At 44.2% G+C, this 72,089-nt stretch overlaps 1 protein-coding gene across 9 annotated transcripts; it reads left to right on the top strand.

The window, feature by feature from the left end:
- Positions 1-15,478: 15,478 nt before the first annotated feature.
- TFAP2B (transcription factor AP-2 beta) lies at positions 15,479-68,869 on the top strand. Of its 9 annotated transcripts, none has more exons than XM_059728667.1 (11): positions 20,729-21,179; positions 21,662-21,688; positions 22,877-23,335; positions 28,447-28,507; positions 32,774-32,857; positions 36,557-36,776; positions 40,042-40,160; positions 43,472-43,613; positions 46,777-47,036; positions 48,376-48,438; positions 68,507-68,869. In XM_059728667.1, exons 1-10 carry the CDS (start codon positions 21,096-21,098, stop codon positions 48,414-48,416), a joined length of 1,497 nt encoding a protein of 498 aa, XP_059584650.1. In that variant the 5' UTR covers positions 20,729-21,095; the 3' UTR covers positions 48,417-48,438; positions 68,507-68,869. The 9 variants fall into 9 exon arrangements, with proteins under 9 accessions (XP_006275227.1, XP_019346879.1, XP_059584660.1 ...); XM_059728670.1 differs by lacking the exon at positions 68,507-68,869 and adding an exon at positions 54,119-54,376; XM_006275165.3 differs by lacking the exons at positions 20,729-21,179; positions 48,376-48,438; positions 68,507-68,869 and adding exons at positions 15,479-15,615; positions 17,324-17,529 and having other exon boundaries at positions 46,777-47,127.
- Positions 68,870-72,089: the final 3,220 nt, after the last annotated feature.

Genomic DNA, 72,089 nt, shown 5'->3' with positions numbered 1-72,089 from the left:
CCTCAGTCCCCTGTGAGACCTGCTCTAGTAGTTATGCTCAAGGCAGACCCAATATATACACTTCCAGGAGTGACTTCAGAACAAAACAGTGGCCACGGCCACTTGCACTCCAAAATGGCAGAAGAAGGTGCCCTGCCCTTTATTCAATAGTTAAAGCCTAGCCAAACCCTGAGTTTGAACCAACCTCAGTCTGAGGGATTTCAAAGCTCCCATATTCACTTCACAGAAAATTACCCTAACTACTACTTACAGTAGTCTACACATCACCGTATGGTAATACTGCTATGGCCCAGTGCTTTCTTTTGGAAATATTAAAGCATAGTCCAATATGTGCACCATATTGCAGCACATGGTTAGATTTTGCCACTATGCTGCCATAGCGGCACACTATACTATAGCTAGTGATCACATGTGGACCTGAGTGATTGCTGCATTACTATAGTGTGCAGCATGGCGACATAGTGTGCTGCTATGTTGCTGTAAGGCAATGGGTAGATGCACTCACAGTGTCAACCACTTCCATCCATTCAATAAAACCTACTGACTCTGGGCCAGAACCCTGGCTGATGTAGAAAACCATACTTGGGGCTACCACCATCCTGGGGCTTTGCAGATTTGTAGAAGTTTTTGAACAGCAACAGCATGAGCTTGTGGGAAAAGCAGGGAAAGTGAAAGATGAAGCAGCAGCAGCAGAGGAATTCACACAGGAAGGGGTGTTTCAGGTTTTGTAATGAAAGGTATGTGTACAGTCATCCGCACACACACCTTGACTCAACCACCCTCACCCTAGCACCATCATCTTTGATGATGAGGGGCTTCTGATGTCAACAATGCTCATAACTCTTGTATGATAGTCTTCTCTTTATAGACCCAAAGTTTGCATGAGTCCTTTTGGCCACTGTCACACTGGGAGTACAGGTTTTGCTGACATGGTACCATGACACCAAGCCAATCATGATGTCTTATGAAGACCCCTATCCTGTAAGAATGGATCATATGCTTTATACCTAAATATGTGGCCTTACATTTGGTTATATTGAGATAACTGTGACCAGAACCTGTTCTCTTCATATTTATCACTCCTCCCATCTTCCAATCACATGCAGACTTTACTGATATTTATGTTTTTTTCTGGGTCCTTGATAAAATTCTTTGTAGTAAAGAACCAAGAATATCTCATTCTGGGATTGCACTAAAAACACACTTGCTCAGTTCAAAAGGGCCTGTGCCAGGAGCCACAACACTGGTTAGGTACCTAAACTCATTACACATCTCCACTTTGGACTGAAGAGCTCCATAGGTGTACATAGCAGGGCTGCTGAGTACTCTCAAAAGCAATGCACATGGAGGAATTATGCATTGAACATCTCCTAACCCTTTCTTAAGCTCCACTGCAATTCAGAGCATTGCTCTGTTGTACCTAAAACTCACCTCAGGCCACAGAAAGAGTAATTTTGAATAGACTTCCAGGACCAGACTCAAAAGTCAGGCTAAAATAAGCTTAAAACAAAGCACATACTGTGCACATCTAAACGAGATGCTAAAAGTGCAATAGATTAATTCTACTGTGCATTAGGGTCTCAAAAAATGTATGCCTGTGCTACTGCGCTGTATTGCCAATTACAGCTGATTAAGTTAGTACCTGTTATTATAGGCACTAAACTTAATATGCCCTAATCACAGAGCATTAATGCATGTGTAGACGTGTCCACTGAAAACATTTGACTCCTGACTTGTCTTTTAAAAGCTACATGCCTGCCACTCCCCCCTACTGTAATATGTGTCACAACAACTCTTTATATCCTTACCAGGAATAAAAACGTTCAGCATTTAAGTGGGGCTTTTCATTTTTACACCACTTACAAAATATCAGATAGCTACTTCTGTTAAATGCTGAGCCCCTCCTACTTTCTTCATTTTACATATGGGAAATTGAGGAATAGAACAATTAAGTGAATTTTTCAAGATTACACTATACGTTTCTGATAGAACTGAACCTATGTCTCCTGAGCCTCCCAGGTTAAATGATTTTACTGAGATTTTTCCTTTCAACTGTACTTCACTGGTAGGAACTGGCTTTTGAATGAACTTGAAAATGTCAATTCACTGGAATTACTCATGTGGAATTACTTATATTCTCGTCATCGATGTGGGTTTGCAAGATGGAGCCTATTCAGTGATCTGGACTTAAATATGAATTCACTAAGCCCATCTACACGTGCATTAATGTGCTGTGGATACTGAGCATTAAGTTTAGTACCTGGAATAACAGGTAATAAATAAATGTGCAGTTACTGGTGCTACTGAGCGGTAGCATTGTCACATGCCTTTTAAGTGATGCTAATCTGCAGTAGACTGATTCTACTGTGCATTAGCACAGTAGCATGGCTTTCACTGTGATGCTCTAATACAAAGTAGAATTAGTCTACTACACATTTAGCATCTTGTGTAGACAGACCCATTGTTGACCAGATTTGCAAAGATTGCCACAGTAATAAATAATGATGAGAGCAGGATAATCTTGAATAAAATCAGACTCATAGAAAAGTAGCATTGGTCTGATCCAAGGCTGAGCCAGAGCCACCTGGATTCACTGATATACTTGTCCTGTGCAAGCAAAGTGTGTTTCAATGAAAAGGCAAAGTTATGAATCTAAAAGCAAGGCATGATGGTCAGACAAACGGAAAGGAAGAATGCATCCCGGTATGAGATGACTATGAAAAGGATCTAGGAGGTATAGTGGAGAACCACCTCAGCATGAGTTCCTAATAAATGTTGCAAAAGAAAAAAGTTAATACAATCTTTGGATATATAAATAGGGTTATAAGAGTAGAGAAGCAACTTTGCTTCTGTATATGGCACTGGTGAGACACATACTAGTTCCGGTGTCCACGTTGTTCCTGTTATCAGTATTGTTGTTGTTGTTATTGTTACCAGCATTCTGCACTGGTCCAGTCCTGCAGGGAGCAAACCAGGAAAGCCAAGGCTGCAACTGAACTCCAACTAGCTTCGAGTATCAAGGACAATAAACAGTCCTTTTTCAGATATGTGGGGAGCCGGAGGAAAAGCAAAGGCAACATTGGACCCCTGCTAAACCAGATGGAACAACTGACAACTGACACCCAGGAAAAAGCCAACCTATTAAATGGGTACTTTGCGTTGGTCTTTCATCAATCCCATGGGACGCCCATGTCCACTGCAGGACAGGGAGTTCCAGGTGAGGGAGATTCCCTGCCCTCCATCAATGCTGACCTCGTGAAGGAATACCTTGAGAAGCTGGATACCTTCAAGTCAGCCGGCCCTGACAATCTACATCCTGGGGTACTCAAGGAGCTGACGAGCATCATAGCCCAGCCCCTGGCACAGATCTTTGACAGCTTCTGGTGCTCTGGTGAAGTGCCCGAAGACTGGAAGAAGGCCAAGGTGGTGCCTATCTTCAAGAAAGGGAGGAAAGTGGATCTGGCAAACTATAGGCCCATCAGCCTGACCTCTATCCTGGGGAAGGTCTTAGAAAAGTTTATTAAAGAGGCCATTAATGGACTGGATGACACCAACATCCTGAGGGATAGCCAGCACGGGTTTGTTGCAGGTGGGTCTTGCTTGACCAATCTCATTTCTCTGTATGACCAGGTGACCTATCACCTGGACAACGGAGAAGAGACTGATGTCATATATCTTGACTTAAAAAAAGCCTTTGATCTGGTATCCCATGATCACCTCTTGGAGAAACTGGCCAATAGTGGCCTTGGGTCCACCACGATCCTCTGGCTGGGGAATTGGCTCCGTGATCAAACCCAGAGGGTGGTAACAGACGGAAGTCAACCATCATGGTGCCCTGTGACCAGTGGGGTCCCCCAAGGCTCTGTCCTTGGATCCATATTGTTCAACATCTTCATTAATGATGTGGACATTGGAGTCAGAAGTGGACTGGCCAAGTTCACTGATGACACCAAACTTTGGGGAAAAGCATCCACACCTGAGGACAGGAGGGCAATCCAGTCCTGGACAGGCTCAGAAAATGGGCGGATGAGAACCTGATGGTGTTTAACACCGAAAAATGCAAGGTTCTCCACCTTGGGAGGAAAAGCCTGCAGCATGCTTATAGGCTCGGCAGTGCTACGCTGGCTAGCACTACAGAAGAAAGAGACTTGGGGGTCATCATTGACCACAAGATGAACATGAGCCTGCAATGTGATGCTGCGGCTAGTAAAGCAAGCAAAACGCTGGCTTGCATCCATAGATGCTTCTCAAGCAAATCCCAGGATGTCATTCTCCCCTTGTACTCAGCCTTGGTGAGGCCGCAGCTGGAGTACTGTGTCCAGTTTTCGGCCCCACAATTCAAATAGGATGTGGAGAAGCTTGAGAGAGTCCAGAAGAGATCCACGCACATGATCAGAGGTCAGGGAAGCAGACCTTATGATGACAGGCTGAGAGCTATGGGGCTCTTTAGCCTGGAAAAGCTCAGGCTCAGGGGTGATCTGATGGCCACCTATAAGTTTATCAGGGGTGACCACCAGTATCAGGGGGAACGTTTGTTCACCAGAGTACCCCAAGGGATGATGAGGTTGAATGGTTATAAATTACTGCACGACCATTTCAGGCTGGACATAAGGAAGAATTTCTTTACTGTCCAAGTCCCCAAGGTCTGGAATGGCCTGCCATCGGAGGTTGTTCAAGCGCCTACATTGAACACCTTCAAGAAAAAATTGGATGCTTATCTTGCTGGGATCCTATGACCCCAGGTGACTTCCTGCCTTCAGGTGGGGGATCACCACCATGATCATAGTACTTAGAGGCCATACACATGGACACATCTTATTTTGTTAGCCTCTGTACATTTTGAAATGGTGGGTGAGAGACTGAACACGGTGGAGAAAAGAGCCATGAGGATGATTTGAGGACTAAAGAAAGTAGTATACCTTTTTGTGCAAGACATCGGGAGCAAAATCTGTTTAGGTTATCAACAAGATGATTTGGTTACAGCATTTGAGTACCTCCTCAGGGAGTAAATCCTGGGCACTAAGGAGGTGTTTAATTTAGAAGAAGAATCATGAAAAGGAAAGGCCAGTGACTAGAAGCTAAACCAGATAAGTACAACTGGAGAAAGGACACTGGTTTGGGGGGGGGTTTTAACAATCAGAAGGATTTAGCGCTGTAACGTCCAACCAGGAAACGGGTGGGTTCTCCAGCTCTTGATGTCTTTAAATATTGGATGCCCTTCTGCAAGACACGGGACAGCCAAACGCACATTATGCACTAGTCAAACATTAGTAATTGATACAGAGATAGAGATAACTGGGTGAAAGCTGCATCATTTATTTGTGGCTGCTGCCTACAGAAACAGGGGTGCATTAGCCATGCGATTCCAATGGGTCATTAAGCTTAAAGGCCCCTTGACTTGATTAGCGGGCCTATCCATGTTGCATTTGAAAACACAGAAAGAGTAGGAAAGCCAGTCTGTTTGCTGAGTGAAATTCTCACCAAAAGATAGGTTTACATTGTGTGCTGAGCACATAGATGCATGGAGGGAAAGCACAGTGCAAACACCGAGGCACATAAAAATTGCCAACAAACCAGATCACCAAAGCCTGCCTCTGATGATGGCTAGTTGTAGATACCTCAAAACAATTATAAAATAATCTGTCTCTAATAGATGTTTCCTTCTAACCTCATCAATGGTTGGTACCTGAAACTTGAAAGTTTTGAAAGTTGAAAGTTAAGAGTTTTAAAAGAGCTAGCTTAGGAACTCTCTCGTTCAATAATATTGATTTTCAATAAGTCTTAAAGCATCGGGGAAGCTCTAGAAGATTGGGGGAGGGGCAAGCTAATGTAATGGTAGTCATTAAAAAAGGTAAATGGGATGACATATGTAATTATAGGCTTGTCAACCTGAAATAAATCCTAGGCAAAATAACCTAATGATTTATACAGGACCTAATAAAGAATTAAAGGAGAGTAATATAATGAATACCAATCAACACAGATTTATGGAAAATAGATCCTGTGAGACTAATTAGATATCTCTAATCACATTACAAATTCATTTGACCAAGGTTTTACTTGGCACGTCTACACAAGATGCTTAGCTTAATAACACCGTGCAGTAGCGTGTCACAGCACAAATCGTGCTAAAAGCCTACTGCGCAGTTATTAGGCTAATGTGCAGTAAGCGTCACTAAATAACCATGCGCCAGTGCTACTACGTAGTTACTGTAGGTTCTGCACATTTCGTTAGCACTTAATTTAAGACGTACTAAACTAAATGTGCAGTATCTAAGGCGCACTAATGAACAAGTAGCTGTGCCCACAATTAATATAATGCAATTAAACATCTATAATGCATGTCAATTGGTACAACATAACTCTTTGATTATAAAATTAGAACAATACAGAATTTAAATGTAAGGAATTAAGTGGAATAAAAATTGGCTTGCTAGCTGGTTTCAAATTGTATGGTAAGTGAAGAACCGTCACTGAGCAGGTGAGTTTCCAGTGGAATTGCACAGGTTTCAGTTTGTAGCATTATATCATTTCCATTTCAATTAATGAGCCAAGAAAAGCAAAATGCAATCAAAAACCATTATTGAACAAAAAAATTGCATAAGTGGTAAATAAAGAAGAGGCCAGGTACAGATACAGAGTGGCTTACATTGCTTATTAAGGGAGGGGCGAGTGAATAATAAATGTTTCAGTATGGCTAAAGGTAAAGTCATGCTTACAGGAACAAAGGATGTAAGCCATATAAAATAGGATTATAGACACTGAAAAGTACTCGGTGGTCATGGTGGATCATCAGTTGAGTGTGATCTTCCAATGGGATAGTGCAGTCAAAAGGGCTAACATGATCTTTAAATGAGTAAGTAAGGAAATACCAAGAAGTACAAAGAGGTTATATTACATCTGTTATTAGTACTGGGGAGAATGCTACTATAATACTGCACCCTCTTCTGGTGCCCACACTTCAAGGAGGATATTGATAACTTAAGGAAGGCTCAGAGAAGAATCACAAGAATGACTGAAGAACTAAAAAAATTGCCTTACAATGAAAAGTCCACTGTGCTTGAAAAAATTGTTAAAGAGTGACTTGTTCACAGTCTATAAGTACATTCAGAGAGTTGAGAAATATGATGAGAGTTCCTCAAACTAGAAGATTGTGGAATAGCCAGATTCAAAGGTATGAATTGGAAGTTGCACAAATTCAGGCTAATAACGGGGTGCAAACATTTTGTAGTAAGGGTATTTAAATACAGGAACAACTTATCTCAGTTTGATCCTCTACCTATGGGATTCCTTAAATCAAGATTGGATATTTCTTTAAAAGAGATACACGCAGTGTTTTTGTCTGGCATCATACTCACTGAATTTGTTACTATCCACCTTCTTGATGTACCTGTACATATTTTCCTTACATAGACTCGGTTGGCTTTCATACATTGTACTGGCTTCATCTGAGAAATGGTGATAACAGGATACCAGGGGTCTAAGTGGAGCTGGTCAAGTAGGCAACACCCTCTATTTGTGCAATGTGCATGTGCTGTGCAGGACATGGTTGGGGCAAATGTATGTGCACACTACTGTAACTTAATGGATGCTATTGTTGGTGCCGTAAAATCAACCTCTTCTATCTTCTCCTTGACTCAGTTCCTTCTAGATACACACACTCAAAATGTATTTTAGATATAAGTATATATAGCATGCATATATATATGTGTGTGTCTATAATACTCCATATATACTATCTATAAACACACACACACACATACTAGAATACTGTCCCCTCTTCTGGTACCCATACTTTAAGAATGATATAGAGATACAGAGAGGTTTGACAGAGAGAGTGAGAGAGAGAGAGAGAGAGAGAGAGAGACATGTCTACACATGCGTGTACACTGATTTAAATTAACTGTGCAGTAAGTTACTGCACAGTAAGCAGGAATAGGCTGGCATCTACATGTGCAGGTGTTAAAGCACATTAACGCTTTGTGTGGACTGACTTGGGACTAAAGTTAGTCCCAGATCAGTCCACACACGCGGGGTTACTGCACAGTAAGGTGTCTACACATGCGTTACTGTGCAGTAACTAACCAGGCCTAAATTTTATACCTGCATAATGCAGGTATCAAATTTATGCTCACATCAGTGTAAGTTGCCATATTTACTGTGCAGTATGGGCATACCCGCACTGCACAATAATTTCAATTACTATGCAGTAAATGTGCATGCGTAGATGTGTCCAGAAAGGGTTTGATCCTGATATCTATATCTATCTCTATACCTATCTCTATATCTATGTACACCGATAGATAGATAGATAGATAGATAGATAGATAGATAGATAGATAGATTTCATATATGTGCTTTGATCCTGATTCTTACTTAGCCTGCTGTGAGTCACCCTTGAACAACACTATAGATGGACTTGACAAATCATGACTATTTTTAAACAGAAACTCCTGCACTGTTCTGAGATTTCTAAATCCCTTTGCAAAAGAGTACAACAAAGAGAAATGAAAGGACTGAACTCTAATTATTGTTATGTTTGTCGAAGAACCATGCTTCATGGTTACATTTCACACTAACAGAAACTTGGATGAAATGCAGATTATTTTGGAAGGTCCCTGGCTGTGGTTTTGATTGCAAAGTATTTTTTAAAGTAAAATGTGTAAGAATGCTGCATTTTAATACTTAGAAATGTCATAATCCTTTCTAAAATAATTTGTGTCTATTAAACCAAATCCAGGGATAAAACAGCAAATTGACCAACTGTAAATTGTCAGTATCTTAATATTCACCATCATATTTCACATAAAAATAAGTAAAGAAATTACACCTGCATTACTATTATTGGCGTTACAGTAGAGCTTAGACCTCACAATGTGCTATATGCTGTGCAAAAAGATGGTCCATGAATTTATAAGTTTACAGTCTCAGTAGATAGGATGGGTGAAGCACTGAAAAAACCTCATCAGCATTTTACAATTAGAGAACTGAGGCAAGGGGATGAAGTTGGTTGCTCAAAGTCACATAGGGAGTCCACAGCAGAGGTAGGAATTCAAACTGTATGTAGAGTCCAAGTCTACTGTCCTAACCACAAGACCTCTCCTCTTATATCATTTCTAGGGCATATCATGGATAGTCAGTCAAGGCATCTATCTTTTAATCTGCCTGGGGCCATATTCTCCTGTCACATTCATGTGTCTCAGAAGTATGAAACAGGAGTTACTCTAGATAAATCAGAGGGGTCATTTGGATGCTGAATAGTGCAAATGAGAGGAAAACCAGAGCATTGGATTCTTTCTAAAGTAGCCTGACATGCTCTTACTTTATTCTTGTCTGTCTTTTTGTTCCTGTAACCAAAATATCTCCATCCTTTCTAGGTTAAGCTTCCCAGAATTTCACTTTCCCCATCCTCTTTCCCACCCCCATGGAGGTATGGAGCTATGCTCTCAAACTGCTTAGCCCCACTTCAACTCTTCCCATTCAAATGCGCAGCCAGACATTTCCCAACTGTCGGCGGCAATCCAGAAATCACACTGAATATTTCTTTGAACGAGCCAACCAGCCTGAACAGTCATTACTTTTCCTTTCCCTCCAGAGTCTCTTGTGAAGTTTAACTGCTCTGGAGGTTTAACAAGCTCTTACTCTCATTGCCGATTCCACTGTTTTCTGTGCCCCACATCCTAAGGGAGACGCTGACACTGAGCTTTCCTACCACTACTAAATCCAGCAAAAGTACTGGGAGTGCCAGAATTTTACATAGTGCATCGTCTAATTATGCTCAATATTAGGGTAGAAGAAAATGCCCAAATCCTATTCCATCTGTCCGAAGTCTAGGTCTTTGCTACCATTAGCACACAAAGTATGTGACCCAAAAGAGAGACTTTTGCCCAGTAGTCTACTGGCTGGGCCACTTCTCTGGAAAGTGCAAAACCTGAACACTAGGTCCTCCTCAGCCAGAAGTCATTTGAAAAAAAACCCCACAAAATGAATAAACAGACCTGGGAGCAAAAACCAGAGCCCAACAACCCCTCTGTCCCAGGGGAACGCCTTCCTCATCCAATTGCCAAGTCAGGAAACATCTTGCGTGCGCTTTACCTAGCTCTAGCGACTGTGTTATTTTCCAACAGTGGTCCAGCTTCGCCGGTGGCCCTCAGCTTTATCCAGCCCATACCCCGATAGTTAAGACACTTTCTTATAAAGTGAAAGTATGGGTTTAAACCCCTGAAGAGGGTCAAGAGTCCTGGTATTCTACTTCCTAGGTCTCAACCCAAGGCTATCAGCAACAGGCAGGAATATCTTGTTTCATTGAACTGACCGAAATGGGGTTTTTTTTAATCAAGTAAAAATGTTTAAACTGCACTTTTCTAACTCAAACAGGCCAGCCACCCTAAATGATTGTGTCACCTGGACTGAAATGTAGCCCCAGTTGCATGTGCTGTGTGATGCAGCAGAATGACACAAGTCTGGTGCATTATGGGAGCTGTAGTCCACCAAGTGAGCCTGATGATTCCCTTCTCCCCTGTCTGCCAGATCTTTGGCTGGATAAGATTTCCTTTAAAAAACCCCAGAGACATCTGACTCCCCTAAACCTCATGAAGCTCAAACATCTGGGTCCACCTTAAATTGTGGGAACTTCCAGGTATTTCAGCCCATAAGAGACAACAAAGCCTGAAACGGAGCTCACCTAAGGCAAGAGGTTTATTACTGATCTGAGTTAACTCAGCAGAACTGGAGTTCATTCAATCTCTATATGGGGAAGTTTGAATTTTCATTTTGATCCAAGCTGTTGGAACAATACAGGCTGATATTTCCTAATAAATATTTTTTTGGCATTTCCCTGCTAAGAACCATTTTGAAATGACAATCCCTCGTCTCATTTGGGAACAAAAACAGTCTGAAATGTCCAAGTTAACCAATGGAGAGAAATGTCAATTTTTTGTTCAGCTTTAGTTCTCATTCACCACGTACAGGTGAATAAGAGTGAAGAACTGCCTTTGCCTTTCCAATCTGTCTATGCATATAAACAGGTGCTTGTACTGGTGCCCATAACTGTATCAGGGGAGCCATTAAGTCAAAGACATCAACATTTCACTGACTAACAGAGGAGCCAGAAATCAAATAAGTACTTGAAAGGAGAAAGTTTCCTCAAGCCAGGTTGGTTTTATACTTTCCTTAAAGTTCATTGACTAAGACTCAGCATTGCTATATTGAGCTCTAGGCACCTGCCATCTACTGAAGTTTTCAGCCCAAACTCCCTTGACCAGAGGTCTGTGGCCTTTTGCGGGCATGGGCTGGAGCTTGTGACCACTTGTCCCCATGCTGGATGGGACCTCTTCACAGACAGGATCCAGCCCCCAAACCAGAGGTTGCTGACCCCTCCTCTAGACAATGCATGAGGAGAATTAGGTGCCTGGGAACATGACCCTCAGATATCTAATGGGAGCTACCCAAGTGCCAGGCACAGAAACAGGTCCCACTCCTCGGAGGAAAATGGGCACCTAATCCCACTCCAGATTCATAGCCCTGGACCCTTTTCTTAAGTCCCTCTGAGGAGCAGGCCCTTAATCCCCTTGTGCCTCAGTTTCCAACCCAAAGCATACAGATAACCGCATGGCACTTCTTTACAGGGATGCTAATAGATTACATAGAGAAGTAGGGCTGGAAGGGACCTTAGGTTATAGAGTCTAATTCCCTGCCTGAGGCAGGAAATGTCCCATGTCCTACAGTAGGATCAAACCTGTTGTCCCGGTGTTATTAGCACTGCTCTAACCAACTGAACTAATGCCAGGAAGAAAATGCTAAGACTGTGAGGCACTCAGACCATGCAGTGAGGGGGGCATGCCAGAACCAAGAACATAATAATTGTACGTGGATTAATTTGAACTATTCAACTCACATCATTTTCTCTCTACAGTTTAGGGGAGAGGAAATTAATTTGAAAAAGAGCTTCCTTCAGGTAAAAGAGCATAGGAATAGTCTCACAGTTAATAGCCTCTTTCAGCTTGGCACGCTCCATCTCTTGTCAGGATATGCATGTTGGAGGTGGACTAGTTCGGAGCAGGTATTTAATACAATTCTCTCAGGACCAGATGGTCAGTTATTTTATTATTTAATTTGTCTTCTACTCTTCATCTCCGATGACTGCAAGCATTAAAACAAGCTTTTTTTTTTTTTCTGTGGGTATTATATTTAATTGTGAAATGATCTATTTGTCTGTCTGAGTTTTTTCTCTCACTCTCGAACTCCTTCGTCTCTGCAGGTTTCCATTATTACACATCTGAAGATGTTATAATATTTGTTTCCTAAAATGACCTGTATTGTTCACCCCCCCCCCCCCCCCACTGGAAAAGTGTACCCAGGAGATCACCAGTGCCGCCCAGTGGTAAGAACTGGAGCCCAACTCACATTGACAGGGATGTTTCTCAGCTTTCTCCCACACCACCTACACCTCTTATCGCCCCCCAGCCCTCTCCCCGACTTCAGAGAAGAAAAAAGAATAAAGAAAGCTGTCTCAAAAAGACAGCAGACAAAGAGTGCATGGAGAAATATCTGAGCCCCTTAAAACACATAGCAAATGATTTATTTAATAAGGATTCTTGTCCTACTTGTGAACAAGCCTGCAAAGTGTTCACTGATTTTGCTACATGCTTCGAAATCATGACCTCCAGGAACACTGATTTTATAAGTAGGGAGGGAGGGAGGTAGATGAATAACTGGATGGATCGATAGAAAAATATAGTCATTATAATTTTCATATAGTTGGGGATGATCCTGCTTTGAGCAGGGGGGGTGCACTAGATGTGACCTCCAGAGGTCCCTTCCAACCCTCATTTTCTACGACTCGATGAACAATTTACTGTCCTTTATCCTCAAATATATCAATTAGTAATATGTAGCTGATTGGAGGTTTTATACTGCAAAATATTTAAGCACCCTGCAAGTGAGATCAATAATAATAATGAAGTCCTTACTGAGTTTCAAGTTGCCTCTGCTACTTAGCATAAAAGTAGGCAATAGATGTCACCAAATTGACCACCCCAGGTCTTCCTTCTTCCTTTTCCCCTTGCAGCGGACTCCAGAAATGTGACTACAATCATATAAGCAATTGAATTAAAAAACTGTCATATGCTTTCAGATTGGAGCCAGTTTTACATATAGGGCAATGAAGTTAAAAGTACAGTTCTCTTGGTAATGGATCCGCTGCTTTTTTTTAAGGTATTCTGCAAGGGGCTACAAAAAAAGGAGGATTACTAGAAAGGAAAACTATGCAGTAAATAATTGGACATAACTACAAGTAAAATAGGACCAGGCTTACTAACACAGACCATCGTTGGAAATCGAGCAGGCACCGGTAACTCGAACATGGTCCCAAAATGCAAAGCGGGTTTATTCTGCTGCGGTTTGGGTTTGTCGGTTTGATACAAAGCCTCCCTGCCCTGCAATGCAACAAGTCGGCCTCGAAGTTGTTTTTAATGGGCAATGTGCACTGATGATTTCTGCAGGTTGGAAAAGAGGCGAACAAGTCAGATTTTCTTTACAGGGAAATAAAATCTGAAGCTGGATTGTATCTAGGTTCAAAGAGGGGGAGGAGGGAGGATCCTCCTAATTACTCTTCGTGAACCTCAGAGCTACCATATGGATCAGTCTGGAAAAAAAGAGACGTGTCTCCAGTAACGGGCTGATGCGATTCAATGTGGAATTGTAGCCGGCCTTTGTAATGCTGCTAAACCCCTTCCCCCCTAAGAAGTCAAATGCAAAGTGTGTCTAAAAGACAGGACTGATGTTGCCCAGTGTGTGCATGAGAAGAAGGGAAAGAAACAGGAGAGGATTCAAACTAGAGATATTTCAGCTTGAAATGGTTTGTCTGCATCTTCCCTGATGCTCAGGGGCTCCAGCAACCAGCAGAGGGCAAGCACCGAGCTCGGCTGATTTACTTCCCAGCTTTAGCCCAGAGCACAAGTTTGGTGAGGGGAAGAGGAATATTTTTGTGATGATTAAGATCCGTTGTGGTCCGAAACACGGAGGAAAAACGGATGAGAGAAAGCATGTTTATGAGATAGTAACTTTAAGATAAACAGATAGAGAAAGAGAGGGAGAGAATGGGATAGATAGATAGATAGATAGATAGATAGATAGATAGATAGATAGATAGATAGATAGATAGATAGATAGATAGATAGATAGATAGATAGATAGAAGAGCAAGGAAGCAGGGAAGGAAAAACTGACCAAATTGTTATAGAAAAGTGGGAATATAAATCAAATAAAATGTGTGTTGAAATAAAGTAGAATTTCCATGACCATAACCATAAACTCTGTGTGTGTGTATGTGTGTGTGTGTATGTGTGTGCACACGCACGCGCGCAGGTGCAAAAGAGAAGAGCTATTCATGTGAATAAGTAAAGGGGACGATTTATTTTGCATTCTTTTACACCCCCCCCCGTTTTGGACCCAACATTAAAGTGAGATTCTTACTTGACTGTAAAAGGCAGATGCAACTCTGGAGATTTTCCAATACATTTTGAGTTGTGCTTCATGTAGTATTTTTTTTTAAATGCGTGCGTGAGAGGGAGAGGGAGAGTAATGTATGCGGTAAAATAGCCAGCAATATAATTTCTAGAAATGAAAAGCTTTAGCTGTTTGTAAATCCTCATTGTAGGCTGTAGCCCATAAAAATCGCAGGGACTAAAAAAGCTTTTAAACTAGACAGACAAGAGTTATTGCTTCGGGTCAAATCCCAACAGAGGGCGCTGTTACCCCGCTCAATGATGGATTTCCAAGCCTGCATTTGAAAGCTTCTGATGGAAATACGTGGACTGCTCAGCTGTGGTCAGTTTGGAGCGATTTCCTTGGATTTTTTAATTCTTTCAAAACTGGGGAAGGAGAGTTTTGAGATTTTTGTTTTGTTTTGTTTTTAATCCCATGTTGCCAACGCACTTTTAAACCGGGATACCCTCCTGCAAGGATAAGGTTTGAAGTATTACCTTGAAATGACATCATTTAGACAGTTGCTCTGACTCTGAACACTTTGCCCTTTGCAAGTTGGTTTGCATTCATTTACAAAAATAATGTGTGTGTGTGTGTGTGTGTGTGTGTGTGTGTGTGTGTGTGTGTGTGTGTTATGCGTTTTAAAAACAAAACCCAAAAACCCACAGCTGGACATCGTTTCTGAAGGATGACGTTTATGCCGGCTGCTTTTTAGGACGCGTCTAATACCTTTCAGGTAGATCTCGTTATGCATTTCAATAAAGTCGTATAAGGGTTTCTCTTTAAAATCACTACACTATAATTCGACCGGCGAGAAAATAAGTTCTCGTTAAATTCAATCTCCCTGCCTCCCAAATGATCAGCAGGGAGGCTGTAAATCTGAGTGCTAATAAATATGGGACTGGAGAATCCGAATGTACAGCTCAGCACATTATTTGAGTTGGGCAGCAGTGGTCGATGCATCGATTTGATCTTCTCTCTCTGTAATCGGAGACGTGGCACATGTATAATTTACAGTAGCACGAGATGCTAACCAGTGATAGAGCACCAGGTATCTTTAAAAAAAACCCCAACACGCTGCAGAGCTAGCCTTTTCGAATATGCTTCAAAGACTTCAGCAACACTGGAGGTAAAAAGGAGAGGGGAGCGGGCTGGGGGCATCCTCCTTTTGTCAGCCTGATATTTTTCTATCTGAGTTATAGCTTGCAAACATGCAGCTCCCCCCACCCCCCGTTTAACTGGCCTTTTTTTTAATAGTTATTTTCCGATCACTATTGCTTGGGTTGAAGGGGTCGCCCCGACCCACTCCAGCTCTGCTGTCTCCTCCCCATGCCGCAATAGAGACAGTCCTGGCAGCGAATCCTGCTTATCTGCTTTAATAACTTCCAACCACGGGGAGGGGGGACCCTGCCCGGCTCCTCATATAATACCTCTTTGCTGTTTGTTTCTTCCCCTTGGTGGGTTAAGCTTGGTGGAGATGCACACTTCGAGGTGGGGTGGCAGAGCTGGGCAGACGAATTCCCACTTTCTGATTCAAAAAGGGGGCGTTTCTTTCTTTCTTTCTTTTTTTTTTTTAATGAAGATTTACTTATTTACTTGGTAGCTTCGTGCATTTCTTGCTTTCAAGCTCCCCCGCTGTTGGCTTGTAAAGGCTCCGTTGATTCAAGTCTAAAGGACTAGCTTAGCTCCCTATGTGGTCACATGCGGCTCGACAAAAGATATGTATAGGCAGAGCTTGCAATCACAGAGCTAGGACCCGGGGACGAGGAACACCTTCTTTTCTTACGCACGAGCCTATTGCAAAGCGCAGTTGTTTGCTTCCAAAACAGGAGATGGGCTCCGCTTGCCTCAATGATTTGTCTCCTCTTTGCCATAGCGGATGCTGAGACAAATGGAGAAGGCAAGCGAATGCTAGACTGGACAAACAGGGGGGTGGGAAAGAGGTTAGAAAGGTTTCCGATCCCCCCCCCCCCCCAAATCAAAGGGGTCAGGGTGGAAGCATATAGGGAACTTTGCTGGGACAATGTCTTAAGAAAGTGCCTCCTCGCTGCTCAAAGGCGTCCTGCTTTGCCGGGAAAGTGTCCCAAGTTACACCACATGCGGCTCCAGTCCCGAGCAGAAGGGTTGCAAATGAAAGGAGCTCCCTTTAATTCGCCACTGCCCCCTTAATGCTCAGCTCGCGGGTCCTGCTGCAGAGCGGAGGGCAATTTCTGGGCATGTAACGAAAAACACAGTGGAAGAAGGGAGGGGGGGTGCATAATATCTCCCTATAAATGTTGAACAGTGTAATTTAAAAAGCAGAATATTCTTTCCTTTTAATATAAAAAGGGGTCCCCAAAATATCTGCTCTCTATCTCTCTATATACAGCTTGGAGAATAATGGGCATATAAAACCTCTCGATTTGTGGGTCGCAATATGTGAATGTGTATATATAGATAAACACTCATGTATATGCATATGTGTATTGTAATTTATCACATTAGTATATGTACATGCATATATATGTCGCTTGGTATATATGTGTTTGCATATACATGAGACTATATAGGTATATGCAGTGCTGGGCGATTATATATACACTAAGATATAGGTTTGTCTATATGTGGAACTAGGTGAGATTTTATAGATATTCACATATATTCGTTGGTATATGTCCATGTGCATGCGTGTATATGCCTTTTGCTGTCTATATGGGAGTATAAGTCTATATGTATATGCGTATATATATATAAATATATATATAAAGTCACATATATGTCTGTAGCTGTATGTAACTATGTAACAGATAATGTTTTACTATCCGATTGAGGTTTACTTCTGCAGCCTATTGTTTCAGACAACAGATATAAGTTGCGATGGAAGAGGAACGTCGGATTTGGTGTCTGTCCCCCATTTCCAATTATAGATGGATCATTACAGACAGAGAAGTACTGAGAATCCAGACATCTGCTCTTCACATGAATGCACTCACCTCCTAGAGAACAGGCTGCCATCATGCTCTGGAAACTGGTTGAAAATGTCAAGTATGAAGATATCTACGAGGTGAGTATATAAGATGCATGCGAGAGAGAGACTATAGGTATATAAAATATACATCTACAGGGAGAGATGTAGGTATATATAATGCATATAGAGATCTGCGCACACATCGAGGCACATGTAGAGACACACACACGGACTGAGCAAAGTCAGAGTAAAGACTTAAATGCTTATTTATTTGCAGATTTCTCTTCAGCATGCCAAGTTTTGAACTTTCTTTTTGGGGGGGGAGAAAGCTGTTTGATGAGATTTAAAACATCAAAGCCCCGATCTAGAGGTGGGAAGGAGGCGACTGAAACGCAAGAGTTCGATTGTTTAGATCTCGAATTAAATATAATTCGATTAAATGAGGACAAATGTCAGGGTTTGGGATTTTTTTTTTTTTTTTAAGCTTAAAAGAGAAAGGAAAGGGGAGCCGAGATCGGGTATACGTGGCTGCATTTCTATCTGTCTAGTTTCAATCCCAATCTAAAAGCAAAATGAGGTGGGTTGTTTTTTTCTCTCTCTCTTTCTCCTCTTGTGCCTTATTTCAGGGGTACATATGAATAAGCTTTAAAAAAATAAATACATGGGGATGTATATATATATATATATATGCGTGTATATATATGTATACACACACACATATAATATATGTACACATGCATACGGATATGTATCCCAATGTTATAGATATACTGTGCAGATAAATATATATGCACAGTATATTTCTAACAGTAGGCTATATATGTCTATATGTATAAGAGTGGGGTATATATATGCACAGTATATCTAACCTCTCACGCACGAATACATCTATTCAGAGAGAGATGCATAGCGATATCATCAGGGAACAGTAAAAGTTGCTTGCATTTTTCAGAGCGCTTTGGGGTTTTGTTTTTCCTTCAGGATCAAGACCAAAAATGAGACCCATTTCCTAATCCGTGGCGGGTCCATGAAGTGGATCTTTACAAAACGCGATCACTCCATTTGCGTCTTCTAAAATAAGCCGATATTAAATTTGCCCCGCAATGAAAAAGAGGGGTAACGAAAAGGCATTTCTATGGTCTTTTATTTTTTTTTTTTTCGTGGGGGTGTTTTCCACCCGGGAGCCGCAATTTAAGGAGATTTAAAAGGGCACGAGAGCCTTAGTTCAACCCAAGGGAAATTTGTTAAGTAGCTCCAAAAACGGGGAATCCCATTGATCCTGGCAGCAGGGCACTGCAAGCCCGTGCGTGTAGGGGGCTTGCTCTGCTCTGTGGAGGGGATGTCCGGATGGATCAAAAGTCAGGGCTTAATTCTGGAAGAGGCTGGATATTTAAAGCAGAGAGCTGATAGCAAGGGAGAGAGAGAGAGAGAAAGGAAGGAAGGTTACACGCGGGACGAGTCTTTCCTAAAATGAAGCGATCGAGAGAAAATGTGCAAAGGTCCCTCCCCCCCAAAAGGTGCTTTTTTGTCTCTTTTTTGTTTCTTTTTTTTTGCCGGAGAGTCGCAGGCAGGCAGCCCTGGGCTCCGGGCTGGCAGCCGAAGGAAAGTCTCCACTCCCCCGTTAGGCTAATGATCAACTACAGGCTGGCAAAAACACCCGGCAGAGGCAGACTCAGCCCCGGCCGGTGCCCCGCAACCAGCCCGCCCGTCCCTCCGCTTCCCCGCCCGGGTGATCCCGGGATCCCCCTTCCCGACCCAGCCATTGTCTGCCGGATAAGAGCCACCACTGTCTACACATGTCCCTGGCATCTCTCCGCTGCTGCTCCTTACTATCTAGAGAGCTCTTTTTTTTTTCCTTTTTTTGCTAAGAGGGTACTTTTGAAGCTCTCGCGGCTGCTTGGGGGTTTGCTTTGTATTTGCGTTGTTTCTTTGCCTCTGAGTCGAGGCGCCTCGGGTGGAGGTGGGAGAGAGGGGGGATAGCTGTGCTCCGGGTTTTGTCTGGAAGCAGCATCCCCTCTCGCTTCGTGGGGCAGAGAAAGTGACTTTGTCATGCTTAGAGTTCACGTGGAGATATACAAAGTCACTGTCGCAACAATATGTAACTATAGTGAGAGAGATATATATAGTTATACATATGGTTATAGAGATCTATGTATATCTAGATCTAAATCTACATATCTATTGTTGAGAAAGTGACTTCGGCGTGCCTAGAGCTCACATAGATATATACAAAGTCACTTTCTCAACACTATATATATTATATATTGTTATATATCTCTATGTAGATCTAGATAGAGATATAGATCTAGAGAGATAGAGAAACAGAGACAGAAATAGAGATATCTGCTGTTGAGAAAGTGACTTTGGCATGCCTAGAGTTAAATATCTATGTCTATAGCTATATATCTATATCTATATATGTATTGTAAATATTGTATGCAAATTATTATATATAAACTCTAGGTATGCCAAAGTCACTTTCTCAACTAGAGAGAGAGAGAGAGAGAGAGAGAGAGAATTAAACTCTCTCTATAGAAACTGTAGATATATGAGAGAGAGAGAGAAAGATACAGATGTGTGTGTGTGTGTGTGTGTATATCTATATAACATTAATATATGTATGTATTTTATAGCTTTATATTTATGTATTTATTTATTAAATTCTAGGCATGACAAAGTCACTTTCTCAACACTATAACAATGGACTTTTTTGTCTTCTTTGTTGGAAGTGGTGGGGTCCTTCTAGTTGATGTGATTTTTTAAGGTAGTTTTCTTTGTATCTCCTCTCTCTCTCTCCCCCTCTTCGATATATCATTAACAGTAGGATCAGAGGGAGAACAAAAAAAATCCGATCTGCTTCAATTAACCGTGTTCTCAAAAGAGGGGGAGGGGGGGGGCATGGCTCTGGGAAGTGTGAGTCCATTTGGGAAGGCACGGAAGTTGAACTTTAACAGAAATGGCAGGCAGTCCAGTTGAACGGGTTCGTGAAACATCAAAAAGGTTTTCTCTCGCCCCTGGCTTTGCCTAGAAACGATAAATTTAGCATCCTTTAAAATTCATTGCATACATTTTACATTTGGGTGAAAATCGGGCTTTTTTTTTTTTTGCATAACTGGAGGGGGGAGGGCGAGGGACATGGGTGCCGCCAGCACCCCCTTCTTTATTTATGTTGCTTTTCCAAATAAATGCGAGCTGTAGCATTCAGTAAAAGTGCTTAATTGCAGCTGTAAACAGACAAATTACAGTGGCTGCCCGCACACTTCTTTTCTTTCTTTCTTTTTTTAAAGACAGGATTTAAAAAAAAAAAAAAAAAAGCTTCTTCTCCCCCCTCCATAATTTTTTTAAAAATTAGAAGAACAAAAGCACCAAGGGCAATCCAGTGCTGGTCCTTGGAATATATAATTACATATAAAAGAAGGAAATATGATTTTTTTTCTCCCCCCCCACCCCCTTCCCTCTTCGCCTCTAGCATTGCTCCATCTCACTTCCTTGCCCCAGATCAGCAAGGGTCTAGTTTACACATCTTCCTCTGCTTGAGTTAATTGAAGTTGTGCCTCTTCCTTGCTAAACTTTTTTTCCCCTCTCTCTCTCTCTCTCCCTCTCCCCCATCTCTGGCTCTGCCAGCCCCCCTCGTCTGATTACATCTAGTAATTCTCCACTGAATGAACGTCATTTACAATAGTAGGGGAGCTCTCGAGCTGGCTGCAGGCTTCACGCTCCATTTGGTCCTGCATTCTCCCTTTAAAGTAGTCGTGTAATATTAATAGTCATGAATATCAATTATGATGAGGCGGTGTAGAGAAGGAAAGGGAGGAAGGGGGCATCCGAGCAGTCTGAGCCTAGCCTTGGGTTGAAGAGGATTGCATTTGGAAGCTCAAAGGGAGAAAAAAAAAACCCTACACACACACACACACACACACACACACACCAACAACAACAACAACAACACCACAATTCAGAAAGGGAGGGGGTGGGGATCATATACGTAGATATATATATATAAATAAGTTTCCAGTCTGTTTTTGGGGGACGTTGGCTTTTTGTTTTTGGGTCTTTTCTTTTTTTTTCTTTTTCTTTTTTTGATGGATAGACTTGGAAATACCTCAAGCTGTTCTCCTGTGTCCAGCACGTCCATGTCCAGATCTTGATTTTTTTCCTCCTAGCATTATTATTATTACTATCACCACTATTTTATTTTTAGCTGTTACAAGACTTTTTTTATTTCCAGATGTTAGTCCACACCTATTCCGCCATGGTGAGTTTTGGATCCATGTTGTACCAGAATTGCATGTTCTCTCTCTCTCTCTTTCTCTCTCTCTCTTTCTCTCCCTCTCCCTCTCTCTCTTCTGAACGCCTTTGGCTTGGTAATTTAGCACAATAATTGGAGGAGGCTTGCAGCTGCTTCTCCTTTTTGCATTGTGTGTTCTGGGTTTGAGCTAGGGGGGTGAAAGGGTGGGGGGAAGAGGGGAAAACTTTTTTTTTTTTTCCAATAGCTGGTGGGGATTTGGACTAGACTTTGTGCAGTAGAGATTTTCTTGTTTGCTTCAGCCTCGGAGCCACAACTTGGATGGAGTTGGACAAAACTCTCCCCCCTTTCCTCTGAAGGCTTTCACACCGGACCCCTCACCTCCAAGACTTTCTGTGACCATTTCATCTCCCCTTTTTTCTGGACTTGTCTCCAATTCAAAAGGGAGAAAACGTGGCTACAGAAAGGGCAGGAGCTGAATTTTTTCGGTGTGATGTTTCGTATATATAGATATATAATTAATATCCAACTATATATATACCTATATATATATAACACTATATATATTACTTTATATATATAACTATATATTACTATATAAATATTATATATTAATTTATATATATATATATAACTATATAAATGTTACTATATATTACTGTATATATTACCATATATATTACTATCACTATAATACATATTTATTTGCATATATTTACATATATATTGTAATGAGCAGGGATCCCTTTATAGAAAAAATAATAATAAATCCCACATTTTAAAGTGATTTCACTACCCACTTTTCAGTGTCATCCCATGATGGCTACTTTCCTCCTGCAGCTGCACGTGGAGATGTGTGGGTGATTTCTAACAGGAGTGAGGAGTGTGTGGGGGCTTGCGGGTGCTGGCTCTTTGGACACTTCACTTGTGTCTGGTTTGGGGGGGGTGCTGGATCAAAGCCCCCCTCCCCCATACTGTGCATGCACCTCTCCGACATTTTTAATTGTGGCATTTACTATGCCCCCCCCCCCCGGCCTGTTTTTGCTGGGACGCTTATAGGATAAGGATGAGTACTGGCTTACCATGGAGTCCCAGGGACTTAGAGGTGGGGGGCCCAGGGAGTGGGAGCACCAAGTGGCTTTAATTTTCTCCTTTTAATTCCGCCTTTTCTCTCTTCTTTGCCCCCTGTCGTTTTAGGACCGGCACGATGGAGTCCCCAGCCACAGCTCCAGGCTGTCCCAGCTGGGATCTGTCTCCCAGGGACCCTACTCCAGCGCCCCTCCGCTGTCTCACACCCCGTCCTCGGATTTCCAGCCGCCTTACTTCCCACCCCCCTACCAGCCTCTTCCTTACCACCAAAGCCAGGACCCTTACTCCCATGTCAATGACCCTTACTCCCTAAACCCTTTGCATCAACCCCAGCAGCACCCTTGGGGACAAAGGCAGAGGCAAGAGGTGGGATCAGAAGCCGGTTCACTGCTGCCACAGCCTCGGGCAGCCCTGCCTCAGCTCTCGGGACTGGACCCCAGGCGGGACTACCACTCAGTGCGGCGGCCAGACGTGCTCCTCCACTCGGCTCACCATGGCCTGGACTCCGGCATGGGGGACAGCCTCTCTCTGCATGGCATCGGACACCCCGGCATGGAAGAAGTGCAGGTAAGGACGCCAGCGCCTCCTCCCCCGGACTGCCAGGGCACGTGGGGAGAGACAGTCAACAATGATCAATTATGAATTATAGCAATTAGCAAGCGGAGAGAGCTCGAAGGGGATCCTCGCACACCCCTGCCCCTGCAGCACGGCTCCCCAGAGTTATATCTGGAGTCCTTGGCTTAAAAAAAAAAAAAGAAAGAAAGAAAGAAAAAAAGAAGGAGATGGAGAGAGGGAGTTCGCTTTTTCTCTCTGCCTCAAACCAGCCCTGCTTCTTGAGCTCATCCAGACAGAAAGGTGAGAGCTGAGATAAGGGTCTACCAAGCAGAGAAGGGAAGGAGAGATTAAAAAATAAAATAAAATAAAATAAAATAAAATAAAATAAAATAGATGGTTCGAAAAAAAGGTCAAGTTAAGGAAGAGGGTTTTTCTTGCTTGTTTTTGTCCTCTTGGAAGTATTAAGCCATATCCGCCCCCAGCTTTCAGGGAGATCCCTCAAAAAGGCACATTTAAACAGATCTTACCACGGAAGAAGGAAAAGGGGAGAAATAACCCAAGCCCGCGTGTCTTTTTTTCCAGAATATGTTTCCTATGATAGATAGATAGATAGATAGATAGATAGATAGATATAATATCTTTCTATATGTGTGAGTATATATATACATATACATATATATATATATACACACACACATATAGATTGATATAAATCTATTATAGCGAAAGACAGATGGTTCGAAAATGGTAGCTAGCTAGCTAGCTAGCTAGCTAGCTAGCTAGATAGATAGATAGATATTTTCGAAGAAGACATTGCATAGCTATTTCTAAGACATTATTCTTTGCCACTCTTTGGAAACAATGAATGCCCATGGGTTTGTGGTACAGTATGTCTCACCTTTCTCAGCCCCCATGCCAAAGTCAGTTCATGGCTGTTTCCTAAAACAAAGGCCCCAGAAGGACTTCAGGCCGGTGGGACTCGGCCCTGCAGTGCTTCTGCTCAGCCCCCACTCCCCGAAGCAAGGCTCCAGTCCGGGGGTACCTGGTTCTGGTTTTCGGCCCCTGTCCTGCATAAGGGAGGTTTTCGTTATTGTACCCCCCCGCCCCAATATTTCGGAGATTTAAAAAAAAAGTCCTTATTAAATTAAATAATAATACTAAAAACCAAGGCAGAAATGTGCAAACCCAGAGTCAGCGAGCAGCTGGATGGGATGACTCACTGAACTGAATTCCAAATCAAAATACCAAAGGGGAAGAAAACAGCGTTCAGCCTGGAAAACAAACAGAGCAAAGCTCTTGAAAATAAAATCCGCGCAAGTGAATAGCATAGCAAAGGTTATTGGTACATGTTTGGCTGTCACTTGAAAGACCCCCAAACAGGCACAGCGATCAGGGAAGTGTCCCAGGCTCGGAAGAAGGCTTCTCTGATATGTGTTTACTGCTCTCTGTGGCCATCGGGGAGTTGAATTCCTTGGCCTGGAGTTTATTGCCCAGCCCCACGCGGGCTCCCTGACCCCTGTGACGGGGTTTATGGGTTTTACATTCCTTCTGCAGGCAACACTGGCACTGAGGTCAATGGGAGTTGTACCTGAGCAAGAAATGCAGATCAGGACTTCTTATCCATCCATCCAACCATCCACTGCCTCTACCTAGCTATCTATCTAGAGATAACTAGTAGCAAAAGCTGTAAGTAACAGCACCCTCTTGACTTTTACAGCCGCTAAAAGGAATTAGGTAATTATTTGAGCTCCTCTTTTCCTCCAGGAGCTTCTGCTTCCATTATAGATAGAGAAAGGGTGCAGTTACTCATTGCTCGGATAGTTAATGGAAACCACTTCTTGTTACTAAATATCCCTTCTGAGTCAGGGAGGTGCAAAGTACTGCATACATATAATGGGCATATTGCCTGATCATTTTCGAAACAAAATAATATATCCGTCGCCCAGGGTAAAGAGAAGGTAGCCCAGTCTATATTACTCATTCCAATAGCTAAAGGGACTTGGGGAAAGCGTTAGAAAGGAGGTATTTTTGTTGAAGAAGCTATTTCTGGGGTTTTGTGCCGGATATCCAGAGAGGAGAAGGAGATAAATGGTTACTTTTCAAGGATATGTTACAAATTAGGAGGGGAAGGAATGAGTTATGAAGATGAACGTGTTTGCTTGCCAGGGACTACAAATTGAACCAGAAGGGGTGATAAGAGTTTTCTTTCCTGTCAGGCATTTTGTGTTACAGTACTTTCTACCCGGGCTGGCAAGTTTGGGTTGGGTTTTTTTTTGTTTTGTTTTTTTATTTTGTTTTTTTTTTTCTAGTTTTTAAAGCAAGGAAGAAAATCAAAAGCTAGCACATTTCAATTGCGATTTTTATTATTCGAAAACCGGTTCAAGCGAAAAAGAAAGGATCTTATTAGTCCATTAACACGCCTGCTTCCCATGCACGAAGATACATTTTCCTTAAAGTACGTCATTTGTCTTTTGACTCGAAAACTTTTACTTTTCGGATATTTTTTTCCCCCTTAGTCCTATTGATTAAATAGATTGAGGGGTACAGGTCTGGCTGACAAAGAAGAGCTTGTGAAAGAGAGAGAGGAGGAGACAGGGAAAAAAAATTAGTGCATGTTATATAAACCCACATTCAGGCCATATGTAATCTATTGTCCAGGGATATAATTAAGTGATCGGAGCATGATAATGTCCCGGTATTGTAAACAGAAAGTATTTTTATTCTTGCTGCTGTCCTGTGAGATAAGTTTTCAGTGGACAATTTACAACCGATAGAAATGCACAGGGAGAGAAAGAAAGTATCCATCTATCGAAAACACATCTCTACTACTTAAAAGGACAATTTTAAAGAGGCCAATGCAACTTTCTCTTCTTTCCTGACTGACCAGGCGACCAGCACCGCGTAGATCCGAGGGAAGGCATCGATCCATAGAGCACAGTCCACCAACCCCCCCCCCCCCAAAAAAAAAAACCCCAAAGCCAACCAACTATCTCACATCTACACGATTTACACATTCAGTGTTACATCCAGCTTTGATTATTTATGCCTTTATTTGGATGTCACTTCTGTTTAGCCGTCGAGCAAGGAGACGCTATATAGAAAGTGTCGGGGTTATCAGGTTTATTCGCAACCCCCCCCCCCCCCGCAAAAAAAAACAAACTCCAAGCAAACCAGCTTTCCAGCATTGTATACTAATGTCACCAAGTCTCCTACTAGATAATCTACTCCTTGCACTACACACACACACCCACACACACTGCCACCACTGCCTCTGCACGCAAGGCAGGGAGATGGAAAGTTAAGTCCCAGCAAAACACCCAAGTCTCTTATAAAGTAACCCCTGGTATCACTTTTAACTAAAGAAGTCTAGTAATTAAAAGTCTGAGTTGTTTTTCCGCGTTTCCGCATGCAGTCCTAATTAAATCTTTACGATCCTCTCTGTGACTATTAACTGCCAGCATGCTGCGCGAATATCCTGTACAAAAACCCAGCAGGAGGGCGTAATTAGATAGAAAATCAGACAAGAGTCTTCTCATTAACTACAACAACTAACCCACGTTGCTGATGAAGCGAGTGGAGTGCACGCACAGATATGTACACACACATGCACATGCACTCCAGAGATAAGGTGAAAAGATGGCGCTTCACATTTATTTCCATTTGAGCTTCCCAAATTCCTCTCTCCAGGGTCTATAGTTTGTCCATCTCTCTGCAGACAAGGCGGGGGGGGGGGGGGGGGCAAAACTTATAATATTCTCTGATCACACCCTATAATGCCCCTTGGGTATGTAGTCTATTGATTGAGGGAGACAAAAAGACACAAGAAACCAGGGTGCATGAGCGTATGCCTGTGTGTAGAGGAAGAGTGGAAAGAAAGGGCGAAGACGGAAAGAAAAAAATGCTGCTTACTGTTCCATTATATTTCGGATGGGGTTTGTAATGCCCCCTAAATCATTTCCCATCTTGCATGGTCTCTGCTGAGAATAGGAAGAGGCTGAGATAAGGACTTGCTCAGGGTAAACTCAAGGCACGCAGTGCTGCGAAGATAAAATAGGAAGGAAAATTCAGCGAGTTGCCTTAAAGGGAATGATTGTGCTTTTATGAAAGAAAAACAAAATCCATCTACCAGTCTCCATCTCTGCAATTCAGGACAGACAACAGGACTGAATGGCCCACTGAAACCTATTAGAGATGGTTTTTAAGACACTTCTGTTCTTTGTGATGCTTTTTGTCGCACGCTTAGGAGGGAGTCCCTGCACAACCTGTATTAAGACACAAAACCTCAAGCCTGCCCCGCACACTGCAACCCTCTTTGTTTGCTTTGAGACTCAAGAAGTTAATGCCATAATGACAGGTGTGCTCCTAGCCGGGGTGAGAGGAGAAAGGTTGGAGAGAGCCACAGAGTGACTTTTCCAGGCAACCAGTTTAATAGCTCCGACTTCTTTTTGTCAATGTGTAATTCCTTCCCCCCCCCTTCCTCCATCCCCACCTGCACGCACACACACACACACACACACACACATTCCCTCCTGCCTTCAAAAAACTTATACCATGGGGCAGCAAACCGTGGGAGTAGTTCATCTCTTCCTATTTTGTTTCCTTAACAATGTGGGTGTTGCTCCCCCTCCAAATTGTTCAGCCTTCAATTAAATGTAAAGTCTTGTATATAAAAAGGAAACGTCCCTTGAATTAGTAAGAAAGGGCATGGATAAACAAACAAACCATAAGGGGGGGGGTGGAAATTAAGGGGTCTTTAACCGAGTTCATCTGTATCATTCACTAGATTTTGCAGATGTTGCCAAATGGCCAGATTTTCAAGGAAATATAAAGCTCTCTTGAAAAGTCTATGTAATATCTATGTTTTATAAGATAACAAAACCCTTATTGCACCCCATATGCTTCAGACATTTTTTTCAATATTATTAGAAGACTATATCATCTAGAATAATTTCATTTCCACGTCGATTTGGGGGAAATAATAATAATAAAAATAAAAATCTTTCCTCCCCTGGTGAATTAATATAAATGGAAATAACAGACACTCCAGTTTGCAATGACATGATTTATGTTCGCGATTCTTTAATATCCAGTCAATTTGAATAGTGATGTTTTTATATTCACAGTCAGTTGAAGATGCCAATAACAGCGGTATGAATCTATTGGACCAGTCTGTCATTAAAAAAGGTATGGATTATTCCAACAAGCTAGACAAACTTTTACTGTGTAGCAGTACCTTCGTGATATATATATATATATATATTTCTTACTGTGGGGCAATTAGTTTCTATGGAAAGCAGACACATGGCAGAGAGATGAATGGCTAGCTAGCTGGGCAGATGGAGAGAGTGAAATGAGAAAGAGGAGGGAAAAAAGAATAAGGAACAAAAAAAAAGTTTTCTTTCTTTTCAGTTGGACTGATTGCATTTTGTCTTGAATATTATTGTCAGTGGTGCCACATGCAATTCAAATAAGCAAGCACTCAAGTTTTGCCTTTGCTGGCAGCTCTCTGTTTGTTATTGCTGTAAAAAAAATGGCATCACGTATTATAAACCGGGTTCCATAGACATCCTTTGCACCTCTAGTGGCTCTTGATCTGTATTGAATGACTTTTACGAATGGTTCGATTCCATTTGTGGCTTTCGATGTGTTTTCCAGTCCTGCCAAATGTGTTGGGGAAAGAAACACATGCCTATGGAAATGCAACCCCCTCCACATGCCCATTTTTTTTTTTAATCTTTATACATATGCATACATGATTTAGTGTAACTGCAGAATCACCCCATACTGTTAAAGAGAATGTGATATTAACAAATGTTTGCAGTCTCTTGTACAGCTGTAAGCAAAATAATTAACTAATTAAACTAATTAAATGTAATTACAATAACTCATTTTGGGCGGATTGCAGCTGCTTAATTTTTTTACGTTTCTCTGACACTCACTTGAAGATGCAGGCGATTAGTGTGTGTTATGCTGATAGACATTAAACAGATCACACCAATGCAGGGAGAGCTATCTTTAATTATCTAAGGACTTTCTATTTCTAGATTCAATTCTAAGTACTAGAGAGATGACGCTTAGACATGCTGGTCGTTGTGCTTAGTATCAACAGCACTTATCTCCAGGAGTTTGGGACTTACCACATGCTTGTGAAACCTGCAGATCTTGAGTAGGCAGAGTTGTCTCGACTGCTAAGAGAAGAATAGGAAGGGTGTTTGTGGAATAACTCTTCCAGGGCAGGGGATATACCCCAGCCTATTTCTTGTAGTGACTTCTATAAAATGGTATGCCAGCCTATTTCTTGTAGTTACTACTATACGATAATATCCCAGCCTATTTCTTATAGTGCCTTCTATAAGATGATATCCCAGCCTATTTCTTGTAGTTACTTCTATAAGATGGTATGCCAGCCTATTTCTTGTAGTGACTGCTATAAAATGGTATCCCAGCCTATTTCTTGTAGTTACTTCTATAAGATGATAACTTTGAGGGAAGGGAAACCCCGAGGATGATTTGGTAACCTAATTTATGACCTGTGATTGAAGAATTGTTACTCCACTTTTCAAAACAAAATAGAGTCTGCCTCTGCCTTTTTAATATATATATATATATATGGGTGTCTTAGTTGGCTTGGATAACCAGGCTATGTGTTTAGCGGCTTGGCAGGGTATTTCTGGCTCTCCTGCAATCTCATGCACGATGGTTTTTCTTGGGTCTTCATGATGACTTGGTGGGTGATGTGTAGTGAGGTTTCTTGTTTGCCATGTGGATCCGTGTCCGTGCTTTCATTGTCGGGTGCGCACATTTGGGTCGGAGCAGCACTCGGGCCAGAGCAGCATGTGGCCAATGAGCCTTTTCGTGCCAGGGCAAGGGATAGGGAGACCAGGCCGTGTGATGACCCAGCTAGGGTTGCTACAGGCAGGGCGGGGAGAATGAAGCACACCAAGTGATATTTAGGACTGCATGAAGCATGTGGCGATAGACAGACTTTTTCAACCTTTAGACAGACCCTGAAGACTCAAAGGCATGGCTAGTCAGCTCTCCGGCACACAGACGTGCAACTGTGTATATGCCTAACGAGTCTCTAGTAGAAGACACCTACAGTTTTATTGTGTGTAATGAGCAGGGCATATTGGCACTTTAAAAACCAGGTGACTAACAAGGGACCAGCATTTCTTGGTAGATCTATTTTAAAAGTTCCAGTTACAATGTTTATTCCTTTCTCCTTTGCTATTAAGGTCGTGGTTTATGGGACTTTTACACCTATGGGAATCTTGTGAGCTTAGTTTCTCTTTGAACGCTGTCTTTTAGGAGTTGAGTGGAAGAGAAATGTGTCATGCAACTAGCAGGTCACATTTGTGGCTGGCAATATTGAATCAGACCGAGGAGGTGCAGAATCGACGGGGTTCAGGAGGATTTTTGCTTTGGTATCCCTACCTGACAGCGGGAAGGATACGCACTGAACCAAAAGCAGATGATTTAAGACCCAGAAGTCCCTATTGCCGACTGATAGATTGATAGGTGGAGAGATAGATAGTCTTCTTGACTATTAGCAGGGTGGGGGGGAAATGCCCCGGATGATAAATGGGCCAAGAGAAAAACGGGATTGGAGAGATTTGTCTGGTTCACAAGAGCCGGGTTTACTGCTTAAAATGTCCTAATAAAAACGCAGTGGCAAAGATATGATCTAGAGCTAAATTATTAACACAAATATGTCATCCATCCTAAAAGAGCCTACCTGGGATCATCTTGGAGGCCTGCGGAGGTAATGATGATCTATCTCTAGCTGCGGGGGGAAAAAAATAAAAATGATTGCCTAAAATTTGAAAGGGGGGAGAGAGAGAGAGAGAGAGAAAAAAAAAGAAAACCCAAATCTTTTAAATGTTTTCAATTCCTCATCGGGGGCTGATCCCCCACAACAGATTACATACACACACTCTCCTGTTATGTTTGCTATCTGGGCTTGCTTGACATTTCGAAAGTAATTTAGTTAAGAGGAAATGAGTTGTTCCCAGTAGAGAGAGCAAACGAGTGGAGTGAAGGTAGCCAGCGTGATAAATGGCTCTTTCATTTGGAGATCTCCAGAGCTCGTTTAAGGCTAATTTTCTGTATTAGCCCCCTTTGAGCTATTAATGCAATAGGCAGGGACCGTGGCCCCTCGTCTCTTAGCTGCCCCATTAGAGAGAGTATTAAGCTGCCAAAGCTGAACTCGACGGTGGTGGTGGTAGTGGTGAAATAATGAAAGGTGCTTTTTAAACCCGCCTAATCTAAACTGGCAGAGGGTGGTTAATACGATTTGAAAGGGGCTGGTCAATGAGCAATCAATAAAGTAATAATGAGAAGGATGCGGTACATTAACAGCCTAAAAATCCAACGAGACATTAAAAAATCATTCTTAACTCTTAGTCCCATTAAGGTTAGGGTGCTGGGGAGGGAGGCTCGGATTCATGATGAACAGGATGATGGAGGGGATTCAGACGAGACTTATCTCAGCTCTAGGGAGTTCCCAGCTTCAAACCGGGTGGGTCTTCCCCTGCCTTTCCTTGGGGATCCAGGTGCCTTTGGAAATCCAGGGGAGATTTTCTTTTTCTTTTTTTTTTTCTTTTTTTTTTTTGTTCCCCTGCTAGGGCAGGAAGCCAGGATCGGGGCCCCTTGTCAGCCGCTCATCTGTCATTTGCTTGGCATGATGCGCGGTAAAATAAACCAGCCTCTTTCAAAAACCTTGCGTGGCAAGAATTCAAAGTTCAATTTTATTTATTTATTTATTTATTTATTTATTTTTGTGGCTCTGGGGCATAGGCAGTGACCTTAAAAGTATCCTGACTTTTATTATTATTATTTCCTTTAAAAGTTTTCTGTAAATTGTCTATACACACACTCTCTACCACTCTAGGCTTTCTTATCCCTTATATTTCAACGCACCCTCTTATTGCAAATACTTTTTTTAAATATAAGGATCATCTAAAAGGCACTCTTAACACTTAAAACAAGTCACTTTCTGAGTCGATCAGGGTAAGGTTCCCCTCCTCTTCCTGCTTCCTGAGATGGCCAGCAATTAATGATTGAATAAAAACCAGGACATCTGGTTACTGCTTTTCAGGTGATCTATTTGTGCATTGGTTGAAATATAACTTGCAGGATGTGCCCGGGTGCAAGGTGCTGCTGGTCGTGGCGGCGGTGGTTGCTGTTTTGGCTTGGTTCTTTCCCTGCACCACGACATGTCTTTTATTATCACGTTTAATGTAATGCGAAGCAATTTCGGGGGAGCACATTTTTTTTTTTCCTTTTAAATTAATTCCAACGCGAGGGCTTGCTGGGTGGGTGGAGGGGAGTGGGGGGAAGGGTCCCTTGATAGCAGCTCATGAATACAGGATGCATTTATGTATTGATGTTAAAAATCAGGATCGAGTCTTAGGGGCAGTGGGTAACACTCATATTGTCCTGGCTTTCTAGATTTCCCTACAAAGCCAAACCAAACCACCTGCAACCAAACTTGGACTGTTATGATGGGCATGGACCTTCGCATCAAACGAAGGGGTAATTTCAAGGCCAATAAAGCCATGCAGAGATCTGGAGACAGGAGTCTGATATTTGATAAGTTTCTCCTTTGTTAACGAGCAATACACACACACACACACATATATATATACACACACACACACGATGTTGTTAATGGAACCAGACTGCTGGATCCATATCATGCCTTATGTATGCATGTATGTCTGTATTTTATTTAATGCGTGCTCAACGTGACTTTTTTGCATTTTTCCTGCCCTGGTCTAGAGCAATCCAACAGAAAACCGAAAGGGTGGGGGGGAAGCAACCCCCCGCCCCCCCCCCCCCCCCAGCCTTAATATATGCACAGAAAATTGTAAACATGTAAAGAACTGAAAGCTTCACGCTGAGTTTTGCCATGCTCCATTTCCTTACCATTTCCTGCTGTCGTTTTAAAGCGATCTCACTCATCTAGCCATTCCGTTTGCAGGAACAGTATGCTCATAATTACTAACAAATCAAGCGGCTACTGTTGCTCTCTCGGTTTATTGATAAGCTGAAGAGAAATGGAAGGGAAAATGACAAAGAGGCTCAAAGTAAGGGGAGAATAATGTTAAAAAAAAAAAAGCGGGGGAGGAGGGAGACATGGAAGGGAGGTTGATTTATTTTATTTTATTTTATTTTTTGGAGAGGCACACAAAAGGATTTGGGACTCCCAACAGTTTGTAGAGGAGGAGGCAGGGCCAGCATCAGTTAGAGCTAGTCACAGCAGCAGGGTGCATGGGGTGTACATGTACGTGTGGTCTTTTAAGGGCAATGGAGAGGTATTCACCAACAACTTTGGAAAAGAACTCGATATCGGTTAAAAAATATGCCATGGCAGTGTATAATTGCTTAAATAAATACATTCCCAGAGGTTTTACACACACACACACACACACACGCACACACGGATATCTATATTTGTTCAGCCACCAAAACCTTGAAATGATAGGATCTCTGGTAAAGAGCTGTAATATCTCTCCAACGGTAGAGCTATAGATATAGATATGCTCCCGATATAGGTAATTCATTCCGTGGGAAACACTCTTTTATTTATTTTTTTTTAGGAGTATTAGGTGATTTACAAAAGATAGAGTTTAGATTAGAATACATATCTCGGCAGCTATGAAATTGCAATGGATATGGTTGTACAGACTGGCAAGGCCTCTCAATGTGTTTAGGATTATTAGACCCAAGCGCTGTCTAGGTTTGCTTAGCCCTTCTTGGAGTCATTTGTCAAGACCACTGCCTCAAGTTTGCAAAGCAGAGCAGGGAAAAGCAAAGTGACTTGCTTACTCCAAGAAAATTTGCATGGAAAAAAAAAAAAAGAAATATTGAACCTGTTCAATCCATATTTCAAAGGTTAACGAATGTCACCAATGCTCTAAAAGGGCAGAGCAAGGGGAGTGAAATCTATTTACACTTCACATGTGCCCAGCTCCCTTTCCTGAGCATAGACGAGCCCGAAATTTTCTTAAAACTTGTTTCTTCTTTAATTTCTCAGTTCACTGAGCAGTGACCTGATAAACCGGTCACTAAATATAGGTACCGTAAAAGGTGTAGCCAAGCCTTTATGTTGGTTTGTTTGAAGAAACATGCCAGTCATGAAATGATCTCAGTGGTTGTGATGCTTTATAATAATTCGATTTTGTCTTGATGGTGCACTTGAGTGACTCTGCAGAACAGCAAATTTAAAAAAAACGTCGCAAGGGTGGGGGGAGGTGGAGAGGATTTTTTTTTTCCTTTTTAATACGTCCCCATAAGGCAGACCAAAAGATGTCTCCTAACAGACTCAATAGCAAAATTCATATTAATAGCCATGAAAGCCAAATCCAATTCATTTTTACCTGTTCGGGTGTTGGTTTGCAGCTCTGTGAAATGTCCTTTGATGAGCTGCATAAAATGCCTTGCTAAAAATAATGGAGAGAAAGGAATCCATTGCAGGTTTTGATTCCTCTAAGTGAAGCCACTCCAAACAAGTTGTTTCTATTGGAGCCTACATGCAATCCATATGAAGACATATGTAATTCCTGAAAATCTACATGCCTTTGGGTTTTTAGCAGTTACACAGCTTTTATTGTGGGGGTCTGGTCTGGCGGGAGGAAATCATCTGTCATAAAAACAGTGGAATACGGTTGTGTCTCTTTCATACATTGAGGTTATAAAATTGGCAGTTGCCCAGTATTTAGCACTTGGTAATACGTTAGGATACCCGATCTTCTTGTTTGGGAGACCCAGACGCTTTAAATATTCCCCCAACTCCAATGGTTTGATTCTCCAGATACGTTGCAAATAAACAGGGCTTTATGATTGAACTGACATGTGCTGGAAGGACCTCAATAGCTGGCATCCGTGCTTGGGAGAACCCTATGATTTGCAGAACTCGTTTTGCAGTGGATGGAGTAGCAATGGGCTCTTGCAAAGTAGGATCTGCTGCACATGGGTGTGTAATCAATTAGTCGTCTTCTCTGTAAAACATGCCCCCTAGACCACCACCACCTCGCATTTAGGAGCACACTTTCTACGAGGAAATCCAGGCTGCAGCGATTCCAAAGGAAGCAGCAGTAGCAGCTGTCAGCTCTTATTAACTCCTGCATAAAACATACCTTAAGTATGGTTTGTTATCAATTACTCGCAGAAATGAAACAACTGGGAAAATGCAGCGAGGCTCTCTATAAATTAAAGCGATTGGCTGATTGATTAGAGCACCTGCTGTAAATCATAACAGTTACACACAATTATGAACGAGCTATTTAAGTTCATTTGTAAACAAAATTCATGTCACCGGGGAATGGCTCTCATTTTTAGCTTTGCTTTTTTTTTTTTTTGGTGTGTTTTAGTTTTGCTGTTCTTCCCTAAGTGTGCCTGTTTGCTATTAGAGGAATAAGTGCATTATGATCCCTCTCTTAACAATCATTTTATTTGCTTCTCAGAGAAATGAGCTGTTTTGTCTAATCATGGGTAGAATGCAAGTTGGAAAAAAATGCCTTACATATTCATGTCACTGTAATCAGATCAGATTTATTAAGAAGTTGAAGGTTTCCATCTTTTTTTTTTTTTAATTTAGAATATGATAAAGAAGGACAGGGCCATGGTGACATCAAATTGTTTTCCAACGTTTCTTTCCTGGGGAAAATCAAACTGTTTGGGTTTGAAATAAAATAATCTTAATAAAACCCATGCCAATAAGAAAGGCCTTTTCGGATTGCTATTCCCGCCCGCCCTCCCATACTCACTTGATCCAGTAGCTTCCTTGACTTCAATAGATTTAGTCCTGGCATTTGATTCTCATCAGTAGAAGTATTATTCAGGGAAACTGATAATATTCGGAGAATCCACAATGTGCCAGGCGCTGTCCATTGTACAGGGAGGCATAGTTGCTGCATCACAGGGGGTTTAGGGAGATAAAAAACCAGAGGATGAGACATGCTGAAAACACATACCACATTTATATAGGTCCATTAGTGCTTTTTTAAATGATCAAGTCAATGCCCATCAGCTCTCTTTCACTGAACCTCTACCTACCCATTTGCTGGTCAATGTTACACAGGCCTAGAAAAGCGCTGATGTAGGAGATTCAGGGCCCAAGCATTCATTTTTCTTTTGCTAAGCTATTGATGGCAGAGCCTATCTGGTTAGGATGTCTAGTCTTATGTGTCCTCATGTTATATTCCCCCCACGTTCTCTTTCTCTCTCCAGTTCCGGTTCCTCCAAAATCTGTCACTTCTTTGATGATGAATAAAGATGGCTTCCTGGGTGGCATTTCAGTCAATACTGGAGAGGTGTTTTGCTCAGTACCTGGCCGCTTGTCCTTGCTCAGTTCAACTTCAAAGTATAAAGTAACGGTGGGAGAAGTTCAAAGACGCCTCTCTCCTCCAGAATGTCTGAATGCTTCCCTGCTAGGAGGAGTGCTTAGAAGGTAAGGGCTTGACATAAGTGTGCATGCGCACCTGTGTTTTTATATATGCATTGCACAATACTGTCTGCACTGAACACATTTGCAAATGTGGGAAATGGTATTTTTCAGTGGTGTGTATATAGCACTCAGGTAAAGTAAAAGTTAGACCTGGCATACAAGCATAGAAATGGAGGCATCAAGGTTAGAGAAAGATATGTCCATAAAGATTGGTCTGCTAAGGCACCTGAGATGGTTTATGTCCAATAGGATCATAGTCTGTCAAGTGTAGACAGGTTAGCACACACTTTTTCTTCCCTCCTTCCCATTTCTCTCTCTCTTTTTTTCTCATTGGAAAATGGGATAAGATGCAGGATGTGTTTACTGCAGCTGAATAATTTGTTTTCCTTCTTTGAGGACCAGTTGTCTAGAGAAGGGAAATGCAGTAGATCTCATCTCTCTGGACTTGAATATATAATTAAATAAGGTCCTGCATGGGGAATGGTTAGTGAAGCTGGAGAAGCTGGAGATTGGTCAAAGACCTGAAAGGTGTTTAGGGGGCCGGACTTGATGATCTGCTCACGATCCTTCCGACCCTACCAACTATGAAACCTGATAAAGGAGACTTGACAAAGGGTTGTGTTGAAAGAGAAGTATTGGGCTGGGGAGAGGTTGCTGGTGGAGCTCTTCATAGATGACTCTTGGGACTGAATTTTGATATTTTCATTAATGACCATGGTACAAAAAGTAGGGTGGACTTGATTAAATTTGCTGGTGACACTAACTCTGGAGGCATTGTCAATACTGGATTGGGGTATCAGAGGAGGATTGGGATATCATTGAAGAAGAATTGGATGATCTTGAGGGCTAGAACAATATAAATGGGATGCAATACAGTAGTACAAAATGGAAGGTCAGAGACTTAAGGAGTAATAACTAGAGTTCCTGCTATAAGCTGACCATTCATCAGTTGGGAACAAGACAGGAAGAGAAAGGCTTGGGTATACTATCAGTTCCAGGATGATGAGTTGGTATGTCTGAGAAACAGGCCGCTGTGATCCCAGGACATACCTGTGGAGTTTCTTCCAGTAGAGATAAGGAAGTAATTAATGCCATTATACAAGGCCCTGCTGAAGCTTTGGGGTGTGCACAGTTTTGGTCACTCCTATTCAAAAAAGATTCATTCATAATGGAAGAGTGGCAAAGATGAGCTAAAAGATAGAGGATGGAAAGCTTGTCTTACAAGAGGAGAATTCAAAGAGTTTGGCTTATTTATCCCAGCAAAATGAAAGCTGAGGTAGATGCTTATAAACCCACCAGAATAGTACAGACCAGGGAAGCAGAGCTATGTAAACTAAGGGTTAAAGTTGGCAGAAGGACAAATGGGCATAAGCTATCCATTAACAAAGTGTGGCTGAAAATTAGAAGAAGGTTTCTAACCAGTGAGGTACTGAAACAGCTTTCCAGTAGGAGCAGTGGGGGTAAAAACACTAATCCATTTTAAAATGGAGCTGGTTCCATTTATGAAAGAGCTCTATGAAATGGTTACCTGCAACACCTGGGGACTAAAATTGATAATGCAGGAGTTCCCTTCCCGGTCTGCCTTCCTCTATGCTCTCTGACACATACACCCCCCTCCCTCCAATGTGCATTCTTCCACCCACCCTAAAAGCTTCTTTTTGGAGAATTTCCTCTCTTCTTTTTTTCAAATCAAAAATCATTCCTCTGAGTTCCTCTAGTGAAACTTCAGCTGAGATCTCTGCCAGTAAAAGAAGCAGAGGTTTTTACTTAGGTGTGCTAACCTGCTTCTACTTCTGTGTAATCCAAAGTGGAACATAGCAAACAGGTGAATAAGACATTGGCAATAGAAAATATAATTAGCAAGGTGAAGAGCCATCACTGTTGAGCTTCTGTGGATTTCTGGAGGGGGCTGAAGTGGTCCTAATCAATGGCCACTGCTGAATTTATTTTCTAGCTTGAATCTACATTTTTTATAAGCTTTGGATGCCTGGCATATGAAATAGAGATGGATATTCTCTTACAGCTCCATCATTGATTCTCTCTACCTCGCTACAAAATACTGGAAAATCAGAGTCCTTGTGAGGGTGACTTTTTGTCTGTAACTGGTCATTCTTGACCAGTTCCAAAATGCGTTAGTCATGAGATAAGGGGTAAAATCCTGCCCATTTTGACATCTTCAGCCAGGCTGCCATTGATTTCATCTGAGGCCTGGATTTCTTCATTGATGTTTAAACCATAAGCACAAAACTATATATGTCCTATCAATAACTCTACATTTCCCATGTATATGGGACATTTTCAGTTATATATATATATACACACAGGCACACACACACATATAGATAGATAGATAGATTTATATAGAGTTATATATATAGATAGATAGCTATATAGCTGTATATAGCTATATATATTCTAGTTTTTACTTCCTCATCCCCACCAAACATCTCAACATACCCACACCCCCCCACACCTTTTTTTTCCTTTAGATGCCTCAAGCAATAACTATTACATTCCTATATGCATGAGTATTTCTCTAGATGTCCCTATAGCTAATTCAACATTTTCTATATACCCATGTGTATGTGTGTACATGTATATGTACATATCTTCATTGACTTCTTCCTTTAGATGGTCTTAAGAGTCTCATTCTTTCTTCCTCCCCCCTACTTTTTCTCTAGATATATCCTCTATTAGTATATCTATATTCCTAGATATTTCTCAATGTCCTTCCCTCTTTTTTTTTTTTCTGATCAATACCTGTTTGATTCTTCTCCTCCAGGTTATACCCCTTCTGTTTTTCTCTTTCCCTCCATGCATGCATGTGGGTGTGTATACAAACACACACACACACACACACACACACACACATATATATATATATATATATATATATATATATATATATTCCTAATGCATCTTAGCCTTATACAGTTAGGAATCAATTTGCCTTCTCCTATACCAGACACTGAGAAATTATTTCCATCTGGCATAATTTGTTTTCCTTAGATGAAAGGGGAGGGCGATCCCCTTTTGTGTATGTGTGTGTGGTGAGAAATTAAGCAAACCTCAGCAAACCCTGTTAGAGAGAAAAAAAACCACATACCCCCCTTCCTCCTCCCCCTCCCTCGTCCAGACTCCTGCAAAATGTGCTAACCTCAAGTTAAAACCCCTTCAAGCTCCAGTGGTCTTTAGATTGCACAGCCTAAAAGTTTGTTCCAGGGACCACTCCAGGTTAATCAGCATGTTAATTTCTTTGCAATTCCAGAGCCAAATCGAAAAATGGGGGGAGATCGTTGAGAGAAAGGCTAGAAAAAATCGGTTTGAATTTACCAGCCGGCAGGCGCAAGGCGGCGAATGTCACTTTACTCACGTCCCTGGTGGAAGGTAAGCGGAGCACCGCAGCTCGGCGCTGCTCCTGGCTGCGCAGCTCTCTCTCGTGGGGTCAGGGGCTGGCATTTTCAAAGGTGCATGGATGGGATCTGTGGAAATAGTTGCAGACGTGGCAGTCAGGGCTGCTTATAGCGTGCACGATGCTGGGCCAGATGAAAGCCCCTCGTCTTACTGCCCAGCAATGCGCTGATCCACCTGGAAGCTGGGACTTGAACTTTTTTTTCCTGCAGACTCCCCTCTTTGAACTCGGGGCCTGCCCTGTGCCGGGTCTCGAGCTCCAGGTCACTTCTTCCAAGCTCGTTTATGACAGATCCGTTGCCCCCTTACAATGCATCCATTGAATAGGTTTGCTATAAAACCCCTGGTTGTTTCCTCCGAGGAAAGAAATCCTTGCAAATGGACAGCTGCAGGTACAGTTAAGTTTCGGGTGCCTAAGCAAAGGGATAAGCCATCCTTTCTTAAAGGAAAGACAGAGAGAGAGAGGAGAAAACTATTTGAATGTCACCTATTAAAATGAATCAACGTCATTCAGGTACTTTGATGCTCTGCTATCGTGCTGGATGGTGGCTTTTTTCCGATTCTCATTTGGTTAAGATGCATGTGCATTTATTCTGGGTTGTTTTTTTTTTTTTTTCTTTTCTCCAGAAGCCTTCATGAATACAGTGGGTCTAATTATGAATTCAGTTTATCTGTGTTAAACCTACACACACAGAGGAGAGTAAATAGACTAATAAAATCGTAGACATTTAGGGGTGGAAGGGACCTCAGGAGGTCACATCTAGTCCAACCCCTTGCTCAAAGCAGGGCCAGCCCCAACTAGATCATCCCAGACACGGCTTTGTCCTGCTGGGTCTTCAACACCTCCAAGCATGGAAATCCACCTCCTCTCGGAGTACATGGACTCTTTAAAAAATAAAACCACTTCATATGTAGTATCCTTTCTACATATGCAAGCACACAAACAGGTGTGCTATGGATTCAGTTGGAAACGCTGCTGATATAGTTGTGGTTGGGGATATCGACGTGTACACACGTGCAATCCAAAGCACAACTAGGTTTCCTGCGGTAGAAGCGAGCACTAGGGGCACCGTGCAGCGTCTAGGGGTGGTTCAACATGATGGGAAATGCCTGTCTCCACCCTGAGCAGTGTTGCAGGTCGCGTTGTGCAGTGGGGGTGCGCATATCCACGAGTCACGAGATGCTAAGACCTGGCCCACTGCACGCAGAGGTGCGTGCAAATGCTTCTCTGTCTTGCAAACCGGGCAAGTCTCTGTGTCCCTCTCTTCTGATTGACTTACAAATCAACAATTTACCTTGCCAGCTTCCCCTGCTCATGTTGGGAAGCCGCCCCTGCTCCAGGTTTCTCTCGCTTCCAGACAACAGTCAGGATTTTTTTTTTTTTTTTTAAGATGTTGCCTCTAGCATCAATGTTCCCTTCATCTTTGGTCGGGATCAGCGCAGGGCAGGGCGGGCGATGGCCCTGTCCATCACCCAGCGGTGGGGCAGAGTAGGCCAGTGGGACTGGGGCACTGGGCTGGCAGTTTGATTAGGCGGCTGGGTGATATGGAGAAGGCTTCCCACCCCTCTCCTCTCCTCCCCATCCCTTTCCTTTTTTTTTTTTTTTTCCTTTTGTGACGTTTTCAAGTCAGTCCTGATCGTTAAAAATAATGTGGCACTGGAATGATTAGACAGATCTGTTTTGCGTGTTAGAAATCTTCCCTCTGGCCCCTCAGGCCGTGCTTTATTCTAGAGGGGCTGAGCTGTAACATTATGGAATCCCCCTAGAGTCTGGGCTTTTTTTTCCCCACCCCTTCCCCTCCTTTCTTCAGCTACTGTGTCTTCTTCTTCGTGTGGTATAAAGTACATCAATGGGAGTTTGATGACATGAACCTCTGGAGGGGAGAAACCTGAAACCAGGCAGGCAAAGGAAGTGACAATGAGCATTAAGAGTCGAAATAATTATTATTTTTCATATGAAAGGGTTCCCATTCATCAGTCCCCTTTTTTTTTCTTTTTTTTTCTTTTCCTTTTTTAGTGGGGAAGGGACAGAGCCGAGAGTTTCTGTTGCATGATAATCGGATCAGATGGAGAAGCAACAGTTTTCATTGGAGAATATGCACTTGTCTCTTGTATTTGACAGGAGTTGGATTCAACAATGATTATAATGTTTAGTTCTTATATACACGTGTGTGTGTACCTGTGCGTGTGTGTGTGTGTAACTTATGATGTATCTATATAACGTAAGTACCTACATACTTGCATCACAGTATGCACAGGGTATGCACATATATACAAGTGCATCACACACACACACCTACCAATGTAAAATAATTATATATGTGTGTATATATATATGTATGTGTGTGTATATGTGTGTGTATCTCTATATATACACATATATGGATATATATGTATATGTATATATACATACCTACCAGGTGTATTATAATACGTATCTATATCTACATCTATATATAGAAATCATGATTATAATGATGTAATTGTAGATAGGTACAATGTATAGACATGAGAATGTGTGTGTGTATGTATAGGCGCACGTATATACTTGTATATATGGAGGTGGACTATACCTATGTACACTTGTCTGCTTTATTTTATAAGAGGTGGATACAATTTTGATTATAATGTCTAGTTCTTATATACATGTGTATGTGTGTGTATATTATATTATATATATTATATAATTATAATAATAATTATATACATATTATATAATATACAATTATACATACATGCATACATCTACCTGGGTAGAATTATATATATAAGCTAACTTTTGGGGTCATTTCCTGGTATGTTGAAGTATAGATGAGTTCTCTACTTCACTAAAACGGAGTCCTTTAGCTGTCAGTGCTCCTCTCGCTCTTCCCCCACATCCTCGAAAGCCTATGTGAGCCTCTATACAGCCTTCTTGCACCCCTTTGCCCAGAGCCAGATCCTCAGCAAGTGTCAATCGCTGCAGCTTCACGGAAGTCAGGAAAACCAGGGCCATTGACACCAGCGGACCGTCAGGCCCGTAAAGGGCCCCTTCCATTGCAAAGCAGAGTGGGGAGAAGGAGCAAGAAATACAATATTGGATCCTGCTTTCCTTGAACAGCTCTCCCTCCTTGCCTTCAGCCCAGAGGAGCTGGTGTCCAGCAAGCGTGACTGGTTGAGCTGTGGGACGTAACCTGGAGCATGTTTCACTGGACCCTGGGTCGAGCTGGCTTCATTTCCCCGCTGCCTGGCTCACCAGCTCACCCGCCGGCCTCTGCTGACCGCAGGGCTTTCTGCTTTCTCCCCAGGTGAAGCGGTTCATTTAGCTCGGGACTTTGGGTACATCTGCGAAACGGAGTTCCCGGCCAAAGCGGTGTCTGAGTACCTGAACAGACAGCACACGGACCCCAGCGATCTCCACTCCAGGAAAAACATGCTGCTTGCTACGAAGTGAGTAGAGGGCAAGAGCGCAGGGTTAGGGTTAGGGTTGGAGCTGGGAGGTTGCAGGGCACTGGGGAAAGGCAGGCACCTCGGAGCCACTGAGAGGAAGCCAGTGCTTCTTCCAGCGCGGGCCTGAGGCTTCCTGCGGTGCCTGGTGCGGGGCTGCGCTCGCACGGAGCGTGGGAACCGAGCGGGCAGCTGTGCTCGTCTGCCCGCGTGCGCTGGGCGCCCCTCCTGCCCCATCCCCGGGCAGTGTGTGCGCGGCCGGGCCTTTCTTTGGGTCCCTCTGGGAAGGGCCCGCGTCTTCCCTTGCTCTTGGCTCCTTGCGGGGGCTTCGCAGTAGGCATCCGCGGTGCAGCCCGGGGGTCCCTGTCTATGGAGGAGTGTGTGGGCCTCGTCGCCAGTGCCTCTGAAGCCATAGGGGAAATTCAGACTGACTTCAGTGGGACCAGCATGCAGCCAGTCAGCCATCTCTCCACCTACCTGCCCATCCACCCACACACCTACCTAGCCACCTACCCACACACCCATCGATTCACTCACCTACCTACCCACCCACCCATGCACCAACCTACCTACCCATTCATCCACCTACCTACCAAACTCACACATCCACCCACCTACCTACCTACCTACAAACCCATCCATCCATCCACCTACCTACCTACGTACCTACCTGCCCACCTGCCTACCTGCCCACCTATCTTTCCATCCAATCACCTCCTGTATACCAATCCAGCCACCCGTTGATTTACCTATCCATCCATCCATCCATCTAGCTATGTACCGACTGACCAACCTACCTACCAATCTACCTACCCACACATCCATCCGTCCACCCATCTACCTATCTACACACCCACCTATTCACCTACCTACCTATGCACCCATCCAGCTATCCACCTACCTACCTACCCACCCACCCGTCCATCCACCTATCTACTTACTTACCCACACACCCACCCATCCATCCACCTACCTACCTACCTACCTATGCACCCATCCAGCTATCCACCTACCTACCTACCCACCCACTTGCCCATCTACCTACCTACTCACCCTCCCACACACCCATCCGTCCACCTGCTCACCTATCCACCTGCCTGCCTGCCTGCCTGCCTACCTACCTACCTACCCACCTACCCATCTATCCTTCCACCTCCCTACCTATGTCCCTCTGCCTTTCTGCCTCTCTATCCACTGCCCAGCTCAGCCCTTCTCCGGATGGAAAACGCGCTCCTTCCCTCTCGGTCTACAGGCCCAGATCAGACCACGGCCCCGCTCCGACACGTGTGTAGCAGGAGCCGCGTCCGCGGGGAGGGTCCCGCGGGTCCCCGCGCCGCCTGCCCGCCCCGCGGAGCCTTGGTTCCGCGCGGCGCGGCCAGGACGAGCGCTGCATTGCCAGGGTCTGGAGATGGAGGGCTGAAAAATCATTTGCTCAAATTTGTCCAGATGTTTTCTCAGCCGTGATTGGAATTGGATTGCCCTCTTCCTCGGGGTCAAGGAAATATGAATGTCCCAGCTCTTTAATTGCTCCCAGACCCCGCTTGGCTCTTTGAAGCCTGAAAGCGGCTCGCTCGATCCTGTTTGCTCTCCCCGTGCAAAGTTGTCTCCCTGGCTCTTCCTTCATGGATGAGACAGGCTCAGATCCCGAGCTCTTCAGGAGCCCGCACTCTTCACTCACCTCCCTGGTCTCGGGGCAGATCAGGTGTATATGACCAAAGGACATCCAGCCCCCATGTTGTCCTTGGCTCAAGCACACCTGGTGACCGGAGGGGTTAAGCTAGGCAAACTGGCTCATTACCACGGGGTAGGTTCAATTCTTCCCCGGGGTGGCCAAAAGAAAGGCTTAAAAATAGCATCTAAATAGCTGAGCCACTGCTCGCAGTAAGGTGCCTCCTGCTAGAAAGGGGGTGACTCCTTGGCTCTCCTCCTCCCACACCAAGGGAGAAGGGCACTGGTGCCTCTGTTCACTGCCAAGGGCAAAGGCTGCCACAGCCCTGCTGAGCAGCCCTTCCTCTTTGCCTGCGGGGCATGGTGAGATGCCTTGTTGACTGGCACAGGTAGCCCATGGGAGGGCCCATTGGCTTTTAATAAAACAGGTGGTAGGATGAGAGTAGCAAGCCAGCTGCCACAGCTCCGTGAGGGATGTGGGGAGCCAGTGGATGGCAGCTGCTACTTGTTTTCTTGCATCTCTCCTTGGATGGGGAAAGGGGAAGGAAATAGGCAATCTCTGTCCTGCATGGAGAAACGCCACACTGTTAACCCTTTGCCAGGAGTGGAGCCTGGGGAGGAGATGACAGAGGGGGTGGACTTCACCCCCTGAGCACCAGAGAGGGTGTTCAGTGCTCCCTGAAAAGCCAGGCATGTCAAATCGTCCACCACCAGCCCTCCTTGGTTTACAGCATGGTGTGTGTCCCCCCGCCCCTTGCTGCTCACAGCCTTTCAGGAGGCAGGAGGAGTTCAGCAGCCTTGAACTCCTATCACAGTCAGCAAGGGAGTCACTGGGAGAAGGGGGTAATACTCGTCCAAGTGCCCTCACAGGACAGGCAGGGGAGAAAATAAACCCTGAGGTCAATGAGCCAGGATCCAGGCCCAGAGAGCAATGTCTGTCTGCATCTCTAGCCTTCTCCAGTGCCATGTAGGTAATAAGTAGCTTTAAAAATATATATATTATTTATTTTTTAAAACCCTGCTGCTAAGTGCATTTTCAGAAGCATCTTTCTGGTCCAGAGAGTTTTCCCTCTAGGACAGACAGGCATTTAGGGAACGAGGCGCACTTCTCTCTGCGGGTCACATACCAACATCGCACACAGAGACTTGTTCAGTCAAGAACCCGGGCTTGTGTTTCTAATTCAAATTACACTCTGCCCTGAAGCATGGAAAGGCTGCCCTAGGTCACCTAGTCCATCAGCCCCATCGGGCTTGCCCTGCACCTCAGTTTATTGCTCTGTAAAATGGCATTCCTGGAGGGCAAGGAGAGGCCCCCGGTCTCAGCCAATCCAAGAGGAGCGGCTGAAAGTCCCGTCCAATCAAGGGGACTAGGGGCAGGGTCTCAACCAATCAATGCCCTTATAGGACAGGCAGAGCACTCTATAGGAAGTGCAAGAGCTTTGAGAAGTGATTGTGACCAGGCTGGGCTTTCTCTCTCCTTCTTCTCTCCTCCTTGCAGGCAACTTTGTAAAGAATTTACAGATCTCTTGGCCCAGGACAGGACGCCCATTGGTAACAGCAGGCCCACCCCTATTTTGGAACCAGGCATTCAGAGCTGCTTGACTCACTTCAGCCTCATCACCCATGGCTTTGGGGCTCCAGCCATCTGCGCTGCCCTCACAGCCCTCCAAAACTACCTGACTGAAGCTCTCAAAGGCATGGACAAGATGTTCTTGAACAACAACACTGCTAACAGGCACACATCTGGGGAAGGACCAGGTAGTAAAACTGGAGACAAGGAAGAGAAACACAGAAAATGAGGAAAAAAAAAAAGTAAAATAAAGAGGAAAAAAAAAAAGAAAAAATTAAATACATAAAAAAGAAAACAAAAGAGAGAATCTTTTCAAACAAACAAACCCGGTTTAATTTTAAGCTTTAAAAGATTGGATTGGGATTTGGAAGAAAATATATTAGGTAGGACAATAATAATAATAATAGTAGAGACGATAATTTAAGATCAGAGGCGCACAATGGAGCAAGAACAATGGCTCAATGTCTCTTGCAAGGAACATTTGAAGACAACCGCCAGGATTTTTCCACTTCTGTTTTCTCTCGTTTTTTTAACGATTTGTGGGGTGGGGGGGTGGGGACGATCATGATAATAAAAGCAAGAGATGAATAACTTATTGGAAGATATCCGAGAAACCTCTTTAATTTTTTTAAAAAAAAATTTGGTGTCAGTGCTTTGATTTTTTTTTTTTTTTTTTTGCTTTGGATGAGATGCACGGTCTGTCTTTTTTTTTTTTTTTTAATCAATCAATCAATCGATCAATCAAACAACGGCTTGTGTCTGCAATAGGAAAAAACAAACCCAGAACAAAACCTTCCAGTGATGTTATCTGGGAGTGTTCCCCCATAATCCCTTGATTCCCAGCTCTTCCCCCTTTTTATCTTGGCGCTCTGGATCTGTCTAGACTAGGGAAGGAGATGGGGTGAGACGCAAAGACCAGCTAATGGGATTGTAAAGGTATTTAACCGTGTCTACATTAACGGCAGTGTCTACATTAATTACGTTACCGTGGGTATTTCTAATCGTGTTAGTTCAGTCGAGTTACCGACACCGTTACGAAATCCCTGGTCTAGACAGACCCTCTTTTGAGATGACCAGTTTTTACAGGCTTCTGCATATGTGCGGGTGTGTACATCTATGCATATGTGCATATCTCATATATAAAAAGATTAAAATGCTTGATATGCCTCTATGCATATGGCCATGCACGCACCATTTGGTTCTTAGCTTCGGTGGTACAACTGCATTGGCTGTAAGGGAGCCGTATTTCCAATGTGGGGTGCCAGATTGAAAAACAAGGTGTTATTGCTGTCTAAGGATCCTAATTTTCTGTTCAAATTTTCCTAATAATGTCTACAAAGGTTTCTATTCCCAGTAAAGCCAATGTCCCTACCTTTAATTTGTTCTAACACTGCGTGTGGGAGAGATCTGCCCTCCCCCCCGCCCCCCTCCCTCTCCAACAACTGTTAGCAACAAAAATTGAGTTATATGAGTATGTAATTCTTTCTCAGGAGTATGCACTATTTTATTTTCTTCTGTTTCCTAAAGCTTTGCCCGCTTGGCTTATGAGCTTCTTCAAAGAGGACTAGATCTCCCTACACAATATATCAGGTACAGAGAAAAACATCCACAATTATGATACTTTTCTATATATAATATATATAATATATATATATATTTGTGTATATATTTCAAGTCAAAGCTGGTTGTTTCAGGATTCTGGAGGTGCACTTCTTTAAAGAAGCTCAAAGGGAATAATGTGAACAAGATAAAACTGAACTGAAATCGAGGTGTCATGTTATACGGGGGAAAATGCAGTTTGGTCGAAGGGTTGTGGTGCAAACGCTTGCTCAGGCGCTGGCATTTGCTGCACGAAGGGCGTTGCTAAATGCAATTAATGGTGTGAGTGTTGGCATGGGCTGGTTTGCAAGGGAGTGCCAGGATTATGGAAAGATGTTCCTCTCCTGCCAGGTATGAAGGATGTTTTGTGGCTGTCGGGTTTAGAACAAATTCAGCAAGAGAGGACACTCCTCCCGCCCCACTTATCTCCAAATAAGTTGTTTGGCAGTAATTTGGTTATTGCAGGGTGTGATATGAATAAGCTCTGTTGTTTTTTTTTTTTTAATGCTTTTCGTTTGGTTTTTGGTGGGGAGAGGGATGCATGGTAAAATCACGCAACAGTTCAGGTCTTGGACACTGTGTTTGTTCGTTAGCGCGGGGGGGGGGTTTCATGCATCCCCAAACCTTGTCCCTGCTCCCGTCCTGGCTCCACTGAAGTGAACAGCCCAAGTCCCAGTGACTGCACCGGGGCAGGGTTTCAATGCATGCCAGGCACACTTGAGAGAGGAGAAAGGAAATACCCGAGAGGTGGGGTTTCCTTTGGACAGGAAATGGCATTGAGGGCAAAAGGATCGCCCTCCAGTCTCTCTGACCTCAACAACGTATTAAATCCAGAAAACAAGGCGCCCTCTTAGGTAAGGAAGCTAAATCCTTTTGACCTGGTTTACTCCCAAGAGTCCCTCAGCAGCCATTGAGAGTATTAGCCCAGCAGAATCTGGGCTGAATTAATCCTCCTGCCAAAGGATGTTGTTAACCCGTTCTAAAGAAGTGGTAAACTGAGGCACAGGATGTGTCAAAGCTCATGGGCTTACCAGTCAGAGGCAACACGACAGCCCAGCATACCCAATAGGTTCAGCAGTCTCCCTAAGGTCGTCTGTTGGTTCCCAGCAGCTGGGACCAAATCTTTCATTTCACTGGGACTGTTCTGGTCAGGAAAACCAGCCGGATTTAGTCCTGGACAACCTCGCCCAGTCCCTGGGCAAGCCAAGTGCCCCCAGTCCCCTTCCCTCCAACATCTGTCATATGAGATTCAAACGTTGAATAAAAATGCATCCCAGTGACATGGCTTTAAGGGCATTTCTTCTGTCTAGTTGGAGACAGTTCTGTTTCTTGAGTACAGCAGAGCTTGGCCCGTAGAAACCGCACACACCGTGAGCGAGTATAGCTAGAAAAACCTCAAGCCTTCAAGCAACCGAAGCGGGTTTATGGAAAGGTGTGTGGCTAGTGCTGCTACTTCTGTTGCTTCCTACTTAATATTGATGACCTACAGGATCAACACCCCCAGCTGTGCAGAGGAACAGGGAGGCACAGTCCCTGGCCCAAAGTGCTTAAGAGTTCAACTTCTGCACACACTCATGCACACTCCCCCCGAAAGCTCTGCCAGCTCCATGGCAAAACTCCCTGGCGTTGAGTACGAGCAGGAGCAGTTTCACAGATTCAAACCCCAGGAAACTCCACGGGAGTCTTTTCATTGACTTGGCAGCTTTGAATTAGTCCCTCGGTAGGTTTATCTACGGGGTGAAGGGAAAGCCTGGGAGCAGCAGCCTGCCCTCCCTGCTCTGGCAAAGAAAAATCCCCTGGATTTCAGTGGGAGAGTTCCCTAGCCCAGCAATGAGGGACAGCTCTCGACCTGCCTGGACATTTCTAAATTGCAAAAACATGGCATGGATTTGAAACCTAATTGATTTCCCCATAATCTAATATTTGGCGACTGGTAGCAGGCATCCATTACTGATTATTATTAACTTTGTTGAACAATCTCTCCCCGTAAATACATAATTCAGCCTCCTGCTCTCAAAGTATGGCTAAAGTATAACTTAATTGCAAGGCATTATCCAGTCTTTTTGCACTTCCCCAGACTACTTTTGTTGGCTGGGCACCTTTGACGTTTATCTGATAATTGAGTTATTAAAAGATTGGGTTTCTTCGGGATCATAAATCAATAAACAGGAGGATTAACGTGACAGCTTTGCTTTTAACTCAAGGGAAATGTTTAAGGAGAGACCTCGAAAAGTTTGTTTTCAAACCAAACAGGTGGGTTGCTGTAATTTTGATTTCACTTCACATGATTTGAAAATATAATCAGATATAGATGAGCGGCTCAAGTGAAGCCTGTAGCTTCTCTGCTTGTCATTTCCCCAAAATTATTGGGGTAATAACACGCTTTTCTGCTTGCTATGACCCTAAAATGCAAAGGAAACAAGAAGCCAGTATATTTGTCCTAAGTTATGCCTGGGGAATCTTTAAGGATGAAAAATGGGGTTGTAATGAAGATGGTCCCACATCATGCCAGTAAAAGTTTCCATTGAACTCAACATAGAGTTTGATTTTAAAATGAGAAGACTAAACTCCCTGACCAGAGATTAGCTAGAAGGTAATACCTACCTATGTGCCTATACTTGTTGTTTTTTTTTTTTTAAAGAAATACATTCAGAATAAATTCTATAACATAAATTCCTGGACATCGTTTGAAGTCATAAAATATCCCCAGATATTTAAAAAAGACAACGTTATTAATACATCAGCCTGGTAATCTTTTCTAAACGGTTTCCCTTAAAGTATTAGTTTTCACCTTTTAAGCTTACACTGAAAGAAACCAAAAATCCTCACTTTGACACACTCATGCTCACGACAGCCTGACACCAACGTGGCCAGATCTATATTTTAAAAAAGCAATTTTCTGTTACCTTGTGATCCAGCAAAAGACCCTTTCCGATTAAACCTACGAAAGGGACACACACATGGCTGGAATTTTCTTACCTAAAAGGTAAAAAGCAACGATTAAAAACCCTCACTTAGATGGGACTGAAGAGCCTGAATATTGTGTGCCAAATAAAGCTAGCAAAATAAATAGCTGTAAAAAAAAACAAAACAAAACAAAAGAAAGACAAAAAAAAAGAAAGAAAAAGAAAATAAAAACAGAAGTGGTGAAAATTTACACCATCTTCCTGTCTATGCCAAAACTGATTCCTCTTCACCACCTCCTCTTGAATAGTCTTACCATGCAGTGAGAAATATCAGTTAGTCGACTCTTCCTAAGAAGAAATGCGGAGAGGCATTCAATGTTGAGTTTGTATATATTTATTTATGCTTAATTTAATGGGAATGTGTAAATATGGCGAGCAAGTAGTTTTTGGGTTATTTATCTGTGAATCTATACCTCTGTGAATGGGTGGGGGAATTTAAAAAGAAAAAAAAAGCAAAAAGAAAAAAAAAAAAAGCTTGACTCTAGATAGTATCCTATCGGAATTTTTTTTTTTTCTGTTCTTTATAGACAAGCTGTTATGGTAATGGGTAGAAATTGGTTTCTTGTCCAGTGATGACCTGATTTACATAAATAATAATAAGAATAAAAAAAAAAAGATTGTTGTGTTTTGTTGTATTTTCCTCTTCAGTTTTTTTGAATGTTGGTGCTGCTTCAATTCTGCAGACGGATTTACTTATAAACGCCAAGAAGTCTTTATTTTCCCAATCTAGGCTTTTGGGGAAATTCAGGACGTGTCTTTACATTGAAAAAAATGACAATAAATATTGCTTCTCAGAAATGTTGGCATTTGATTTCTGTCTGACTCCGAGGTGTCCATAATTTTGCCATCTTGACCTCCTCTTTCTAAACAGATTTCTAATAAACCTCATGTCATGTTACCGTGATCTTTTCTCTTTCATTTTGCCTTTCCTAGCTAGACGAAGGTGGGTTGGGGAGGGGGGTGGGATCGTTTTGCTTTTTTTTCCCATCTCCCATGCATGAGCCAGGGAAACAAAGTGTCCTGTATGATGACAAGCCTGCAAGAACAGGAAGCGTTTTGTGCTTGCACGCTTCAATTATGTATACATTTCCCCCCCTCCTACTCCACGGATACCTTGAAAGGATCCAGGGCCGTGCTCCCATAGACAGGGCAGGATTAGCTGCCGCTCCCGTGGCTGCAGCGCCGGGAGCGAACGGGAAGGAACGAGCGATTGAGCGCAGCAAATCGGGCGCGCTTCGCTTCATCCCTGAAACGGACTGCGAAACGGAGTCACACCGGAGTGACGCGGGATCTACCCGCGCAAGGGAGGGGCAGGGTTTTTGGATCGGGATCTTGCCCAGCTCTGCCAGCACAGCCGTGCGTGCCCCCCCTCCCCTTCATCCCCTTTTGCTCGGAATAGACTCGCGTTTACACCACTGCGCGTCCCAGAGGGTTTCATAGTGCTTAGGGTCGGAAGGGACCTTAACAGATCATCAGGTCCGACCCCCTGCACAGGCTTAGGTCCCTTCCGAGAATGGGAGGGGTTTCTTTGGCACCAAAAGCAACCTCCCACCCCACGTTGTGACTGCACGGATAGAAATGAGCGAAGAGATCAGGATCCGTCCCCCCCTCCAAGTGCTGCTTGAACAGACTCAGCCAAACAAGGGCTGCAGTCAACTGTGACCTACTTTTAGTGACGAGGAGAGAGGCTAAAAGTGGGCGAAATGCAAGGAGCTGAAAGGCCCCCAGGCAGCCCATGGAGGGAAGGAGAAGTGATGCCACGGGTTGTACTGGGGACACCCCAATGACGGCAGTAAAAGCGATCCAGAAGGGTCTAGGGGAGGGTTGCAGCGATGCTGCTCCGAGATCTGTTATCTCCAACACGAGCTGTTGTAGCTGCCTGTGCCAAGGGCTGGTGGAGCTCCAGAGAGGCCTGGTGGGGTGGGAGAAGGAAAGTGGGGTCCTGATCTCCAGAAAGGGGGCAAAAGTGGTGTAGAGTAACTCATGATCTCTGCAGAAATGGAGGGGTGGGCTCTGGGAAAAGCCCCATAAAACTTCCCCAGTAGACCCATGGCAAGCAGTGGGGGGGAGGGAGGGGAGGGGAGGGGGGCTGTAACTTCGTGCAGAACTCAGGATCGGGCCCTGCAGTATGCCTCCCCACCCCAAATGAAAACCTCCCTCCCTGGTGTCTATGGGCTCACCAGCTGGTGGGGGGTTTCAATAGCAGGGAAGGGGCATGCATAGCACGAGAACATTGCATTTTCCCATTGGCTTCCATCCAGCCTCTGCTAGCCCGGCTGTCTGTCTGGTTTAAAAAAAAAAAAAAAGAAACACCCCAAAAATAAAAAATAAAAAAAAACCCGGCGACATAAAGTATCTGTCCTAAACTTCCTACCACTGTTCTGGTTTTATAATCTGCTTTCCCACTTATGACCCGGGGGGCCCTTTTCCTTTCTCTCCCTTGCCTCAGTCTCTGTTCTCAACTCTTGATAGTTCTATTTTCTATTACAAAACTTCACATTGATTTATATAGTCATAAACATCATTTTTGTCTTTCATCCCTTTGGGGTGAACTCCTTCCCCCCCCCCCCATCTATGTTCCCCACATTTATAGAGACCTCGTAAATAACAGCTGCTGTCCCTTTGATGGAGCCACTCAAATGTCTGAAATAATCCGGAGTGCAAATGTATTCACTGGCTTCATTTGTTTTCCGCCTCTCCTACAGAGACCGATAGCCTTTGTATAGATGGGCAGGTGGATCGACAGATCCGAGACATTGCAGATCTGATGGTTTCAAAGAAAATGCTGTGTGGTTTGTTGCTGTTTGTTCCTTCAAATCCGATATTTAAAACCATTCAACATGCCCAAATCAAATACTGACACGTCTGGGGAAGAAGTCGGTGAAGGGGGAGGCATTTGCTCTTTGCTGTATCATTTATTCGTATTGAAGCTCTTAAAATAAACTTCATCTGGAGACTTCAAATGGAAAGTTTGTTCTATCTAGTTTTGTAGTATGCAAATAATAAATAATAATAATAAAAAAAAACCACCCCAAAACCCTTGCAACTTGCTTTCGGGTGTTCATAGGGATCTCACATGCCCTCTGTTCTCGTCCTATTGCCACCCCTGGCCAACTTCCCCCGGATTTCGATGGGGGCTCACTATTGCCTACACTTTTGTGCTACACACACACTCCTACTCATGGAGAGTGTCTCCGGTGCAGTCGCTCGATATGATCCGGAGTGAAAACACAGTAGACGGTAATTACAGCACGCACTTTGTAGTTTCTATTAAACAACCAACCCTATACAATTACACGGGCTATAATTATTTTTTTGCTCCTCAGCTATCATCTTGCACGCTCACGATGAGAGGTCTGCCCTCCCAGCTGGGGAGATAAAATGTAGACGATCACCCGTGGAAAGAAGAAACTTCCACTGTGTGTAAGGCAGGAAAAGCAGAGTCAAATAATAAGTGAATCAGCCTCTGGGTTGGGTGTGCTGATGCAGTGCTATTTTTGCTGGGTTTTAAAGGTGGGGATGAGCTATTGGGTCTCATCATCAGCATCAAAGAGGTCTTGCATGTCAATGAAGAGCAGTGCTCTGAAGAGGAGGGAGCACTTCATTGAATGCAGGATCTTTTGGATAGTTCCCTGTGATCCATCAGCACGTGTTGAGACTGACAAAGCATCCGGGTCTAACATTGTAATGGCTTGGGCAGTTCTAACCTGGCAATCCTGCTAAAAAAAAGGCTAGGCTGAGTGAGAGGTGAGAGAAAAAACCTTATTACCTACACAATGCATTTTTAAACCAGCGGTTAATGCACATTTGCTTAATGGGTTCATCCCTGCCCAGAACTTCGCAGGAGTTCTTCCTCCTGGGGGGCTCCACCCTTCCTCTTCCCCCTGGCACCAGCCACACACAGCGCCAGGTTTGCAGGAGGAAGGACCCTTCTGTCGGGTCCCCCAAAAACAACAAGCTTGAGGGCAACAATACGGATGAAAATCCTCATTGTTTGCCCCTTGACTCCTGTTGCTTGATCCCAGAGTTCCTGCTAGTGAGAGGGCATTTAGACTCAGCTGGTATAAAAGATGGGTGATATACTAGTGAATAATGGGAAGAGGGGGAAATGAATGGTATCATAGTGCAAAAAACACCGCCTTTCGTTTAGGGGGCTTTGTGCACTTGCTATATAGGTAAATAGGCAGGTTTCTTTTTGTAAAGCACGGTCATATTTATCAATGGGACAGAAAGAAAAGGGGAAAGTGATTTAGTAAGTTTATTTGCTGGTAAAACTGGAAAGATTCTGTGTGTAATGAGCACAGTTCAAGTAAACAGATTTTTTAAAATATATATTGCCATTGAGATCTTCCAGTAAAATTGGAAAGATTTGCTGGTAAATGCTTATACATATGTAAATTTATTAAATCACTTCCCCCCTTTTCTTTCTGCCCCATAGATAGATACATAGATAGATATAATTTTTTATATCAATGGGACAGAATAGATACATATATATGGTTATATTTATGGCATATATATATATATATATATATATATATATATATACACACACACATACATATACTTATATATAATGGTATAATAAATGTAATTATAGCTATATAGATATAGTTACATTTATTATACCATTATATATATGTATATGTATGAATGTATATCTCAGTGGTAATAAATATAATATATATAATGGTATAATAAATGTAACTATATCTACATATATACATTTTATATATGTATATATATGTACTTACATACATATACATACATATAATGGCATAATATATATAGATAGATAGATATAGTTACATTTATTATACCATTGTATATACGTATATGTAAGTATGTGTGTATATATATATGTGTGTGTGTGTGTGTGTGTATACACACTATATAGATATATACACACACACTATATATATACACACACATATAAAATGTATATATATATATATATATATATATATATAGATAGATAGAGTTACATTTATTATACCAATATATATATTATATTTATTATCACTGAGATCTTCTGGTAAAACTGCAAAGATTGTGTGTATGTGTATGTATGTGTAAGTATAATGAACATAGCTCAAGTAAAGAGATTATTTTATACGTATATTTATATTATATTACATATAGAATTATCTGTTTACTTGAACTGTGCTCATTACACCCCACACGCACACACACACACACACACACACACACACACACATGATCTTTCCAATGTTACCAGCAGATCTCAATGGTTAAATATATATATTTGAGATCTTCTGGTAAATGCTTATAATGGTATATTTGTTATACCATTATATCTCAATGGTATATTTATTACCATTGTGATCTGCTGGTAACATTGGAAAGATTGTGTGTGTGTGTGTGTGTGTGTGTGTATGCGTGTGATAAGCATAGTTTAAGGAAACATAATTTCATGAACAGCTGAAAATGAATTTTTGGAGATCTGCATATCATGCATATGCATTGTAGGATTCTAGCTAGCTATTTAGCCCTTGCCATGTGTGTATTTATATACGAATGTGAATGCACATACCCAAACACACAACTAGGGATTACTGGAAAAGGAGGGAAACTCAGCGAGGTTGATTCAAATTCCTCCCCCCCTGCCCTGCATGCTAGAGCCTCAAATGCTCTCCTCAAGTCTGCAGGTTTTACCCTGCCTTGAGATCTGCTTGCTTCCGCTTCAAAGGTTTATTTAAACTTTAACTCCCTGTGACACCAGCCCATGGAAATTAAACCAGTGTTCACCGCTGGGCTGTGTGTTGGCTCTGTCACAGGAGCCGGGGCTTTGTTTGGAAAGGTTGCAAATGAGACTTACCCAAAAATGGGGGCTTGGCTTCCTAGATCTTAGAGTTAATAGGGGTTCAGAGCTGCTGTTTTAATGGGGCAGTGAAAACATATAAGTCTGGGAGATTCTGCAAGAGTCTGAAGCATTGAGAATGCAGCTAATGAGTGTGTTCATGGACTTATATGCAGGCCTGTTTTTACCTTGCCGGGGATACTTTACTGCTGCTGGCTTTTTCCAAAGCACAGAAGGCAACAGGGCTTCTTTCTTTCCTTGTTGGTCAAGCTCCCTCACACCATATACGTGTATGCAGCTTTCTGCTAGAGCCATCCATAGTCCCTTGTAGACCTATGGGTGGCTGTAACCTGCAGGATGATTTTCATTCACTCTGGGAACAAGGAGGTGGGATGAGATAGTTGGGCATGGTCCTGCCCTGAGCAGGGGTTGGACTAGATGACCTCCTGAGGTCCCTTTCAAGCTTCATGTTCATGAATTTAAGGAGATCCCCCATTGCACTGAAAGCTGAATGGGGGAGAGAACTATATAATCAGAAAAATCTGATCTGTGCCTGGAGCAAGCTCACCTCCAGGCCATTAGCTTGCACTGGTTACATCTCTGCACTATAGCACTTAGGGGCTGGGGTCTCCCTGGAAAAGAGGACCTCATGTTTTGCTAATGGGCATGGATGCTATAGGCTATACAATGGAGTCTGCCTATAGGGCCTGATCCTGCATTATTGGAGTGAACCCCAGAGCTCACCCCTTGGCTCCTGGGATGCCCTTGCCATCACAGTGCAGGGGCAGAGACCTGCCTGTTCAGCCCTGGAGCAAGCTGCAGAGTCCAGATGAATGCTCACAGCAGAGTCCCTGGGCGGCTCATTTCCAGCAGCCCCAGCCCTTGCTGTGCCCATAGCATGGGCTCCTCTCTTCTGCCAGCATTGTCACACTCACCTGTTTGACTTCCCCGGATCCTATTTGTAAACTGTCCCCGATATCCATTATTTAGTAACCCACAAGGTGATAACTAGGTTGTCCTCCCTGCTCCCCCACTCCCTCCCTTCCCCCTCCCCCCCTCCCCAACAGTCTGTCAAGCAATAGGCTGTAAAATAGTTATCCAGCCCAGAACACAGGCAAGTGCCGTTTGAGAGTAATTTCTGCCCCCAGCGTTTCGCCGGGGGCCAAGCAAGCGTGCTCTCTAACTGATCAACCTGGATATTTCATTATTCATTAATTTACTGTTTAACCAAATCCCACTCATTATCAGAGGCAACGCTTGGCAGAGCCCAGCCAACAGTAGCAGTTGGTGTCAGGCGTGGAGAATTGGCCCATTTGATCCTGGGCTGTTTTATTATTCAACACCACTGACTGAGAAAAAGGTCCATGAATAATAAAGAGCCAAAGCGTGTTTGAACTGAGAAGCATGACACAGCCTTACAAAACAGCGGTTAGAAAATTAAAGGCGAGGTGGCCAGGGCTTTGCATTTTTTATTCTGGCTGTGGGCACAGGCATTGAGATCCCGTGTTGTAGCTGTTACTGTGGTGGGGGTAATGATGATAATGATGATGGTAATGATAACAATGATAGCAATAATAATATCCACAATACTAACAATAATAGACTCATCCTCTTAAGCTCACTGATTCTTTGGTCTAAGTTACACCTACATCAATAACTGTGTTTTCCCAAATACTCTGTTTGGTGGTAGGATAATGATGATGATGGTACTACTACTGATTACCACAACAATAACAGTAGCAGCAGCAACAGAAACATTATTTTGAAGTTATTGCTTCTTGGCTCTAAGCTAGACCTGCATTAATAATTGTGCTTCCCAAAAGACTTCAGGTGTTAGAAAGATTTTGAGAAGAGTGGTGGTAGATTGGGTAGTAGTCTAATATAACAAAAACAATTACAACAACTATCATTAATAAACCCGGTAATTTGCATACAATTATGCATTCCTTGCACACCTAGAAGTTCAGTTTTTGGTCCTTCTTTACCTACGTGCATGTACCTAGCTGTGCTTACTCACTGTCTGGGATTAGGATTGGCCCACAGTTTAAAAAGTGGTTCTTGATTTTGGGTGTTTCCTTGCTTGGGTAGCCAATTTGTGGTACTTCACAGGTCTGATATGAAGCAGTCAGGCATTTCAAAGATCGAAAGGTCCACCCAAGTCTAGCAACCCATAGGGCTAGTACAGTTAAACTAGACTTATTTCCATACTCATAGAAAGAAAGGATCTATCCTGTTCTGAATTCCTAGGCTCAGTGTCCAAGTATCATTGACAACTGGCTCAGTTGAGGACATGAGTTCAGAGTGAGATTCAAGTCATACATCTGAAGCCATATGTAGCAAGATGCTTTAGCTGCTCTGGAACTACTATTCTGCGAGTAACATTTAGCACTTTTAAGGGGGAAAAAAGTCAAATCCTATTGATTCTGAAACATGGGATCCTGGTACAACACAACCAAAACGGCACCGGTTACCTCTGAAAATTTAGCCTGATGGGGCCACTTGCTTAAGTAAGAGCCATAAGATGAGAGAGAGTTTCACCTGAGCATCATACCTAGGAATAAGTCATTTAATACTGGCAACTGATACAGTTACAAAAACAAAGCTGGAATAACCACAGCCAAAACAAGTGCCTCCACCAAACCCTTTTCACTACATGGATATCAAAAGTCCTGAAACATTTTTTTTTTCCCTTCTGGATTAAAGACCTCTACAGTGTAATTTTCTTCCTCTTTGACTCTAACAACTCTGGCGTTATATGCACTTGGATTATTTCATTACATCAACAATCATCCTTGGTGCAACTCCACTGCAAAGCAACCAAAGGGCGAGTTTTTCCCTGTCTTTTTCTGCTGCTGTCTGTTATTGGTTTTCAGAGGGAGGTCATCCTTGCCCCATCCCCTTATAGGTCCCCTTGTACTGTTCCTGACTCAGGAGCTTCTTGGGAGTCTTCGCTGGCAAATGGGAAGAGAGGATCTTTTTTCTGTTTCTCTTCTTCCTTTCCCCCAGATCTGTAATATAAGATGGCTATGGGGATGAGGGAGAACGGGCACAGAGTTTGCAGAACCAAATGCAGATTATCAATGCATACTGGTCTTGCTCAGAATCAAGAAAGACCTCCCATGTAATTTTAGGTTTGCTTTACTTGAATCAATTATTTATTCAATAAAACCAGTGGCCAGTTCAGCCCCACACTGCATGCCTTTTTTGTATCTGAAGACTGGCATTAAGCAAAGGCATTTTTGAAGAGTCCATGTGTATCCTACTGTGGCAGCAAGCACTTTCTCCACAGGCTGGGTCTGTTCCTTCAGCCTTTTTTTCCCTAGAAAGGACTACTACAAGGCAATGGGATTTCTTTCTGAACAAATATGGACCTGGGGACTGTGTAATGAACATACCACTAAAAAAATAGCTGCTTTTCCACAGCTTTTCCTATTTTGCTGACTCCAAACTAAGATAGAAATCCCTCAAGAGCAGGCATTCCAGGAGATTTGGGGGCCTTGCATTTCCAGTCCGAAAGAACAATGGAGCATGAAACTTGGAGTTTGAAAAGAGATGAAAGAATGGGAAAAAAGTTTCAGCTCAAACTTGGTTCCAAACATGGGTGAAAGCTCTGTAGGGTACATGTGTGTAGTTTTGATTTGGGGGGATTTTGGGGGACTAATATACACTGGGCATGGCTACATGAGATGCGTTAATGTGCCTTCGTCTAGTTTACTGTGTGGTACAAGTATATGTACAGGTGCACACCTCTACATGTGTGCACCGTTACTGTGCAGTAAACTAGGCTAATCATGACTACATTGGATACCTGCATTTGCCAATTTACTCACAATTAGTTAATGTGCAGTAATGCACATATAGCCGTGACCCAACACTAAGTTTAGTCCTGGGTCTGCCCTTCCACTAGCGGGCTGGCTAGAGACCAGCCCCAGGGCCCCTGGCTGCGAGCATCTCCTGCCCTGGGGCTGGGCTGCCTCTGTGGCAGGTGCTAGCTGCAGGCTATAAAAGCATGCAACTATTTTGTGCCCTGGGGCACACTGCACAGGAACCTGGATGAGCCTGCTCTGTGCACAGGAGCACTGCAGGCCCTATATGCCCTCCAGGATAGGACACAGACAGCCTCTGCCTGTCTTGACTCCTAGCAGGAGCTGCTGCTCCACAGGTGAGTGTTGTTAAGGGCTTCAGCCTGCTGCACCCATTGCCTAGCCCTGAGATCTCCCCAGGGCTGGTGGTTAGCTGTCTCTGGCAGCAGGGCACTTCCTGCTGCTGCTTGCTCCCAGCAGATTGCCCTGCATTTGATGGTGCTGAGGGCCATTGCCTCTACCGTGTGGCTCTCAGTCTCTGGCCATGCCCCTGTGCTGAGTGCTGCTCACCACTGTCCAGGGCCAGCCAAACAGGGACAGCTGAGCGGAGGCCCAGAGAGCTGGTGTGGGACGCACCACAAGCATGCCCTCCCCATCCTCCCTGTTGAGGCCTGGCTCCACCTGCACATGCCTGAGCCTTCCACTTGTGGCCCCAGCTGGAGCCAGGAGGAGATCGGACACCTCGTGGTGCTCTAGGGTGATGTGGAGGTGCAGAGGCAGTTTGCATGGGGCAGGCGCTCGAACCCACATTTATGAGGCCGTCAGGTGGAATGCAGGAGTGAGGGTACTCCTGGTTGGTGCAGGTCTGCTGCTATAAGATCAAGGCCTTCCGGGCACAGTGGGTAGCTGTGACTGACCACAATCATCAGTCTGGTCATGCCTGCAAGACCATGCCCTTTATGTGGCAGCTGACCAGGATTTTGGCATCCTGGGACTCAGGCCACAACCCTACAGTGTTCACCAGCTAGGACGGCCTGCCAGAGATCCTATTCCAGCCCACCCTGACCCCTTTGGTGACATGTCACCAGAGGAGGGACACTTTGGTGTTCAGCATCCTGTCCCCACACCTCCCTGGCTGCTTCATCCACTAGCAGCTTGAGGAGACCTGGGAAGTGACTGCCTCAACAGTTTCACAGTCTCAGACCCCACCACGAGGAGTAGCTGGTCATGACACCACCGACCGCCAGCAGTGCCAGCTCCTCCCCAGAGGGAGCCCCTGGCTGAGCTCTGGCCCATGGGCTGAGGACATTGGGTACAGCCAGACATCATCGCTGATGGGGAAGCCTGTACCAAGCCACCAGCCTCCGCAGCCCCGGCCACGTGGTAAGTCCTGCACTGTGGGGAGGGCCCTCCCAGCATGTAGAGTGGTGGGACAGAGTTCAAAACTCTGGGATTTCTGGGTCCCTGCAGTTGGGCAGGCATAGGCTTCCTACACCCCGAGGAAAGTGTTAATGTTGGCAGTGATGCCCTCTTCAGCAGCGGGGGGCCAGGCTGTGTAGCGCTGCCACAGGTATCCCTCCAGGCAATGGCAGAGGTTGTAGAGCAAACCAGGAGCACAGGTGTGCCCACGGCACCAGGAGGGTCAGCAGCAGCAGGGTGGAGTGGCTTGGGCACCCCTCCACCTGCACAAACTGCTGCCCAAGGCACATGCAGCAGGGGCACATGCAGGGCACAGAAGGGGCATGGGGGGAGGCAGCCCTAGAGCACCTCCCTAGAGTGGCCCCCAGTGGGGAAGGCAGGGACATGGCCAGGCCCTTACTTCAGTTGTCCAGGAGCTCCATGCACCCTGAGCTGAGGTGTTGTGGGCTGGGCAGCAATACAGCAGAGCAGTTTGCCTGTGGGGGATGGGAGGGGAAGAGTGGGCTCCGGAGCTGCAGCAGCAGGTGTTGCCAGGAGCCTGGTCTGGCCTGCCTTGGGAAGGGGGCAGGGGAGGCAGACTGCTTGGAGCCAGCACCTGGTGGCTCAGCCAGCTGACACCTGGGCCTAGACCTGCCCAACCAGACATATCATGGTCCCTGGGCACCTGTGCATGGCCAACCCCCAATCTGAGGTTGTGCACAGTTCACAGCCCCTGGTGCAGAGCCTCTTGTCTCTGAAATGTTGCAAACTCTCACAAAATACTTCTATCTCTTTCCTCTGTAGGGCCAACATCTGGACATAGGGGAGAGGCAGCAGGGTCCAGTGGGGAGGTGGGCTCCACATCACCACCACCCAGCACTTCAGCCTGCCACATGTGCTGGCTGCATCAGCAGTGGACTCAAGACCACACCCTCCTGCTCCAGCCCCTTATGGAGGTGGAGGAGGAGCAGGAGGAATAGGCACAGGCCTGGCAGGAGGAGAATATCACTTGGGAGACCATCCAGGAGGATGCATGGGACTGGGCACAGCGGGATCACTGGACTGTGGTGGAGGCTCTGGAGCGGGAGTAGATTGAGCTGCTCAGGCAGCAAGTGGCCAACCAGTTCACAGACAATGACTGTTGTATCCTGGAGACTGTCTTGGGCCTGGTGGCCATGTGCATGCCCCCCACTGCCTGGCCCCTGTTCCTAGCCCCACAGGGCTCTTGACAGCTGAATGATGCCCTGCAGCATGTCCCCACGTGGGCCTGGGAGGAGGTCTTCAGGCATCTCCAGCCCGCTGAAGCCCTTGGCCCGGCCCCCACCCCGGGTCCCCCACCACCCACCTGGCCCCAGCCCTGCCACTCACCCTGTTGTGACATGCCCGAGGACTCAGAGATGCCAGGCATTTCACTGCAAGGGAACACTGGCCCTGGACTCAGGCAGCCAAGGGGAGCCACCTGCCCCTGAGGAGCGCTGTCCAGAGTCACTGCAGGACAAGCCCACTGCCCACTTCAGTTTCCATGGCCCCCAGACCTGCAGGGGAATGGACCAAGGCCTGGGTGCTGGTTGTCTGCCCCCATGCTCTGCCTTCTAGGCACCCCTACCCCATGGCCCCCACTCCAGGGCAATAAAAGCCTGAGACTCTTGTATATAGTTTTTACATTGGGAAGAGGGTTTTTTATTGTTGTGGGTGGGGAGGGTGGTGGAGAGGCTATGTTTTTTGGGGAGGGAGGGGGGAAGGGGCTCTGTGTGTTGGGGAGGGGGGGACAAGAGAGCGCTATCTGTTGAGCGGGGAGGGAGCGGGGTGGGGGTTGTGAGGGGAATAAATCTTTTATTTTCAACCATGTGCATGTCCTGAGAGTGGTGCTGGGTGTGAGCAGGGACTAGAGGGTCTGTGGGTAGAGGGAGGAATGCTGTAAGTGGTGGTCCACCAAGGCCTCCCACACCTGGTATCCTGGCCCCCACTGGCAGGTGTGCACATTACTTGGTGCCTCACCAGAGGTGGCCTGCCGCTGGTGCTGGAGTTCATACTCCCACCACCAGGTTGCCTCCGCCCAAGTGCTTCCTCTACCTAGGCCTTCCTGAACACCTCTTCTCAGACCTCACAAATATTGTGCAGCATGCACACTGCTATGATCACCCAGGGGAGCTTTCTCTCGGTCACATCAAGGTGGGTCATAAGGGATTGCCAGCGGCCTTTGAGGCAGTCAAAGGTGCACTCAATGAGGATGGGGGTTTGGCCGAAGGGCTGGTTAAAATGGGTATGGTGGGGTCCAGGTGCCCAGTGTAGGGCCTCATCAGCCACAGGAGTGGAAGGTAGGTTGGGTCCCTGATGAGGGGTGGGATGATGATGGTGCCCAGCTGCATGTCCTCCATTTCTGGAGTAAAATGCCTGCTCTCCACAAGCACACCAAGTCCAGAGTTGTGGAATACCAGTGCATTGCGCATGCTGCCCACCCAGCTGGCTCTGACATGGGTGAAAGTACCCTGGTGGTTGGCGACTGCCTGGAGGACCACTAAGTGGAACTCCCTGTGGCTATAGTGGGGCTGGCTTGAGTGGGGTGGACAGGTGACAGGGACGTGCATCGCATCCAGGACCCCAATACACTGGGAGAACCCCAGTGCATGAAACCCTGTGGCCATCACCTGGGGGGTCATGGACGCCTGGACAGACTATAGCTGCCAGCACATCCTGATGGCACCACATACCTCCAGGATGGCCTCCCTAGTGGTGGCCTTGTCTATCCCAAATAGGTGCCTCACATACCACAGGTTGGTGGGAGTGGCCAACTTGAACAGCACCAGGGCTAGGCAAGTGTCAGTGGGAAAAGCCAGGCATATGCCAGTGTCCTGGTGCTCCAGGTGGGGCCAGATATGGTGAAGCAGGTCAGCAAAGATGCCCTGGGTCATCCTGAAGGCATCAACCCACTGCTTGTCATCCCAGTCATGTTGTACTACGTGCTGGCACCAGTCCTGACTGGCTTGGCGGGCCCAGACACAACGGTGCTGGAGAGATAGGAGGGTGACAGCAGTCCTGCTGGCGGCATCCTGGAGCTCCTCATCATTGTGGCTGGTTGCAGCAGCTGTGCAGCAGCAGGGGCCCTGGAAGGGTGTGTGGCAGCTGTCCAGTTGGTCGCTGTGTGTGGGGGAGCTGGGTGGAACGAGATGGCTGTGAGCCAGGCACTGGTGATGGCAGTGGGCCAACAGTACAACCAAGGCAGCCGGGAAGATCTATCTGGGGAACCTGTTCCTGGGTGCCAGGGCCAAAAGCTGGTGCAGCCATGGCTGAGATGTGCACCTGGGGCAGGAGCAGAGCTGCCACATGCTGCCTATATCTGTGCCATGCTGCTTCTCTTAACATGGGAAGTGTCTGCCCAGACTACAGAGTGCGGGGCTGTGTTTTAAAGATGGCTGCCAAATGCTGGCAGATGGGTCTGTCTTCAACATGATTGCCAAGTGCTGGTAGCTGGGGCCAGAGGCTGGAGCTCCCCCTGGTGGCTACAAGGGGACATGGCAGGGCTGGAGGGAACTGGAACTAACTTTAGTGCCAGTTCACTGCATGTGTAGACACCTGCCAAAAATCAGATACTACATAGTAAGATAATGCACAGTAAATTTAATAGCAACTAATTGCTTATGTAGATGCACCCACTATGCAAGTTCCTGGTTTTAAATGCCATTCAGTGCAGATTACCACCTCTGCTCTAAATTTTCACTGGCAGAGTTACTCAGGTCTAACACACCACTGAGATCAGCCTACTGATGATGAACTTGTAGGACCCAGGATTCATTTCCACCACCACTAAAATTAACAGGTGCCTTCTCTCTGATGTCAGTTGACAAAGGATTAGCCTTCGAATAGTAAATGTGGGCCCAAGGAAAGGGAAAGTTGAAGTTCTGGTTAATGCCCTGGACTATGATTCAGGCTTTCCAGATTTACTTCCCAGTTCTACTACCGATTTCATATGCATCCTAGTGCCACCCTTGATCATTGCAGGCTCACGTTCTTCTCTAGAGTAGGTATAATGATATTTCCTCCTTACAAAGATGTGTGGTACAGATGAGTTCATTAACAGCAGTCATGTGCTCATGTACCACAGCGACAAGATTCTCTTAAACTTAATTCACATTGGGCACATCTACACATGCATTAATGTACCTTTTCTAATGCTCATTACATTTAGTATCTCCAATGTGAGGTACTAAATTAATGCGCATTACATTGTGCTAATGCACAGTAGTGCATTTGCATGCTTTTTTTCGTGATGGTTAATGCACAGTAGACTATTTTACTGCACATTAGCATAATGTCACAGTTTTTTAGTAACACTTTTATCTGCAGTATTCTATTGTGCATTAAAGTGCATGTGTAGATGCACCATTTGTCTCTTTAGAGTGTAAACTGTTCAAGGCAGTGGCTGTTTCTTGCTGTGCATGATGGAATCCTTGTAATACCCATGGTCCCGGGCACTATCATACTGATACGGTGGAAGCATTATGGGTGCTTTCCTTTGTGGGCAAAGCTCCTTATGGATAGCAGCCTTCCTTTTTGACTGGTAACAAATGCCCATGCTTTTCCCATCTCTGAAAACAACTTAAGGGGCCAGATGCTATTCCACCTATTAGGTAAGTAAGGTGGATTTAGGCATCTGAGTCCAATTCTATTCCACCTTGTTCATCTCCTGCAAATATGAATGCATCTACTTTTGTTATATGCTATCACCTGAATAAGTCACAAAAAGCAGTGAAGAGGAAGAGGACCCACCCACTTTTTACACACATGGTTTTTCAGGGCTTTGAGCAGGGTAGAATAGAATCATTCCTAGGGGGGCTAAGTCATTTTGAACATGACAATAGGTGGGTCAGGATCTGTTCCTTTCCTCTTTCCAACATAGGCAAATGGTGGAGGGAAGTTAACATTTCCATGGCCTTATAAATGTGAGAAGCAGGCCTGGAAACCCCATTGGGGGCTACTGACAATAAGTGGATGTGAATGTGAAGGAAGGACAATGTTGCAGGCACAACATCCCTGGTGTCCTTGCACGTGATTGTAATTGAAAGTGGGTGAAGCACTGGGAGTGTGAGGGTGTGATTGTGATTAAGTGTGGGTGTACTGTGAGTATAACAGAAGCTGAGTGTTGGGCAGTGTGTACGTAACTGAATGTGAAAGTGTCTAAATGACTGTATGTTAATGGAGGTAAGAGGGAATGATTGAAATTGAAAGCAAGTGTGGCTGAGTGTGTCTGTGACTGAATACACGTGTGAAGGAATGACTATAATGCAGGTGTGTATAACAGCACAACTGTGACAGTGACTGCAAACTGATGTTTCTGTAGCAGATGGGGTGATAGGTAGTGTCTATGCAACATAATCACAAGTGCAACTCCGGCTTTCTAAGATAAAGTGTCAGACTATACAGCCCTTGCCTAAGGAAATTGAGAGTTACAAACAGTCTCACCTATTGTAACAGGACTCTTTGCATACGTAAGTGCTCAGCACCATGCATGAAGACTGCAGAATCAGGGCCAAAGAGAACATAGATTAGCAAATCCACAGTAAGCAGAGCTAGGCTAGCCTCCAAAAAAATCGATTTGCTCAAATAAAATACCAAACTTGCTTTTTCTATGTTCATGCTGGTGTAAGGTCTGTGTTGTGTCAGGGTTGATGGCAGTCTTATATAGACTTTAGATTATTAATGTATTGGATGGCGTGGATAGGGATGATCCTGCCTTAGGCTGAGGGTTGGCCTAGATGACCTCCAGAGGTCCCTTCCAGCCCTCCTTCTCTATGATGCTATGACTCTATGCCCCTCTTGTGTTTCGTTTCCATTAAGTTTACTGTGAGCAAGCTTACTGCAGAAATGTTTGTGAAGACAGACATTTGAGTGATTATTAAAGGATATTATTAGAGTCTATTAGAGTAATATTAGAAGAGATTTTCAGTTCTTTACATATGTATTCACACTGGAAACACGTTTCTAAGAATTACATTAATTCAACCTCAGAAGAGAAATAATAGTCCCTACCCTATGTGCCTGATCAAAACTAATTAATGTTGCTTAATTTTCAGATAACAGATACATTGAGGAGCAGCTTGGGACTGAGACTTGCCAGCAGAAAAGGGCTGGCAAATTATTTCAAACAAAGAAGAAACCGTAATCCTGATGACCATGTGCAACCACAAAAAAGGAATTAAAATCATCAATTTGCTCTTCCCCACTACAAATTATTTGCTCAGCTCAAAGTGGTTTGTGCGCCAGCGTGATTGAAAATGATGCTATGAGCAATGTTCCCATTGTCATTGCCAGTACACTGACTTTTAAAATTTGTTTTAACTTCCTCTTTACTGCTTCTCATAGACCTATACACACTCCTTTTGATATGCCTTAGGCTTGTCTACACTTGTAAATAAACCAAAATAGCAATGCCACAATTCTGGAATAGCTGTTGTGATATAAGTCCCCATTTGGACAAAGTTATTGTGGAACAAAAGGGCTTGGAAATTGGAAAAAGTCACTCTCTGAGGTGACTATTATGAGATATCTAGTCTTGAACAATTAACCTGGAATAGCCATTTTGTTCAATGGGCACCCCCTTCTTAGATAGTGTAGCCCAGTTAAAAGATATCTGGAATAGAAGTCAGGAAAAATGGTTTCTGCTACTACCTTGGCCATTAGCTTTGAGTCAGCTATTTCATCCCTCAATTCTTCCATCCATTAATGGGTTAACAGTCTTTAGTCTCCTTTATGAAGCACTTTGAAATCCACAATTAAAAAACACAAATGTGAAAGCTAAGCCAGTGATTCTCAACTGGAGTAGCTCAGCCCCCTGGGGTGCCTTGAGATCCTTTCACGATGCTGTGGGATGCCATGCAATGTTAGCACTGTTAGGTGTGCAAATAGAATTCACAAGATAAGCCCAATGGCCATGCTCAGATGAGTGGTAACGTGGGTTTCCCTGGGGACGGGTAACAGTATCACACTTTGTGCTGCTGCTACTTGTCCCCAGGGAATGCCCATGCCACATGCGGTCTGGTGCATAGCAGGTTTCCCCGGGTTAGGTAGGGGAGGCTGGGGCCAGCAACTGTGCTGGTCCTCGTAATCTTACCTGGGATCCTGTGGGCCTCAGGGAACGGCAGCAACAGCGTTTCTGCAGCAGGGAGCCTGGCTGGCAGCTGGGGCATGGCTCTGGCTAGCCAGGCTCCAGTTTTGGGTGGTGTATGCTTCCACCATGGATGCCACCCTGCTTTTTATCGTCATGGGCTTTTTTGACCCTGGGATCTCCCAGGGTCAATTCCACCCCCACCTGGGCTACGAAGTAGCAATGCAAGGAATGCCTCTATGCACAGTGTGTGGCACTAAAGATAGGTCTGCGGTGCCACATACGGCACGTCCATGCTCATCTGGATGCAGCCAATAGGTGAGTCTATATTTCCATTAACATGCTTTAGTTAATGCATATTAAATCTAGTACCTCCAGGGTGCATCTACACATGTGCTTTAATGCACATTAGCTTCTTTCAATGCTTATTAAAGCTTCACTTAAAAAACTGTGCATTTTTGCCAATGCGCATTAAGCTTTTCTTAAAAACCATGCTCTTTAGTTAATGCGTATTAAGGTAGGCTAGCGTGCATTGTCCTAGTACCTCACAATGGAGGTTCTAGATTTAATGTGCATTAACTAAAGCGCAATAATGCATTTGTATCCGCACCTATTGTGAGGGTACTAGCACAATGCACATTAGCCTGTCTTAATGTGCATTAACCAAAGAGCATAATTTTTCAGTGACAGTGTGCATTAAAATAGGCTACTGCACATTAAAGTGCATGTGTCAAAAAAAAGTGAGCTATTGGGGTCTTTCTGAGTTCTTTTCAATAGAAGAATTGCCATAGTATTTTCCACAATCAAAAAGTGAGTAAAAACTAAGGGCATTTGTACACATGCTTGCACCACAGCTCTGGGCACTTTTAAAAACACCGCATCACATGCATTTGTATAAATGGTGAAATGTGCATCAGCACTGAGAAAATGGCAGAGGCATGCTTTTGAACTAAAACACATCAAAGGTGTTTTAGTTCAAAAGTGAACCGCCACCATTTTCTCAGTGCTGACATGCATTTTGCCATTTATACCAATGCATGAGATGCAGCACCGGGCATGTCAGCTCATATGCCCTGGATCTCTGGCACATTGGAGTAGACAAATGTATACGTATATATTCCCTAAGACCTGGCATTTTCCACGGGCCACCTTGAGTCTACAGAGGGGTGCCCTGAGCCTAAAAAGGTTGAGAAGCATTGACTGCTAAGCATTATTATAATGTACTGGCAGGTTAATGAGCATTCATGACTTTTATACCTACTGGGCACATCAACACAAGATCAGCTATTAGTCAGCTACTGAGCTGACTAAATAGCTCAGCAGTAGTCTCTGCATCTACACACGTGGCCCTATTAGGCCACAGTAAATTAATAAATGCTGCCGTAGGTTAGTACTTGTAAACACATGTCGACACTGAGGGGGCTGGTTGGGACACAAGCATGCTTCAGTAAGGGGGCTGCCTGCTGCCTACCCCCACACTGGAGTACCCTCATGCCTTAGCCAGCCCCTCCGCAGCACGTTGAGCAGGGTTGGAGCAGCCCCAGGCTGGCAGGTTGACCACCTGGGTCCCCTGCCAGTTGGGGCTGCTCCAACCTGGCTCAACGTGCTGTGGTCCCAGGTGCATGTTCAAACATGGCTCCTGGGAGCAATAAACTCCAGCACAAATGGTGCCAGATTTTCTTGCTTCGAATTAGTTGCACATGTAGACGTAGCATGAACCCACCTGGTATTATCCTGTTCTGCTTTGAGTTGTATAGCCTTTGAGCATTTCATTTATGGCACCTTTTATAGATTTCATAGACATTAGGGCTGGTAGGGACCTCAGAAGATCATTGAGTCCAGCCTTCTGCTCCAGGGGCAGGAAGTCAGCTGGGGTCACAGGATCCCAGCAAGATAAATGTCCAAATGTCTTATAAAGGAGTCCAGAGTAGGTGCTTGCACCACCTCTGGCAGCAGTCTGTTCCAGGCCTTGGGGGCTCGGTCTGAAAAGAAGTTTTTCCTTATGTCCAGCTTGAAACGGTCTTGGAGAAGTCTGTGACCATTTCACCTTGTCATCCCATGGGGTACTCTGGTGAACAGGCATTCCTCCAGATCCTGATGCGCACCCCGTATATACTTATAGGGAACCACCAGGTTCCCCCTGAGCCTGCGCTTTTCCAGGCTAAAGAGTCCCATAGCTCTCAGCCTCTCACAAAAAGACCTGTTTCCTGCCCTCTGATCATGCATGGGGCTCTCCTCTGGACTCTCTCAAGCTTCTCCACATCCTTTTTTAAATTGTGGAGCCCAGAATTGGATGCAGTACTCCAGCTGCGGCTTCACCAAGGCTGAGTACAGCGGGAAGATGACATCCTGGGATTTGCTAGAGAAGCATCTATGGATGCAAGCCAGAGTTTTGCTCACTTTGCCAGCTGCATCATCACACTGGTGGCTCATATTCATCTTGTGGTCAGTCATGACCCCCAAGTCCCTTTCGGCCATGGTGCTAGCAAGCATAGCACTGCCGAGCCTATAAGCATGTTGTGGGTTTTTCTTCTCAAGGTGGAGTACCTTGC

Source organism: Alligator mississippiensis, chromosome 1 (genome assembly GCF_030867095.1).
Source record: "Alligator mississippiensis isolate rAllMis1 chromosome 1, rAllMis1, whole genome shotgun sequence".
Classification (NCBI taxonomy): Eukaryota; Metazoa; Chordata; order Crocodylia; family Alligatoridae; genus Alligator; species Alligator mississippiensis.
This window is presented reverse-complemented; position numbering and strand designations above follow the sequence as displayed.

Bases quoted from the DNA above. Each gene is read 5' to 3' on its own strand.
- TFAP2B (XM_059728667.1), top strand. From the start codon at position 21,096: ATGAACGTCATTTACAATAGTAGGGGAGCTCTCGAGCTGGCTGCAGGC. The intron at 23,336-28,446 runs GTAAGGACGCCA...TTATATTCACAG, and splicing joins CCGGCATGGAAGAAGTGCAG to TCAGTTGAAGATGCCAATAA. The intron at 36,777-40,041 runs GTAAGGGCTTGA...TTGCAATTCCAG, and splicing joins CTAGGAGGAGTGCTTAGAAG to AGCCAAATCGAAAAATGGGG.